The 63,021-nt window shown below is 40.6% G+C and overlaps 4 protein-coding genes and 1 non-coding gene across 11 annotated transcripts in view; all 5 read right to left on the bottom strand.

Moving 5' to 3' along the window:
- Positions 1–2,904: 2,904 nt before the first annotated feature.
- Positions 2,905–44,181, bottom strand: hoxd3 (homeobox D3). Of its 6 annotated transcripts, none has more exons than XM_004917733.3 (5): positions 43,797–44,181; positions 26,266–26,292; positions 10,959–11,040; positions 7,367–7,905; positions 2,905–5,426 (listed from the first exon to the last, which is right to left on the bottom strand). In XM_004917733.3, exons 4-5 carry the CDS (start codon positions 7,863–7,865, stop codon positions 4,678–4,680), a joined length of 1,248 nt encoding a protein of 415 aa, XP_004917790.1. In that variant the 5' UTR covers positions 7,866–7,905; positions 10,959–11,040; positions 26,266–26,292; positions 43,797–44,181; the 3' UTR covers positions 2,905–4,677. The 6 variants fall into 6 exon arrangements, with proteins under 6 accessions (XP_004917790.1, XP_004917789.1, XP_004917786.1 ...); XM_004917732.3 differs by lacking the exon at positions 43,797–44,181 and adding an exon at positions 26,696–26,784; XM_004917729.4 differs by lacking the exon at positions 26,266–26,292.
- hoxd4 (homeobox D4) lies at positions 19,570–23,182 on the bottom strand. Its single transcript, XM_031892841.1, has 2 exons — positions 21,538–23,182; positions 19,570–21,154 (listed from the first exon to the last, which is right to left on the bottom strand). Exons 1-2 carry the CDS (start codon positions 21,947–21,949, stop codon positions 20,853–20,855), a joined length of 714 nt encoding a protein of 237 aa, XP_031748701.1. The 5' UTR covers positions 21,950–23,182; the 3' UTR covers positions 19,570–20,852.
- Positions 23,100–23,187, bottom strand: mir10b (microRNA mir-10b). The gene has a single exon (NR_049541.1). It is a non-coding gene; the product is annotated as a microRNA mir-10b (primary transcript).
- A 1,813-nt stretch (positions 44,182–45,994) lies between the features above and the next one.
- On the bottom strand, positions 45,995–49,825 carry hoxd8 (homeobox D8). 2 transcript variants are annotated; one of them, NM_001142117.1, is given in 3 exon segments: positions 46,056–46,372; positions 46,435–47,479; positions 49,137–49,691. In NM_001142117.1, coding segments are annotated over 2 exon segments (696 nt in total). In that variant the 5' UTR covers positions 49,540–49,691; the 3' UTR covers positions 46,056–46,372; positions 46,435–47,186.
- Positions 49,826–60,616: 10,791 nt separating this feature from the next.
- Positions 60,617–63,021, bottom strand: part of LOC116407696 — a 4,614-nt gene continuing 2,209 nt past the window's right edge. Inside the window, exon 1 of the mRNA XM_031893543.1 lies at positions 60,617–63,021. This exon is cut by the window's right edge and continues 2,209 nt beyond it. Coding sequence (XP_031749403.1) covers positions 60,734–63,021 — 2,288 coding nt within the window. The 3' untranslated portion in view covers positions 60,617–60,733.

Here is a 63,021-nt window from a genome sequence, read left to right as displayed (position 1 = left end):
ATAGGAATGTTTCAACAGGATAAAGTCCTGAGTATATTACAGCAATGGGGATGTGCTCTGAGTTGTGTTTGTGCACAGTTTGTGAAGGCTGAAGAGGTTTTGGTGTGAGTGGATCTGTTTGTCAGTGCTGTGTAATATGAATGTAGTAGTGTGTGTGTGTGTGTGTGGCCATAGTGCAAGAGTCATTGTAGCTGTGTGTTTATAGCAGTATGTGGAGTCTGTTGGGTGCTATGTCTGTGTGGTGTATGTGAGAGATTGTGTAAATGACGCAGTATGGTGTCACTGAATTTGTTTGTATATGTGTGTGATTTATATATGGGTGTAATACATCATATAAAAAGTGCATTGTGTGCTATTTAAACCTCAACAGATTCAAAGAGTGTGCCCTGCGCTGCTTGCCCTGCCTTGGCAATGTTAGCACTGGGCTATGCTGGGGGTCTGCACTGAAACATCACAGCTTGCCTTTCCATCTGAAGATTGGCCTCTCAGAACTAGCAATCATTTGCCCTGTCTTGGATTAGCCATTGCTCAGGCTGATATAATAGGAAAGGAGGGCCTTTGTGCTGCAGCAGAGGGACCCACTGCCCTCAGCAAGATAATGGATACCCCTTACAAAAGCACTTCGTCAAATGCTGAACAGGCCTGAATTGGCTGCTCAATATTCCAGGGTTAGGGAGTGTCCAGCTACTCAGCTGTACCACTTGCTATCACACTGTGTCTGGGAATAACACAGACTTGCTTGCTGGCAATGGCATTTTGATACATTTGTGGGCAATAAATACAAGTATCATGCTAGTAACAAATTGTACAAAATGTGTGTAGAAATTGGGCTTATAAGGGTTAACCAAACGCTGTACCGCTCCAGCCAGCCCAATAACATGTATGTGCTTTCCCCACTAACCCTGTTTGCATCGATTTGGTTTTTGTTGAAAGGGAACTTTGCCCTAACCACCTGCTCTGTGAGATGGCCTTTAGACATTAAAGACTAATAATGCAACCGGTTTAGATGTATCTTTTACGTACATTCTCTGTGCTGTGATACCAGTTGTAAGCAATGGGGGATTTACACAGCATAGAGTGTCCTAGGCACAATATCATGGCACAGAGGCACTACATAATCATAGTACAAAGGCATCTTACCATAGCACATAGCATCCTGTATTAACTGTATGGGTTCCATATCCTATTGCTTAACTATAACCTGGTAAACAGACACCAAACCCTACTTCATAGATATAGGCACCACATGGGGGTTCATAAGCACCATATATACACAGACATCGTGTTCCATTGTATAGACCTAGACATAATACATAGGCCCCATAAGCACAGATTCCTAGTATACAGGCCCCTTAGAGATATAGACACCATATCCTAGTACATGGGTACCATAAAAACAAAATTAACATATCCTACAGTATAGGTACTCTATACTATTAGTATAAAGCATAAAGTCATTGACACCATATCCTAGTCCATAGCCACCATATCCTAAAATATAGGCACTATATCCTAGTACATTATTACTATGCCTTATTATACTACACAGGTACTATATATACTAGTAGATAGGCACTATATCCTAATTCATAGGAATCATATAGATAACATATCTTAATGCACCATGTCTTAGTGCATGGGCTCTATATATGTACCATATATTAATGCATAGGCATTGTATAAGCTCCATATCCTTAGGCATAGGCACTATCTCCTAGTACATAGGCTCTATATTTGTATCATATATTAATACATAATCATCATATAGCCACTAAAACATAGGCACCATCTCCTAAATACATAGGCTGTATATATGTATGTATTATATATTAATACATAGGCATCATATAGTCACTAATGCATAACCACCATATCCTAGTGCATAGGCTTTATATATATTCTATATCCTAATGCACAGTCTCCACATAGGCACTATTTACAGTGCATAGGTTCTGCATAAGATCAAGGTTGCAAGAGAACCCCAAAGGATGATGATTCTTTTAAATACTACTTGCCAGGATTGTTTGCTCAGATCCCTGTGGTATCAAGGGGGTTACGTTTTATATATTCAAGGGTAGATCTGCAGCATGTTTACATCTTACAGAACAGACTCAGTTGGTTTGCAAGGGTTTCCTTCCTCACACAATGCACTGTGTGTCCTTGTGGAAAGCAGGACATTGCTTTGTGAAGGGACAGATACCCAGAGGACTAATCAGAATGTGAACAGAGGTTTCCCCTTTACATTGGGTCCTATATTTCAGTAACCCTTTTTCTACCAAAGTGTGTTGTGTGTATAAGGGAAAGAAAGTGCCTAGACACATATTCGAATATTTACTATTCCTCCACCTCTATCACTTTGTGTGTGTCAATGTATTACTTTTTTTTATAGAATATCTATTTATAGAGGGGGGCATTCTCAGTAATTATGCGAGACCGATGTTTGGGCCCGAAGACAAAGGTACAATAAATGTATCTTTGGGCCCTTGATTTTTTACTAGGCTGCAAATTTGGATGAACCATATAGAATAAGGCCATATACTCCCAAAAATGTAGGATCTAATATAAATATTTATATATATCTAATATATATATATATTTATCTAGTTAATACATACAAATACGCCCGCTCATATTACCATAGATATATGTTTCCTATGGCTCCGTTTTGCCCACTTTTTTACATTGAATCGGATTTTTTACATTTATTTTCCCCAGAAACCAATGTCAAATAGTAAATTCAGTATACATGCTGTGTTTGTGTATGTACTGTGAAGTAGCCTTGTGTGTGTGTTTGCATGTAAATACATGTATATATGTATGTATCTTTGTGTACTGGTGTGTGTATATATACAAGATTTATGCTTTTTTACAGGCAAAAAAAAAAAAAGAATCAGATAGTTCTTATCCGTTGTAACTTCCATTTTATTGGGACAAATTAATGCTTTGCAGTTGTACAGTGAATGGCTCTGCATTTGTGATTCCTGCACTTCATAAAACAATAAACACGTAGTTGGTGCGTTCATTTGTATCCTTGTGCTGAAGTGGGCTGACTGTTTTCCTTTTTTAACCAAAACATTAAAGGTCAGATATTCACTCAACAGGAATTTGATCTCTTTTCATGGTTAAGTGTAGGAGTTATGTTAGCTAGCCAAACAAACAGGGATGCGTAGGAAGAGAATTGCTTTGAATAGAAAATAATCAGATAACCGTGGGTCTGTACAACCGCCCCTTCCACCCTCGCCTGCATTACATTGCTAATAATTGTCACCACTGAACTTCCATTCCTCATAAATTAAAAAAAAAAAAATGCAACATTTCAACCTATATTAATTAACCCTTCATAATACTGTAGGCTTACCCTGTAAACGAAATGTCATAGTTTTAAAAAAGCCCTTTCTAAAGAATACTTCGTGTTTCAACTCAAAAAAACACTGGGCTTCTTTTTTTTTTTTTTCAATTTGTACACATTTGATTGTCGTTTTTTATCTTTTTTTAATGAATTTTCTACAATTGCTAAGCTTTAAATTCCAAATGTACATCTAATATACAAACGTTCATGAAGGTATTACAACGAAAGCCACACGAACGTATAAAACAAGCATTTAAAATAAGTGAAGAGTTGTTATTGCAAAGAAATCTAATTGACAAATAAAAAAAGAGACTCCTCACAGTTTACATATTGGGGGGGATAATTATCCGTTGTAAACTAAACTAGCAAAATCTTTAACTTTTATTATGTGCAAAAAGGTTCAAATAGCAAGAGCCTCTATATTGTGCAGCTGGTGAGAGATTTGTGGAACATAATTGTGTCCTGCTAGTTTAGCCTACTGAGATACACTACATACCTTTTGTTCTAAATACTGCTGAAATGTTATCAGACAATTGAAACAATAAAAGTGAAAATAGAACTTTTCAAAATGTCAAAGGCCCATTGTGGAAAAAAGCTACATTTTCAGTGGAAATTCACATTTCTGCCTTAAATTTAACATCAAGGATATCTTGAGGCTCAAACACCAGTCGCAATTACAACTCTAAAGTCTCTGGTGTTTTAATTACGTAGAAGAAAATGTAGCCACAATGGACTTGATTCATTTTTCCAAGTTGCACTGATTAAATTTCACAATCATCCACATAAATACAATAAGACAAGGATAAATAATGATACAAAATATAACAAAGAAATAATAGTTTTGCCCTTAAAAATAATAAATACGTTGCACTTATATCAATGCATCTCCGACACTGCTAAATAATTCATAAATTAACTTTTTTTTCTGAAATTAGATCATAAGCAAGTCATAATCCCCATTTTCTACTCATTTGGTCAAAAATAATTAAAAAAACAAAACACCTTTTGCATGACGCGCTGGCTAATACTAGTCCATCTAAGAGACTTACCTTCAAGTACATTATTTAAAGTTTTATTGTGCCTTAGTTCTCACTTTATTGCACTGTCATGCTTATAGTACCTAGGAAAGTCCATTGCTTGGTGGGCTAGTTACAGGGTCTGGAGGAAGGGATGGATCTGCTGAAGAAGCCCAGACCCTCCTTCCAGCCGTTGGCACAATCACAATAAGGTACATTAATTTCCATTCAGAAAAAAAGTGAGGTAATTAAAAGGAGTACGTTTTATATCGCTGCTCTTTCTTTCTCTTTCTCCCTTCTGCCAACAGTTTCTTACAGATGTGTGAGTTTGGGGGCCTCCTGCATCCTTCCCTGAGTTGTGTGATGGGAACTTAGATCTGTGTATGTGGGGTGGGGGTCACACGGTCCGTGGTGGTGGTTGCCTGGAATCTGAGCCGCACAACTGTAGTCCACACTGGCAGAGGAAGGGTGGGAGAGGTGGCCAACGTTGAACATTGGGCCAGAAGCTGGCATGGAATCAACAAAGTTCCCTCCAACATAAACAGGGCTGCCCTGCAAATTGGGGTTGGCAAAGCCGCTGTTGCCCTGCATGGTGTGGTGCTCATACTCTGCCCCAGGGTATCTTTTCTGCTGGGGTAAGCAGCTGCTCAGAGGTGCTGTGTAAGCAGCCAGCCCATACATGTTTTGTTGGGATTTGGCAAAGGAGGTTGGAGAAGGAGCATCATAGCTGAGGCTATTCACAGTAGGAAGCTGGCTGGAATATCCCACATGGTTGGACCCACTGAGCGTTGGGCTCCTGTCTGGGGACTGGCCTGCGGGGGAGTGCATGATCCCTTTGGCTTTCTGATCCTTCTTATACTTCATTCTGCGGTTCTGGAACCAGATCTTGATCTGGCGCTCAGTGAGGTTCAGTAAATTGGCCATTTCCACCCTCCTGGGGCGGCACAGGTAGCGGTTGAAGTGAAACTCCTTCTCCAGTTCTACCAGTTGGGCGCTGGTGTACGCGGTGCGGACTCGCTTAGAGGAAGGGCCGGTTGGGCTTTTCTCCTCGCAGTTCTCGCCTGGGTTGGGGGAACAAAGGACACGATAAGTTGGTGGCAAAATAATTCCTTATTCAAACAATGTCTATGTATATAAATCGGTTTATAAAAGTAGTTTCTAAGCAATTTCACATTAAAGCACATACGTTTATATGAGTATTTGTTCGTTAATGTAGTGTATTCACTCTATATGCCTATATATAGTCTATATATGTGATATATTGTCTTGAATAGCATAAAAACTGCAGGTTTCCCGCCACTGGCAGTAAATAGGGCGATAGTTCTACAGCCCCCCCCCCCCCTCCCTGTGCCACACACAGACACACACACACTCACACACACTCACAGACACACACACTCACACACACACACACTCACAGACACACACACACACACTCACTCACACACACTCACACTCACTCACACACTCACACACACACTCACACACACTCACAGACACACACACTCACACACACACACACTCACAGACACACACACACACACACACACACTCACTCACACACACTCACTCACACACTCACACACACACTCACACACACACTCACTCACACACTCACACACACTCACACACACACACACTCACACACACACTCACACACTCACTCACACACTCACACACACACACTCACTCACACACTCACACACACACACTCACACACACACACACTCACACACACACACTCACACAGACACACACACTCACAGACACACACACACACACAGCCATGCCAATACTCACACACTCACACACACACACACACTCACACACACAGACACACACACACTCACACACACAGACACACACACACTCACACACACACACACAGCCATGCCAATACTCACACACAGACACACTCACACACACACACACACACAGCCATGCCAATGCTCACACAGTGCTACAAAACAAAATCCCAGTCTGAATTTACAGCACTGCGCCTCATTTAGTTGGGCTCCTGCAGCTCTCACACAACATGACAATCCCAGCATCACACTGGCCTCATATATTATTCTACATTGCAGCTATTCTGCATTCAGGGGGTGTAATGTCAGCTTCCTAATGGCACTAAAACCGAATTATATAAACTCTGTTAGTGGTTTTTCTGACCTTGGCTGGTACCATTGGCTGATTGCAATCTAATCTCTTATGTTGAACTGGGTACAGAATTGTCAGTAGGATCAAAACATGGGGATACTAACATAGGGACCTTCTCTCTTTCTGCTTTGTGGCTACCTCTTGTCTTACCCCTTCCTTTCTCTCTCTCCATCCCATTCCTTCTCTCTCAGTTTTACTCTGCTTACTATTATTTAACTCTTTCCCTTTTCATTTTTTCTTTTCTCAACCCCCTTTCTTCTCTCCCCTTTCCCTGTATTCCCTGTCTCTTCCTGCTGCTAAGTGGTAAAGTGCATGCCATTCTATATGGTCTCTGCAATAAATCCCATTGCCTCAAAATACACTGCAACCTCCTATTGTAGAATTATCTCCCTTATTTTCCCCAATATTCCAAACGCTGTACTTTTGCTATAAAATAAATGTAGTATCAATGTCTGGGCTTAGCTCAGAGTGCAAGCTACATCACGGCTCATTGGCTATAGGGGGGGGGGGTAGGGGGCGGTGAGCCATTGAGCCATTGAGCCATTTCTCTGACTGTGCCAACTTTAATGGTTGCCCTATGAAAACACCTATTGGTCCCCACTCACCCTCTCTGTTCCACAAGGCCCTTCTGCAGAGCTGAGCCATTTCAGCAAAGGACCCCAGGCCTTTAACTCTCACAGCAACAAAATAACTATCTTACTTAGGTGAGGGCACTCAGAGGTGCACCAAGACAGAGAGAAAGAGATGACAGATAGATAGATAGATAGATAGATAGATAGATAGATGATAGATAGATAGATAGATAGATAGATAGATAGATAGATAGATTAAGCCAATAATATACCTGGAGGGGTGCTGCTACTGCTGCTGGTATTCTTCTGCTTGGCATTCTGTCTGGACTCTTTCATCCATGGGAATATTTGTTTGCTCAGAGTAGCCTGGGAAGAGCCAGACGAATTTGACGATTTGCTCTTTTTCTGGGCAGAGCTGTTGCCATGACTGGGGGAGGAAGGGGGCAGAGATGGGGCTTGGTGCTGTTGGTTGCTAATACTTGGGGCCTGGTTGGAGTTTTGACTTGATGTTGTCCGCATACAACTGCCACTGATATCATTGGCCTTATGGTTGGGGGCCCTTATAGCAGCCGGCTGGATAGAGCAGGCAGTGCTGGGATAGTCGCTATCTAGAGAGGATTGTGGGTACTGCTGCTGGCTGGGCCCGTAGCTGTAGGATTCTGGTTTAGCATAGGTGTAACCTCCAAAAAGTCCGGAGTTTTCGTAATAAGCTGTTTTCTGCATCTTGGCTTCTCTTATTGATAGGGGATTGGAACCCTTATCAATGAGCATTGACTTCCAAAGGCTGGTCTTCTAGGGCCAGTCAGGTGACCTGTAGCAATAGGACACAAATTCAGTAAGCAATGTACACACCTATCAGTCAGTAATATTATCATTAAAAGTAGCATTTAACAAACGTTTAAGCTGCTTGGCCGAGCACAGCACCCAGATAAAAGCAGTAAATGTGTGGGAATGGGCTGAAATCACAACCCATAACTTCTCTAGAATGCTGTGTATACCCCATTATTTGCACTCCCAAAATACACTGGTTTGTTCTAAATCTACATTTCCTAGCTGTGTGTAGTGGAACCTATAGGAGCCAGCTACTGCCCTCAGCAGGGTTTATCAAATGGTTGGCAATGTTTCGGCCTCATGCTGCTGTTCCCTCAATATACCCCACTAATAACCCCCCCTGAGTGCAATGGCCTGTGCCTACACATGTGCCCTTGTTTCTGTGGAATAGTTTCTGCACCTATAGCACCTACATGTTCTAGGTATAACAAGGAGCCAGGGTGCAGCCAAGCTACGTGACTTGGGGATGATATTGCCTTTCCCTAACAGTTAAATCTCAGCCGAGTGTGCTCTAGCCTGTATCACTCTGCAGCTCTAATTATGGGATATGGTTTGGTATCCCTGGATATTTGGATAAAGATTAACTTTACCCTACCCCCCTGCCGCTTGTGTGAGCTGTGTATGACTTGATGGATTGGGGCAACATTCAGAACCTGAAAAACTAGCAAAAATTCCATTGTAAAGCAGGCCTTGTTACTCCCCCAGTTAAACTATAACCACCGCTATTCAACAGCTCGGCGTTCCAGCCATTTGGGAAAAGAGCAGTGTCAGCTCTTGGGGAGATATAATTGGCAAGTGACTTGTATAGGGGGCTCTCGTTAGCCTGACATGGGCATATTTCCCCTATTCTCCCTGCTACGCTCCAGCAGATATTCTTTAGCTTTCCTTTTATTGAGAATATCAAGATTTATTGTACCTAAATAATTCTATTAGGAGTTTAAAATCAAAGTAATATTACTGATTGGAACTAGTTTAATTTTTGGTATGCTATAATTTCTGGACTAAATATATATTATACCATAAATTACATTCTTGTTAATCTTCATGTAACTTTTCAGTAAGAAGATGATTTCCTTTGTAGTGTAATTATTGGTAGTCCCATGTGCTTCCTATTTACATAAAACAAACTTTCTGTTTATTATTGATATTTATGACTTTTTTTTATATATATATACAAATGTTACAGATCTGTGCATGTAACCATGGATCTCAGGGAATGTAAACAAACCAGCTGGCTATCCATTATCATAAAGGAAAATTTTATATATGGGCTCGTTATTTTAAGTGTCACCATCTACTGGTTGTGGTAAAATAGTGTAAAATGAATTAAACTAAACTTTATTATTGAATGGAACCAGATTGATTAGCTACCCTGCCTGTTGAATCCCTCAGTCTGATCACAATAAAAGCAAACACAGGGCTTCCTCAGAGCTGATATAAAAAATATACAAGGTCCAATATGAAATTATCTTTAGTGGAAAACCTTCAAGAGATTTATTATTTGCTTTTTTCTTCCTTTTAAACCAACTGCTTGTGAACTCTGTCTGAACCTAAAAGAAGATGCAACGGGTAATAAATCATCCGGACACTGGTCAGCCGTATTGTGGTTCATCTTTTAAATGTTTAGTCCTATTAAGTTCATTTATAAGGAAAAAAAAAATTGCAAACATGCAGCAGCCAGACCACAAAAACACATCTCCTATAGTTAAAGGGGAGAATTCTTTATCCTTCTTAGGATTCTGCGTAAATACATTGTGGCACAACATATTTTCGATGGAGACAGATAAGTAGTGTTTTTAAAGAGAGAAGTCTTTTGTTATATTATTCCCAGGCCCTTTACAAAGAGGGAGAAGATATTTTCTAGATATTAGAAGGGGGTCCCTCTATACCATACCTTTAGCACAGTGCTACATCATAAACTACACTCCCATACAGTACAATAAGGAGACGCCTTCCCTTGTAATATCTGTATTGTTGTTTCATACACTTTCAGTTAATTCAGTATAAGATCAATACATAACAAGCAAGAGAAATAAATATATGCTGGAGGGGCAGAAGGCTGCTGATAATAAAGCAGACAAGGTCCACACAGGGCATATAAATGCACCTGTCATTTTGCTTGGGAGGTAAATTTATGACTGCAAGCGCTATGGTAGCAAACGTTTCAGCAAAGGAAAAAAAAAAACCTCTCACACTCCTTAGAGCTAGAAGTTTCAGAAATGTAAAACAGGCCGAGCGTAGGAGGCAGCCCAGAAAAGAATCCCCTACTCCGCAAATTTTTCCTATTTAACTGCCTGTTGAGCTGAATTATAAAAGGTGGCCCGGGTAGTTAGTGTTTGGGATTCTGCTCGCTTTTACGCAGCTTGATGGATAAAAAGTGCTCTGGGCCTCTTCTCCCTGTGGATTATAATTATTTCTATTTTCTGTAAAATCTCGGATTTGGGGAAATTTTGCAAATCTAACCAGGATGGAGCTGCCTCTTGGGATCATGTTTTATGGAGAAGCTTTTTCACTTTGTATTATTCCCATCCTGGCCAATTCCGATGGAAAATTCAAATGTTTGGTCCCTGCTGGGCATGGAAACTCTTTCTGTTTGGTGGAATATTATTTTTTTTCAATGGCCATTTTAATCGTTATGTGTGTGTGTTGGTATGTTAATATGGTTATAAATCCCTTGCATCTTTCTAGGAATCGAGTATTTAACACTTGTCCTTAATTCCTTAATTATTTCGCAGGAAAGAAAAAATCTAAAATCGTTGAAAAATGATGCAACAAGCTCTGGTTTATCCCTTCTTAAACGCTCTGGGGTGGACTCTGTGTGTGAACACTGTGATTATATATATATATAAGTAATTGTTGTAGCACAGCAAGGTAGCTACAAACTTGGGCAATGTGTGAATATATATGGCAGCTAATAACTATAACTCAGAGCAGTTTACATGTCAGGGAGAATGTTAAATCGCTGTTCATAAAGCCTACAAGATGCAAGCCCGGCATCAGATAAAGCATGCTATAGTCCCAGTTTCAGCTTACCTTATTTACCTTCTCCTTGCTTTTGTATTTGACCTTTTTAGGACAGTGTCCTGTTTGGTGTGATCCAGTCCCAAATGAATTGCTGAGGAGATAAAGAAAGAGAATTAGATTCTCTGCCTGGTTGTTTAGCCATTTTTACAGGTGTCGCAATTGACTCAGTTGCGTCAGGATTTATACATTGACTCCACGTAGCTCCATATTTGCTTAACTTCAAATTTAAAAACAATGCATTTAACTAAAACATTTAAATCTGTGTAATTCTACTATTACTTATAGTACAGTTTAGAATTAACACTTGTTCTCCCTCCTTTCCTGGTTTGGACCGGGTGTATTTGTAATACATAGAAATTATTCGACTTTACAAACGTGCATTAAGGATGTACATACATTGAAACAGACCAGTATTCCCATTTCAGAATAATACCGTAAATGCAAATAAAATAGACTTTGTATGATAACGGGAAATTCACCGGTTTCCGAGATGTATCCATGTTAAAATGCGTGAATAGAACAGTTGATACTATTTTGCGGCCCCGCCAAAATCTCATAAATCTTAATAATTACATAAATAGTTCTGCAAAATATTAGCTGCGATTGTAGTACTAAATTCAGCGACTACTGTGTGTAAATATCTAATTAAACCAATAATTCTATAACAACCAAAAATCCTTTTGTCTGGGTTGGTTAAGGTTTCTGTACAAAGAAGTCAAACTGTAGGCCATAATACCGGGATGTATCTAGCAGCCATAAGCCGTTTCTAATGACCTTTGGCTTGAATCGCAATAACTCACCCCTTAATGAACGACCAAGCCAACAGCCTTCAGTAGCTCCCATCAGAAGACAGACTGCAACTTCCTAACAAATATCAATGATTACCACAGCCTAAACCAGCAGTAGAGCAGAATGTCCCAATTTCCCCCGCAACATAAGAGTGCAACAATCGCTGGTACTGGATCGTCGCTGTAATGTCCCTATCATGCAGGAAAAGTTACATCTTATATAATATATTCGCAATAAGTGTGGGCGTGAGCCAATTTGCAGCTTATTTTTCCATCCTAGACTGGAATTATAGCCTCTAATTAAAACCAGATGAGAAGTAAAATCATTAGTATAAATCTGAATACTAAACGAATCAACTCCGATACAGAGGAACCGCATTTTACTGTAAAAAAACCGTTAAGTGTCCTAGGAAGTGTATAATAGTTGGTGAGTGGGAACTGGTCACCTTACCTAACCCACAGCAGGGACAATAATACTTGCCAGCCATCCCAAATATGAATATACAATTCTTTACTCTAAATAAAAAGCTTTGGAATTATTGAGTGACACCACAGTTCCCTCGGTGGAGATATTGTTGAATGAACTGGGAGACCAATGGTATGATATTAAAATAGTACAGGCGTGTTCATTATACAGAATATTAACAATGAATGGGGGATCTGTAGGTGGACCTCTCTGAGATAAATGAAAAGCACTTTGCTGTAATTTAATTGAGCTGATAGGAGACTGAAGGCAAATAAAGCAAATCGGAGTTGGGCATTTTTCCTGGGTTTGACCCAAATCAGCTATAAACCTTATTGTGTATCAATATGCAAGCTAACCGCCGGTGTTGGTTCTACCGGAGACTGGGCCTACACTGGGACTGTACTGATCTGTCTGTGGGAATGGAGTGGCTATAACGGGGCCACTAGCCCAGGGCCCTGGGCTCTTATACTATAGAATAAAACTGGTTTCATCTAAAACATCTCAAATCTCAGGCCTATTGCTACCTTCTTGTGAACAGTACTTACTGGGAGATATGTATTCGGTTGTGTCCCAGGAAATCTTTACAGATTTATCAAATATAATTGTACAAATATGTATTTTGTGTATTTTTAATGTCCCATATGCACTAGTAGGCTAACCCTAAATTTTGATCATTTGCAATAATTTTTTTGTCTAAAGCTGTACCCAACATTATCTGCCCAGTCATTAAAGCTTAAACAGGGGGCTTTATTTTCAAGAAAATGTTTTTTAAAAAAGCTTTCAGGTCTGCTGGGATTGGCTGAAATGAAATGGGTTATATAGAGTAAATCAGTATTGTATCCGAATCAGGTACCAAAAGGCAGCAAAAAGGATATTTTTGTTACACCACAAGAACCCAATATATATCTATGGCTGGTTGCCTATAGGAGATTGTATATACCTTTAAAATCAAGAACAAATCAGTCAAAAAAGATCCTGTATGAAATCTGTATCTTATATTGGAGATTTACACATAGAAATTCGCCTAAGCATGGAACCGACTCTTACTATGCACATATATATATATCAGCTCCCTGCTCTGCCCAGTCGTCCAAAGCACAATATTAATGTGACTCTCAATCTTACTTTGACAGAAGACAAAAAGGAGAAGCCATTACATTTCTGTTGCACAAAATCATATACAATGTTGCTCTATAAAATGCGCTAGGATTGGCTCCAAAGCAACTGTGTATTTACATTAAAGAGTATAAAAGGGGTAAAACGCAAAATCCGATTTGGCAGTGGATTCTGGTAAATAATATATCTTTGGGCGAATAAACTATATATATGTGTAAATAAGTGGCTGAACCATTCATGGTTTGGTTGTTGTTTTGGTTTTTTTTTCAGTATAATCAACACGTTCTATAAATGCTGAAAATATAATAAATCTCACTAAGATGGCTTGATACAAGCGCTATACAACGATACGTTCAGATGGATCAGTTTGTCATGCAAGATCTTACCTGGGTATCAATTTATCATAAAGCTCAGTGTCCTCAGTCTGTCTGGCTGCGCTGCGAGCTGAGCGCTACAGATCCCCCTTTGTCTGTGGACGCTTCTGTCCTAACCCTGATGCTGCGCTTTTGCAGCACAGTACAGTATTCCCGATAGAATGGGAACAGCCTAACTCTCACCTACCAATAAAAGTCAGGGCAAGGAACTTCTGATTTTGTTTTAAATCAACTCTTTGCCACTACACTTTAGGGAAAGTAAGAAAGAGAGAGGGGTTACCCCTGTTCCTTTAATGAGTACAATTTCTAAGTTTCCCCCAGGTGATGGAAGTTAAGTCTCCCCCCCCCCTTATAATCAGAAATATAAGCACTGCCTTACAATTTAAACATATTTGTTCACGTGATCTGTATCCACGGTAGAATTTCAGCAGTACCTATATACTTCCGACCAAGCCCAACCAACCCGTGTCATTTCCTAAGAATTTCAGCATATGCCTTTCATGGCAATAGACTGGTCCCAGTAAGCCCTGATAGCCCACAATTCAAATTCTACAGATTTTGTGGCAAGTGAAAGGTACTTGCATGATCTACATGGAGACTGTAGCAGATTCACATGTGTATATGTCTCTCCATGTATATGTAGTATATGGAAATACACTCATAGTCCAATTGTTATGGTGTTTTTATGCAATGCCTGTATTGAGTTCCCTTTGCCTGTATGTTGGCTCACAGGATGCAGCTCCATGGAGGTACTCAGGATATTTTCAGAACCATTTCCCACCAAAATCACCATTTATTTATCTTGCAAAATGGAAAATAGAGCAATCCGAAATCCCTACAGAATCTGTCTGCTTCCCCCTCAGACTACAGCAATCTCTCTGCCTCAATTATACATTTTACTCTGGTTTCCTTCCTTTTAGTAACCTCCTTTAATCTAAATCTTTTTATTTACCCCCCACTCTGCCTTCCTCTCTCCCTCTTTCCCCATCTCTCCAGGCTGCTCAAATAAAACCATCTCCATACACACTTCCCTTGTGCTCCTTTGTTTCCCCACAATGTGTAGTAGGAAAACCTCAATGAGACTTATGTGTGAATGGAGTAATAGTAATTACAAATCTTGTTCCAAATGGAAAAATATATACATATAAGTACGAAATAAACTATTTTCTGCACAACTTATACATATACACAGGAATAGAGAGCCAATAAGTTGGCCACACACACACGCTAATCCATACACAAGTTAAATCTGTATTTTAAAACAATAATAATGGGATCTCTGTGCGCAGGGTGGAATAAAACCGAATACAGTTGAAGACAAAAGACTGTAAGTCCCAGTTTAGGAAAATGACAATAAAGTAATATTATCCCGGGCAGGTTGTGAGAGAGGAGCCTGAGTGGAAGTAGCAGCATTTCAACCGCAGCATCTGCTCTCAGAGCAATAAAACTGGGAGATTTACAGTCCTCGGACATTCGCCATCACATTCACACCCTTTCAGGAATTACTTACAATGATTTATACCAACAACTTGGGCCATTGTCAACTGATAAAACCTCCATAGCTATATCTAGGAAATTAATGTTATTCTACCCCAGTAGTTAGAGGATGATTCCCATTCTCTCTCTCTCTGTGGTTTGTGCTCCATTTGGAATAAGAATTTCGATTTCCTACACAGAAATACCCTTCAGCCAAGTGACCCGGTTTGTGTCCAAAATTTTACCATAATGCATAAATATATATTTAGGGAAAATAAACACATTTTCGACCCTTCTCCAGTGTTATTATCTTTCTATAAAAATGATATAAATTGTGCAACACGAACATTCTGAAACACCATGAATTACCATCCTAACGCCATACATAGTTGCATTAATAAAAATATACAATGTTTTTAATAAAAAGATAACAACAAACAGAAATATGTCTCGGTTTCTTCTATGTTGCAACAAAGAGATGCATCTTGTTACTAATCCCTTCTCCCCAAGTCTGCTGGGACAGGCAGCCAGATCAGTAAATATCCATTTTACTAGAATAAATGACTCCAAATGATGTGAATAAATTGTAATGTCCAGTTGAAAATTATCCATTTTAAGTGCAATAATAATGACTACCGCAGAGATAAAGCGCACCCGGAAATCATTATGTGTTGGCTAACGTTTGCCTTGGGTAAAATTTCAACTGGATTTTATGGCTCTTTTCTATTATGACGCAAGGATAAAATTTACGACCCTACAGCTTGAAGAGAAACGAAAGGGCCTTTCTGAATGGAGTCAAAATAGACAGCAGATGCCCTGACAGTTTGTATTGTTCTCAAGAAAACCCAAAGTGGCCACTAAATCTGAGCCATTCGGAGCGGAATACAAATCGAATGTAAAGGCTGAGAATCCCCCTCTCTCCAAGTCACACTCTCCCCAAGAAGATTCAGGGAGCAGTTGCGCACAGCAGCCCCATTCCCTTCTCTATACCATAAGCTTTTCTGAACAAAGGTCACAATATCAGCCTATGCCAACTTGTGACTGCAGCGAGAATGAATCAGAGGGCACTACGATTTATCACATCCATGACAGCTAAGTTCAATTAGAATTATATAGGCAAGGAATAAAAATATAAGGCATATACCTACCCAAGATCTCTTTTCTTCTGCTATGAAAGAGATGGTGGGAGTGCAGAGAATACAGACTGCTCTCTTTGTATATTATATTCTCTGTATCTCTTCAGTTTTCAAGTCTGATAGAGTCCTTTGCTTGGCAAATTAATGACGACGCTGTGTTTCTTAAGGGACGAGCTGAATTAATTATTTGGTGGATCACGTGGGTCAGGACTTGAGGAAACCTATTCTTGGCATCTTCAATCCACTTTGATATTGTACATGTTGGGAACATTTCTAGAGCACCCAGTGCTGCCTCTGTGTTTACAAAATCAATGAAAAAAGCCTCACAAGATGGCTGGGAAAGCTTGGAGGCTGTGCATTGAAAGATCCTGATTTACTGTACTGTACAGTGAAAGCTGTTTGCTATTGACTCAGCCTTTCCCTTCATTCTTTTCTTAACGACTAGTGGTGATATAATACACAGAATTTTATTGATGTATTGTTAGGAGCAGAGGAGGAGCCATTAGACACCCCAGAGCTATTCCTGCCTCACACATATTATATACAGTGAAAAACCAAGTTTCTCCAAGGTGGACTGGAGTGCATTTTCCCTATTCTGGCACAGAATCTGTGTGTGTGTGTGTGTGTGTGTTTGTTTGTTTGTTTGTGTGTGTGTGTGTGTGTGTGTGTGTGTGTATATATATATATATATTAGTGTGCATGTAGGTGTGTGTTTATCTGAATATGTGTATCTGTGTGTGTGTGTATGTATATATATATATATATATATATATATATATATATATATATACATATATTTGTATGCACTTATATATGTTAGTGTTTGTGTGTGTGTATGTCTATATATGTGTATGTGTATATATATATGTGTGTGTGTGTGTGTGTATATATATGTGTGTGTGTGTTTGTGTGTATGTATATATACATATATGTGTGTGTGTGTGTATATATATATATATATATATATATATTTATTTTATACATATTTATGCATACATTTATGTGTTATCTGTGTTTGTATATACATTTGTATGTGTATCTGAATCAGAATGTGAGCATTTCACTCTTTGTGTGTATGTTTATTTTCCTGCCTCTATCTCAATGGAAAGTTATATACTGTATTCACTAAATAATTGTATGTATATGTATATATTTATGTGTGTGTGTGTGTGTGTACTTATATACATACACTAAAGAATGTGTTTGTGTCAGTCTTTAGCTGTGTTTCTTTCTAGCTCTGTCTATAAAGTATCCATTTTCTAATTCACCTATCTCATCTGTGTATCATTTGTGTATGTTCTATCAACTACTATTGATCTACTATTGATAGAATAAACTGATATTCATATGCTAGCCTTCCTGCAGACATACAGAGAAGCATGGGCTAATCATGCTGGCAGACCACATTCCCTATACAGATCATACACCAAATGTAAGACCCAACATACAAAGCTACCCCTGTCCTAAAGCCACAAGCACACTCAGACCTCACTCCCATAGTACAAGTGCGGACAAATACAATAGGCAGAAAGTTTGCCGCAATTAAGGTAAATGCATCATATATATTCCAATTCCAAGTTATATTACATGTATGTATGGCTTTGTGGCCTAACGGGACTCAGTGAAATGGTAAGTATTGTTATATAAGCCTCTAACACACTCAGGGAATAACTAGGCATTTTATCAATGCAAAGCAATCATTGCCAAAGAGTGCAACTTGCTCAGTTATATATGACATGGAATAGTAATAAATCAAGGTCACAAAGCTTCTATTGATGAGCTCTTATTAATTCCATGACACACACAAAGAAAGTCCAAGAGAAGGGCAAGCAGCAATGGTATAAATAATATTTCTCCAGGCGCAATGCTTACTGCACATATGGAGTTATTTATCGGCTGCTGTGAGAGACCTGTAATTGTGTACCGTTACACACACACATGTATATATACACACATATATGCCAAGGCCACAGAAAAACAAAAAAATCCAATATTCCTTGGTGCTTATAGGAATACAATAAACACAGAGGAAGTGAGCATTGCTGAGGGCTTATAGAGAGGACTAGAGGGCATTTAAGTACAAAGAGCCTTGTTGTGCATATATGGCCGTGTGTGTGTCTATATGTGTATGTGGTCTAGCTGTGTGTGTGTGTATGTGTATATGCATTTTTCAATGCATGTTTTAAAAATTACTCCCTATTTCCTATTTATCAAAAGGCGCAATTTCTCCAGACAGGGGCATTCCAAAGACTTTCCCATTAAAGCTGATATTTCTGAGGATTTTCTGCTGCTTTGTAACCCTTCAGTCCTTCCTGTCCTACAAAATATACACCCGTGAATTATTTGCACCCTGCTCTATAGCTCTGCTGTGAAACCGCAAGGGTCCCCTCCATAAAATCACCCCAAGCAGATTTATAGGAAACCCAGTTTCATGTGCAGAGTGGACCTTTACTGTATGGGGTTATGTGCTTTCACATAAAAGAAAACACGGTTTGTAAAAACGAAAAAGGCAATTTAATATCCTTTGTATTTAGATAAATCTGCCCCATCTCCCCGCATGTAGCCCAGATGCATGAAAGCTCTGATACCCACACTGTATTTCTTTGTGGTATACCTGGGACTGGGCATTGTGCGCTCAATGCTTCCAATCTGACACGTTTTACAAAGAAGGCTTTTAACAAATACTAAATCTAAAAGGCTTCTATGTCTAAAATAAGGGAGTTAAAGTCCAAGGGGTCAAGGGTTTAGAGGTCAGCACTCCCGGCTGAAATACAACTAATCGGACAGAAAATTTGCCCCTCGGTTGAACCTGTTTCTGCAGTAAAATACCTTTTCAACTGCTCAACGTGAAAGCTTCTAGAAAAAGAACCCTCTGCTCTTTAGGAACTATGAGCTTTTGGCCATAGAAACAATAATGGCGCTAATACAGAAACAGGACTTGGCTATAAACACGTTTTATGTGCGAATATTTATCCAAGAAGCCCGACTCAATAAAAGACCTGGAATTTCCCTTTATAAAACTCCAGGATTTAAATAAGTGTATGACTGATCAAACCAGGATTTTCAGACGGCACATATTATTTCTCATCTGATCCTAACACTATAGTAACATTCATGTAACTACACGTTTTCGTTGAAACCCAAGTCTGCCAGGCAAACCATACATAGTTTCAAATCAAAATCACCCCCTTAGATGATTTAAATACATTTTTTACGACAAAAAGAAAAGCAATTCGATGCAATAAAAATGAACAATTGTACGAGTATTTTCTCTGTAATTTTATTTTGTTAAATCACATTGAAAGGAAAACAGATTTCAAGTCAGCGTTAAAAATGAATCTGCCAATACCTTCCTTTATGCTAGGCATTTATACAATCACATTTTCTTTTTTTTTATTCTTACAGTTTATAAACATGATTCCGTTTTTAAACTGAAAAAAACCTGTTTCGTAGAAGGGGCAGATTAAAAATACAACTGAAAGGATAAATATTTTGTAACGGTCAGTTTCCTAGAAACATTTCCCTTTACCATTTGGAAGACTTATTCTAAAATATTACATTAATAACATTCTGTAAAATGATATATACCAACAAATATTACTAAAAAAAAATAGCTACATTCAGTTTTACATCCTGTTCTTTTATGGGCAAAATTGAAAATATGTCTTTCATATTTACTGCGGGACACGTTTGCTAACAAAAATTCTGAGTATACATATACAAAATAAAAACTACATCATATACATAGCCATGTCTAAATACTAAATTAGGGCTAAATAATAAATAAGTACTGTTAAATTGCAGTGGTAGTAAATTTTCCTTTCTCAATTGAGATATTGCAATGAAAGAAAATTCGTTTAAAACTCTCCCGATGAGTGTGGTGTGGTTGTTTTTTTTTTATTTTTTTTGGTTTAAATTGTTTTTTTGTTGTTTGATACATAAGTTCAATTTAAATAAATACGTGAAAACAGTTTTCAAATACAATAAACCCGTTTATTTCATAGAATATTTCTTTTGTTTGTAAGGATTTTGGTATAGTGTGTTTAATACTGAAGGCAAAATTTAGAAATCCACAAGCGGGTGTGCCATGTGGCCAACACATTTTCAGATTTTAGAGACCTGCTAAGTTGATCTGCATATCCAGGTTATAGCAATGCAGAGCCCAACAATAAGACTGGACATACATACTGATTTCAAAGCAACTAAGTCACCTTCTCAGCAGATCTTTGTGGAATCTTCACTGATGAAATAAAAAATACGTTTCTCGTTCCCCAAATATTCAACATTGGATGCAATCTGACTTTAAAGTGTAATTTAAAAATGTCTCTTGTAAATGGGTATTTTGTTGCTTGTGCCTTTCAACTAAATAGTCCCTTATTGCCATAAAAATCCTTTACACAGCATCACCTATGAAATTGACTGCCCTGGAGTCATAATTTTCTGCTTTCTTTGCACAATTTGCTCCAGTCTTGCCCACAGAATTCAGATAGGAAGGAATGATGGTAGGAAATATAAAGGTAGAAAATAAAAATCTGCCATGTTTTTCCTCATAAAGAGGTCAGGTCAGTCTGATGGTCCTTGGAAACAGTTTGTATGTGTTGGGATAAAGAAGATGCAGATCTGCCTTTGGTATTGGGCAATTTGTGGTCTTTCTTCCATTTCATTCTCCTGTTTTGGAACCAGATTTTGATTTGCCGTTCGGACAAGCACAAACTATGGGCAATTTCTATCCGGCGACGTCGAGTGAGATACCTGTTAAAATGAAACTCCTTTTCCAGTTCCAAGACTTGCTGCCTGGTGTAAGCAGTCCTGGATCGCTTGGGTTCCCCTCCAGTGTAATTTGGATTCACTACATTAAAAGCAAAAATAAAATGGGGGGGGAAAAAAAAAAAGAAACAACAAAAGGGGAGTTTTATTAGACGTGATTGTATGGTGAGAGGAACATGTGCAATCAACGCCAGTGTGACTTGTTCCCAACTCCACAAAATATACATAATGTATGGATCTGGTTTGCATGCACTCACTTTGTAGATGGAGTTTGTTACTGCAGGGGAGAAAAAAAAAAAAACAGAGCCACATGGCTAACGGCCTATTCCCTCAACCATAAAAATTTATGATGAGTGTAATGGCTTCCCAGGATTTAAAGCCCATAAATAATAACATTATTATTATTTCTTTCAGCAAGCTCCTCAGATCCCCATGCAGTAGGTTTTACAAGAGGCTGCTCCTTACCTGAGTTGCAATGGACTTTTTTCATCCAGGGGTACACTATGGCTGGGGGCTTGCCCAGGCTGCCATTTTTGGGGTGCTGCTGCTGGCTGCAGGCTCGGCTGCTGGAGAGATTGGCTGGAGCAGGGCAGTGCTCCTCAGCAGCGGGGAAAGGCTCCGGGGGGCCGCTGGGCTCCTGTGTCTGACCCCGGGGCTGGAGAGCAGAGCCCTGAGCATGGCTGCAACTGAACGACTCGTCGCTGTAGTGTGAGCGGCCATAGATCCCCTGGTGTGGCTGGTACTCTGCGCCCTGTGCCGGAGGGCTGAAGAAATCAGAGCCCTGCTCAGCCAGGTAGCTGCCCTGCATATACTCCTCGCATGGAGGGAATTTAGGATCCACATACTTAGAGTTTACCATGTACGAACTCATGGCCATTAATTTCTGAGGATAGAAAATACTAATTTTTCTCGTGTTGTCTTTTTTTCTCCCTCCATAAAGCCCTCCTACTTGCTGTCAACTGAATAAAGTTAGGTGGCCATGTGACCGCTGCAGCCAATCACAGAGCAGAAAGTTTATCACTGGCTTTAATTGTACCTCATAATTTTCACAAAATAACAAAATAATATTGATTTAATTGGATCATTATGAGCCCATTCCTACCCCCCACCCCTTAATTACACATTTCACGTGTTAATAAAAAAAAAAAAATCCTCAGCTAATCAACCAAGACAACTATGGATTTAGTCGCACTTTACTTTTATATATTCCTATTCTGCCTTACAAGATCCAGATAGTGTGCAGATCCCTGGGTAAAATTTGGTGTATATGAAGCCCGGGACTTGCTTTTTATTCCTTTCTGAAATCCATTGTTGGGGGTTAAAAAGAAACAGAAAGCTAAAATTGCCAAGGGAACATCAGGGGGACCATAAGATGTACAAAAGACCTGTCTTGGCTTTGTCTTCCTGGGGTCATCTAAAAGTTACTTCATCTAGTCAGGTTGAAAAAAATTAGACAATCAGTAACTCGGGGTTTGCTTTTCACATGGTTAAATGAGAAATAATTTCGGATCAATACTCACACAAGCATAGTGTGAAAGTGTCATGAAGCCCACCAGGCACATAAAATATAAGTATATTGATCACAGCATAGATTTGTGTAAACTGGGCTTTGCATTGCATAGCCATGTAGCTTGATATTAACTATATATACAGATAATATCAGCTGAACACATAAACTATCATCATTCCGCCATAATATCCATTGCACACTACTACACAAGGACACACAGGGTCAGCCTGGCACCATAGCTGCACTAGCAATACAATTAGTAGTGAGTGGCACTGCCAAGGACTCTCACATTACACATCATGCAGCACTGCGGGGGGCATAGCCTGGGTAGATGATCATTAAATTTCATTTATGTCATTGAAAGGGTAGGGAAAATAATTGTTTGTCTTTACATACAAAACACACAACAATTGGGTGTAATATGAAAAATCAATATAAAGATTTGACATTTTTAAATCCAGGAAACAGCACCTCCATGAAACACGATTGAAAGCTGTGTTGCTGAAATCGAAGTATTTGCATCGACCATATATCCCCCTAGAATCGAATCTGTGACTGTACGAACCACACAAATTCGGTTCTACAGGGTACATATAGACAACGTTTTAATAATGTATGCTGATATGGAATAAAGGTGCTTTAGGTGGAGCCCATTGCTCGTATAACCTACATTTCATTTACAATAGCTTGAAAATATAAATGTTCACCTCCATTATCAAAGCTACATAGTTTTCATGGAGAGAGTTTGACTTACAGTGGTGTAAGTAGAGGAGAATGGATAATACATTGCAACAAAAGAAAAAATATCTCTACAAACGAAACAGTCATTGCTCCTATGTATCATTTTATCACAGAACACATTCTATTATAACGCACATACAACATTTTTTAGTGACGAAAAATGAATGTAGTTTATCCACATTCAATATTTTGCAGTTTTAAAATACGTCAATAACTCGAATGATGTATTACGAATATTCCTATTTACAGAGACCTGATTACTGAGTTTTACCCATTTTTAAAATTATTGTACCTTGTATAAAAAATGTTTTTGTTATACTGTAGAGCCCTTGTACATATATGTTATAGAATTGTATTATACAATCAGCTGAAGAATATCCAGGATAGAACAATAGGAGAATGTTGGAATTAAATACACACCACCACGTGACGAAAATTTAGTAAAATCGATGACACATATAAATTCAAATACGAAACATGTATCCTTAATATTATCCATAAAAAGTACCTTCATCAATTTTCCTTAATTTTTAAAGTTTAAAAGCCATGCCAAACGACGAATTTTCAAATAAAGCGACGCGAACTTGCTACAATGCATGAATTCATAGCATAAAAAGATACTTAGCTTGTTAGAAATAATTTGTTCTTCAAGGTTAGACAGAATCCAATGGTAGCTCAAGTTCTCCCAACACAACCTTTGGACTATATTGAGATTTTAGTATGTTAGCGTTTATGGTTAAGGTTGGGGGGAAAGGTCATTGGAAATCATTTGCAAACATATCAAAAAGTTCCATTATTTTTACGTGGCCGACAGTCACACAGTGCAGTACAAAAGTTCACGAATTGTTCCTGACCCAGGAGTTGCCTACATCTCCTCTCCTCCCCACTTCACTTGGAGAAAGAAGAAAAATACCGATCCCACAAGGGGAATCTATTTAGTAAAATGTGGATTTTTCACACTTTCCTAATGCAATGGTAAGTTGGAAACTTAATGTATATTTTTATTGTTAACTATATTAACTTATTAAATAATCTATAGTTATTACATCATAACGCCTTAAGTCAGCTACAATAAAACATGTTTAAACTACAACATACAAACAAGATTAAACGAAATGTTATTATTTAATGTTATTAAATAAGTCTATTGTTTTTAAGCCTGAACATAATTATTTTCTATGAAATAGTTATGCCCTGGAAGGTTCTGACAAATATTTCTGCACACTTACATACAAATGCACGTTTTAACATTGCTGTTGCTAAAAAAAAACACTTTTTTTTAGGGTAGAAATACCTTTAAAAGCAGATAAAATCAGGGCAGATATTTGTGCGCCTATTTTGCTATTTGTTAGACTGAGTGACCTGAATTTCACCTTATCGCACGACTCGCTCAGACAGGTCAAAGCCACACGGTTATTGATGAACAAGGACGTTAAATATTCAACTGCTGCTCAACTGCCCATACAAGCGCTTTTCATCTCTTTCTTTCTCTTTTGTGGCCTAGTTCATTAAAACATGCATATTCAGTGTTTATTACATATTGTTTATCTTTTATTGTGCTCCTAATGTTCAATAAAATCGGCGTTTTAGCAACCTGCCCGGTTTTTCACTTGCTTGGCAAAAGCTGCAACAGAAGGACATTGCTGCCATCGCCTCTTACTATTGCACAGGGCAAAACCCCCTTCCACAACAAAGACTACATTATATTTGTATAAAAATGATTTTAAAGTTTTCTTATTGCTTCCTGATCAATAAGGATAATCTATCTATCTATCTATCTATCTATCTATCTATCATCTATCTATCTATCTATCTATCTATCTATCAGCTATCTATCTATCTATCTATTAATATAATAATTTACTACTTAATTTACTACTTATTCTTTATCCTATCTTTTCGTTTTTATATCTATTTATCTATCTATCTATCTATCTATCTATCTATCTATCTATCCATTATCTTTCTTTTCATGTATCTATCTGTATATCTATCTGTATATCACTGTATATATATTTATCCATAAATCTGTCTGTATGTCTATTAATGCATCTATCTATATAAAATTAGTCCAATCTCTGTCTAATGCATCTATCTATCTATCTATCTATCTATCTATTTATCTATCTATTTATCTCTCTGTCCCCCTATTTTAGGAAAGTTATTCCATAGGATGATATATTTCCTTTTCTGCTATTTATATTCAATCCCATGTATATGTGCAGAACAAATATGTTTAAAAAAACACCATTTTTGTAGTGCCATTTGCTACATATTTTACTGATAAGAGCTGATCCCTTCTGCCTGACATGTATATTCTCGTTACAAACCACAAGCACAAATAATGTGGTGTTTATAGTGGAATTATCATCAGTCCGTATAAATGATCCCATCCCTGCAGAAGGTTGTGCAGTGCTAATACAAATATTGCCTTGTTACTACAAACACCCTCCAGCCGTGCTATTGCTTCACACATAACAAGAAGCACAAGAGTTCCAAACATAAGCAACAGATGAGTTATAAGACCAAGCGATGTTGCAGTTATATATATACAGGAGCACGTAATGCTACACCGGCCTGGGCTGTGGGCGGCGCTCTACACTGTAACCTTCCTTAGGAAATGCCTTATTGTAACTGCACCAACTGGCAGACATCCCATAAACACAAGCAGTGGGGTTCTCCTTAGAATTCCCCGTCTTCAAATTCCAATTTCCAATCAGGATCCCCCTGAGCAGCAAATCAACTGTGCCCCCTCTTTATCAGCCCCCCACCCCCAGCCACCACCCTGCATTCTACATGACATTTAGCAGAGATAGCCCCCAACCATTAAAGCACCCAGCAATGCCCTGTAACATAACGACTGTAGCATCATATTAACATCAATAAATAGTCATTGTTGACCCCAAACAGGGAGAATAAAGAAGAAAAGTGTGGGTACTTACTGCAGGTACTGCTCCATTTGGGGAAACCTGTTGCAACAAAGAAACAAAGTATGAGTGCATCTGTCGCACAAAGTTTCCCTGAACTCCTGGGGGCTCTGCACTTCACTTGTAATATCGGGTTACCCAGTAGAGCTGTTACACACAATCTAAACTCGATTTAGGGGAAATAAACACAGGGTCTGACATTATACAAACACAGGAGGGGGCAAACATTTCTAGGTCGATACTGAGAATCTTTCAAGTTCACATTCTAAACGAATCTATGTCGTTATAGGATCTTTACTATGTGTGTGTGCCCCCCCCCCCCCCCCCCCCAGTCACTAGAAACAATACAATAACAACCACATTTATGGGTACACACTGTGTGCAGCAGTCCAGCCCTCCGACAGAAATTCTACCCTGCGATCCGATTGTATCCAGAATGACTTACTTTATTATTTGTCTCCTTGTGCAGCAGCAGCAGCAGCAGATCCAGCAGAGAGAATGTGGCTTGGTTGTTAAAGAGATCCAAGCAGAATGAACCTTCCCAACACTCTCCCTATTACTACATCCAGGAACAAAACGCATCTGCACTTGTAGGCTCTTAAACTAATTTATGGTGGGAATTATATTTTAGCTTGTCAACTCTCAGGCCATAAAACAAAGTTTATTGGAATCACGTGACGAGAGGCAGCCACTCAGAACTCATCTCTGTGGGACCATAAATAACTATCAGCTTTAAACTTCTATTCAATAGATTGAGATTCCCAGAAGCCTTTAATAGTAAAAATAAAGCCAGAAAAAAGACTTTTATGTCGAGTAATAAAGTCCTTTTTTCATTGGGGGGGGGGGGGGGGTTGTGCTGCAGGTATTTCTGCAGATATTAAATAACTTCTAAGGAGGAATACACGGTTTTTTCTTTGTTCATTCGTTCTAAATTAGCGTTTTTATGCAGTTATAAACTGACTGAAACAAGCAGATCATATTGGGGCAAATATATTGTGAATTAGAGCAGACGGTGGGCAATAAGGGAGAAAGAGACAGAGAGAGAGAGAGAGAGAGAGAGAAGGAAAGAACATTCTTTGACTTTTGCTTGAACAATAGCTAAAAATACTATTCTGATCGATTCTGTAAGTGTAATACGTAGGGACATTTATTCCAAACTGAATTTCTATTTCTATTCTTAAACTGGGAGTGTGGGGTCCTTTAGGGCAAGAGCTAACACCGACCTTGTGACTATTTCTTTTGGAATTTAACTTGGAATTTCTTAGCTCAACGTCAACTATTCTGTTGAACTTTGAACTTAAAGAAAAGGTGCCAGAAACCTAGAGTTTATGAATTCAATGAACCAAAGAGACAAATACAGTTCCAAAGACAAGTGCGCAGTAGATGAGTCATTACGGTAATTATAGCTGGAAACACAAACTACCTTAAATAATCACTTCCTGAAAGCCCCAAAGTGTAGGAAGTTCACAACTCAATGCCATGAATCAGGACAATAATAATATAAAGCATAAATCATTGGGTGACATTCATGTGTTATTAATATTATTACTACATATAAATAACATTTTATGGATTTCAAGCAATTCCAAACCTGGATCTTATCCTAAATACCTTATTCTTATACTAAATATTCTTCAGTAAGATCTCAATTTTTACTCAACGCAGAAATCTGGAATCGGCCTTTGTGGAGATGGAGTTTTATTACAGTCCAGAGATCAATACGAGGTCCATATTTATTTCAGACACTTAAAAGTCTGGGTGTGAGTGTAAAAGCATCATTCACTAAGGGAAATCAATATTTAATTTGCAAATGAAAAGAACCAAATGTTCTCTTATATATGAGAGTTTTAGGGATAAGTACAGAATCGGGCAAAATTCTTAATTTCTCGCTGCGATTTTTCATCATTGGAATATTAGTCGTTTCTTTCTTTTTCTCTATTTTCTATTCTTTAACCCAATTTCGTTTAACAATATCCGAAGTGATATAAAAGTACCGCAAGTAACTTATCTCTGGTTATTTAATGCTCCCACCTATTAAAGGGGTCCTCTACCCAGAAACAGTTGTTTCCTTTTTAAAATAATTGTAATCAACTTTCCCCATAAACACTGATTCAAAAAATTCAACGGTTTTCAAGCTATTTGCAAATATAATAACTACTGAAAGCAGTATCAGACTGGCTGCTTATAATCTCTGCACTACTGGTTCTGACTCCTGAATCAGTAGTGCAGAAGTCAGCTGACTGACCTGGAGCAACCGACTGCTACATTGTTTTATGTAGAAAGTAAAAGGGATAAACAAATACAGCTTTTCAGCTGCAATCACATTCACAAATAGCTTTAAATATTAAATTCGTGTGTAAAGTTTTTTAGAAGGAAATTTTCTTTCAGTTTTTGGATTGAGATCCCCTTTAAACCTTTACTTTGCTGCATTTTTCAGGGTCCCAAGTCAAAGCATGCGGGGTTCCAATGGAATAAAGGAATGTTTTGTATTTAAATACTATTTTGATATGAAACCCCATACACAGTCTCAGCCTGCCCTAATACAAATTGGAGGTCTCATTCGTGCTGTGTTTCTTATCTCTTATAATTAGCAAATATAAATCCTTCTATTTTTCTGTTGGGCCCATTTAAAAAAAAAATCCTTTTGCACGACTGGTCTCTCTGGTGCTTTTGCCATGTAAAGCTTGGGCCATGCAGCCAAAATTATAAGGTTTAAGCACAGTAAAGGCGAGACGGCCCTCTGGCAGGGACATGGGTCTGTTTGTACTGGGGCTGTTTGTACTGGGGCTGTTTTTGTACTGGGGCTGTTTGTACTGGGGCTGTTTTTGTATTGGGGCTGTTTGTACTGGGGCTGTTTGTACTGGGGCTGTTCGTACTGGGGCTGTTTTTGTACTGGGGCTGTTTGTACTGGGGCTGTTTTTGTACTGGGGCTGTTCGTACTGGGGCTGTTCGTACTGGGGCTGCTTGTACTGGGGCTGTTTGTACTGGGGCTGTTTGTATTGGGGCTGTTTGTAATGGGGCTGTTCGTACTGGGGCTGTTCGTACTGGGGCTGCTTGTACTGGGGCTGTTTGTACTGGGGCTGTTTGTATTGGGGCTGTTTGTACTGGGGCTGTTCGTACTGGGGCTGTTCGTACTGGGGCTGCTTGTACTGGGGCTGTTTTTGTACTGGGGCTGTTCGTACTGGGGCTGCTTGTACTGGGGCTGTTCGTACTGGGGCTGTTTGTACTGGGGCTGTTCGTACTGGGGCTGTTTGTACTGGGGCTGTTCGTACTGGGGCTGTTTGTATTGGGGCTGTTTGTACTGGGGCTGTTCGTACTGGGGCTGTTTGTACTGGGGCTGTTTGTTTGTACTGGGGCTGTTTGTTTGTACTGGGGCTGTTTGTACTGGGGCTGTTCGCACTGGGGCTGTTTGTACTGGGGCTGTTCGTACTGGGGCTGCTTGTACTGGGGCTGTTCGTACTGGGGCTGTTTGTACTGGGGCTGTTTTTGTACTGGGGCTGTTTGTACTGGGGCTGTTTGTACTGGGGCTGGGCTCATGTTATGGGAGTCCATGTGGGTGTTTAGCATTGCCTGCAGAGCTCACCCTCCTAAATAAAACGCTAGGTCACATGGTGCAGCCTCTCAGGTTAACTAAAGGGCATCTGAACAGTAATTCTTTCAACTGAACAGACTTGTCCAACAGCGCCTTCCTATGGAGACGTGAGGAAAGTGCACATCAAAGGAAATAAATCTGAATGAACTAAATAACGCTGTTTCACTAAAAAGCCCAGAATTCAGGGCTCTCCCAACAAGCACTAAGGGCACATTCAAAGAGACGTTTTATTTGATTAAGTCACCAGAGCTTTGCAGAGCATCTAATTCCATCCCCAGCAATCTGAGATTTCTTTGCTTTTTCTGTGTCCCCTGCAGTGGGGTTTAATTCTTTCTGTTTGTTATCAGCATTTATTCTCTCAAACCAAAAGCTTATAAAAAGTAAAATATACTGAATACAACAAAATAATGCAAATTAATGTATACATGTAAAGATTTGTGCTGTGCAGAAACCCTGTGAATACTTATGTGCATGTGCAGAGCCACAGACACAGGGAAAGGGATGGCTCAGAGCAGAAATATAGGCAGCCTAATCATTTACCCCTACAGCTAACAACCCATGTGTAGGTGAGGCATCAGAGTGAGCCAGCATGGAAGTGTACCTGCCCTGTTTGGGTAGTGTATTGATAACTAAAGATTGGCATCTGCCTATACAGGTGTTAAAACTAGTGGTAATACATTAAAGTGACCACCACTGAATTAGGAAATTACTAGGGTCAAATGCATTTTGGACAGTGCCAGAGTAAAGCTAGGAATATTGGTTTTTCTAATGCACCCAATTCATTTTCACCCATTTTTCAGTCACATATTGGCCAGGCAGACTGGCAGGAAAGCTATACATGGTCTGGAGTGGTTGGGTCAGAAACTCATATCAGCTTATGTACTGTATGGCTGGCCCAGATTTAGAGAAGGCCCCAGGAAATGCAGGAAAGCTGGGATGCAAATTAGGGGTGATCAATAGGTGACCCATAACCTAGAGACCTGCATGATCTGTAGGCCTGCACCCAACCCATTGTCCAGTTTATCCAACCTGCACCCAAACAGACTTTCTTCCTACTGCTGTCTGACCTGCATCAGCTTTCCTGCACTCTCAGCAGTCTCTGGCCACAGAGCCATCCCACTGTGTAATATGGAAAGGAGACTCTGGATTGACTAACTACCTTCCTCCCAAAAAATCATTAGCAAGATACAGATGTAACATACAAAAAATATATAAATAAATAAAAAAAAAAAAAAAAATATATATATATATATATATATATAGTTTTAATTATTTGCAAAGGAAGCAAAATTGTACACTTGATAAATTCTTAAAGCAGAGACTTATCACGTGCACTTATCAAGAACATTCTCAGGATTTTATGGGCAAGATAAAATGGCTAGAAATAATGGCAAATACCAACCAAAAGGTGAAAATGTTTTATCTATTAATACAAGAAAAGCAAAGTTTATTTCTGGTTAGAAAAAATGAAAAAAAAATTCTATTTAAATTAATCTTTCTCACTGTCTTTGCATTGACTCAGATAGTCTGATATAGAACAGCACCAGCAAGTGGTCAGAAGGAGATGGTGCAGGTCTCTGGTAGTCGTTAGAGAGTGCATGGAATGCAGAGAGAACTTCTGCTTGTTCATATGATTGAATGTAATATGCAGGGATGCCATGCTCTGTGCACATAGTAGGGTACCTTCTAGTAAATTGTACGGCATGGGTCCCCGTGTTCATTTTTACAAATAGCATATAATCAATGAAATCAGCCAGATATCTTTCAAATAGGTTTGATATGGTATTGATTTGGTTCTCTTACAATGGATCTCTATTGACCCCTATTATAATGCAATCATTGACCTAGGGTCCAAACAAACATCACATGAATACAGTCTGGTGCAGGACTTGCGTGGCCATATTGGGTTAAACATTGTTCATTTGGTTCATTTTATGATTGTATGGCCAGCTTTACAGGTATGATTTTAGTTGACTATATTGGAGGCCACTGCCAGTTCACACCCAGAGACTGATTTGAAGCCATCTGATAAACAGTTGGTTTTCTTTTCCATCATGAAAGTCAGTCCAAGAGACAAATATATATGAAAGAGGAGATTGTGTTTTTTGGGTGTAACAGAGACAGCAAATCCAGCAGACTTGGGGAAGTCAGGGGTACACAGAGGGCAAAGGGGACCTATAAGTAATGTACTGATGCAAATCAGATAATGTTCAGAAATGTAAGGTTTCTGAAAGAAGAACTAAACCTTAAAAAGACTGAAGCTAGAAATGTTGTATTTTACCTACTGTACCAGCCCAGAGATTCAGCAGCCCCATAGCAGTAATGATTTGTGCTTTCAAAGTTGTACTCAGCAGATCCCCACCTTTGATCCTGTTAGGCCATATTTACAAGCCAGTGGCTCAGCACATGTGCAGTGTTCTCTGGTCGGCTGCTACAGAGCTAAGCTTGGGGGTCATCATCAATTATTAGAACATTAGCAGAGAGTGAGATTACAGCTTCAGACATACCCAAATATGTAAGGGCCAGCGGCCCAGTTGCTAAACATTGTTCAACAAGAATTCTACTTATTTCGCTTTGCTTGGCTACATGTGATCCATATTCATTCTAGCTCTTAACCCCCAAGCAGTACTTTATTGGCCTTACTGTAGCTTGTATTATTAGTAAGCAAAAATAGCATTGTAATCTCAGTAACATGACTAATTAAGCATGATCTTGCTGCTCTTCCCTCTGTAATTAAGCTTGCCATGCCTACTTTATAGAGCTAGGGGGCGCAGAGGAGGGAATATATATATGAGCATAAAGCCATTACAATGCTGCACCATCATCTTTCTTGTTTTTATTGGCTAAATGAGAGCTGGTCATAGCACTATCATGTGCTAATAATACACAGTACCAGCTGATCCAGTGGTTTGTGGATGATTGGTTTTGCCCCCTTCAATAGTCACATTGAGTGGAGAGTGGGCTGTAGGTACAATAAGCCAATTGAAGCCTGACTGGAATGCCATACATTTTGCATTTTCACTTGGAAAATTCTTTGTCACCCAATGGAAAGTTACATGATTATTGCAGAATTTCCATCACACAGACCTGCAGTCACCGGAAATGAGTGCCTATGTGTTATCAGTAAATGTATTTTCCATCCCTGGAAGTGGGCATATTATTATAAGTGATTGTTAGAGATGCAGATAAGAATGCATTTGAAGCCACAAAGAGAATGAAATATGTGTGAGAGCACAGAGGTGCGGGGTCACTCTGAGCAAGTCCAATACAATACAGCAAATTCTGAATGCTTTAAAGAGACAGCGCAGTATAATGTGCCAATATGTAGACAATATATAATACATATCTATTGGCTATGACTCAGGAGCACTTAAATGGGTTGCATCTTTCTTGGCAGATTTCTACAAGTTTCTACCCAGTTTGCCATGAGATTAATTGCTTGATATTCCCTTTATATTCAGTGAGGACAGATCCCTTGGCCCTCTCCCTGTTTGCTGCAGTGATAGAGTTCCAGTTGGGCCCCTTGCCTGAGCTTCAGGGGATCTGATCTAAACTGGAAACATGTGAGATAAAAGCAGCCGTTTGGGAATTTGTTGTCTACAAGAATGATCCATCACAGAGGTCCTACTGTCGGGCCACGTACTGCACATCTATACCATGTACACAAGCAGATACTATTCAACTAGTGTTTTAAATCAGAACCATAAAGTCCAAAACCCAGCTGTATGCTAGATTATACTACTGTCATGCCCGACAGCAACAGGTAAGAATGAAATAAATTAATGTTGGGGTTTGTTCTCTTTTAGAGAAGTCCTTTGTCCAAAAAGTGTTTTTTTTTTCATAATGAAAGAAAATATACTGTACAGTAATTTGAAATCACTCATTCTGTGCTCTGATTCTGATTATTGAAACAATGCTGCAGCTATTAGTTCTGCTCCAAGCCTGTTAATTAGCTGGCTTCTTCTAGATTGTTTCTGGAGCCAGAACCAGCAGTACAGAGTATGTAAAGCAGTCGGACAATTGCTTTTAATAGCAATTAGACGGGTTGGAGGACCTATCTAAACTATGTGGCTCCAAAATGAAAAAGAGTTTTCTTTATTGTATTTTTTAGCACTCTACTGAATGTAAAGTAATAGTATATATAGATTTTGTAATGTGCTGTATTCAACAGTGCAAATAGGAATGGTTTCATTTATTCTAATTGCACTTTTGCCTCTTGAACCCTTTAGGGCTATGGCGCACACAGTGTTTTGATCACTGACACTTGTGGCAGAGATCAAAGCATCAGTAGCTACTGCTTCCCAGTATTCCTTTGAGCACTATGTGCCACGGGTACCCCTATCATGACTGTGATAGTGATTATTACTTGAATATGCGTGCTGCCACATTTTGAGTGATAATTATAGTTTACCAAGTGATCAAAGGCATCTCTCATTCCAGATAATGGACGGGAAATTGCATCAGGCAGTGATGCGCTGATTCCCACCGCACAAACAGAGACAGTAGAAGCAGCACATGTGCCATAGCTCTTACAGTTCCCTTACTCACTGACTTTGTTGCTATATACCAGTGATCCCCAACCAGTGGCTGTGGGGCAACATGTTGCTCACCAACCCCTTGGATGTTGCTCTCAGTGCCCCCAAACCAGGTAGTTATTTTTGAATTCCTGACTTGGGGGCAAGTTTTGGTTGAATAAAAACAGAATTTACTACCAAATAAAGCCTCCTGTAAGCTGATAGTGTGCATAGAGGCTGCCTAATAGCCAATCTCAGCCCTTATTTGGCACCTCCATGAACTTTTATGGTGCTTGTGTTGCTCCCTAAGTCTTTTTACATTTGACTGTGGCTCACGTGTAAGAAAGGTTGGGGACCCCTGCTATATATTATAGTTGTGGTACTTGAATCATACCAGAGTGTACTGTATATTGATCATTTACTCCCTAGATTTGATAAAGATGTAGCTGCTGGTGAAATGTATGGGTTCCAGGATCTTCTAATTCCCCTCTTCCTAGTCTAACTGAGGCTACTTGTGTGATTGCCATCTTTTAGGGCAGTCAGTGGCCACCCAAAGTTGAACCAAGCAAATGACTTGACCTAAAGCGATTGCCTTACTGTAAAATTATTTGAAATCCTGTTCTAACAAACTGAATAGGAACAGCCTTCTTTCACATGCATTGTATTGTGGCCTTAAGTGACTGTTGATGATTAGATTTGTTTCCACTGGATGTGACCAAGGTCAGCCAGCCAGCCAGGCTTTTCCTATCCAAAATGTTTTTCCTTCTCAGTTCATTTTTGTGTATGATGTTCAGATTCCCCATTTTCATATGTGCTCAGCAGCAGGGTTACAACATAGTTTTCTATAAAGAGGAAATTCTAACAATATTATTATGCTTGTTGCTGTATATCGGCAGCTGGGAAAGGTCTAAAGTGTGGGTAATACTTTCCTAAGCTGTTGTAAACAAATTTGCATTTTAGCAGGAAAAGCACTTACATGTCTCATAGGGGAACCATATGCTTCCTTTAACTCGGAATTAAATCACTTACAGGTGATGCTCGATGCTCCAGTTGCTCCTTTGGTGGAAATATGGTGCAGCAATTAGATCAGCTCTTCTTTCCCATTCCCAAAACCCATATATTGAATAAGGGAAGCACACGATAAAACACCAATACAAGCATTTGTGGGGATATAACATAAAGTTTTCTGGCCTTTATCAGGTACAGTTTCAGCTGGGTTTTAACTGATATAAAGTCATCAACCACAAAACCAGAACTATGCAAACACATACAAGAGGTCCTATGCAGTCACCCATCCTAAATATATATAGGACATATATACGGTATAAGACATAAAAAGTGAGCGTAGGACTGGCGATGACTTTGATGTATTTGGCCCAGCTTGAATATATTGCAATATATGGACAAACAATCCCTGTTTTGCTTAAAGGAGAGGGCATATCTTGGTAGCTTAATGCACAGAATGTCTTAATGTCCTTTGAACATAGATTATGGGTGAGTGCAGAGGGGCTCTTGTTGCTTTCTATATTTACTTTTTGGTCACAGCCTCATTGCACCCTCCGCCTAATGGTTTAAATGTAGTCAGGGCTGTCCTACTGGAAGCCCGCAGGCCAGATGTGGCCCTACGAAGGCTTTTTATGGCCCCCAGCATAGACTTTACTGTATGACATAATCATTTTAATGTAGTCCAGCCCTCAAACTTGCTGTATGAGGTGTAATCGACCCATTCAGCGTCGGACTGGGATGTGCAGGGGCCCCAACACCCACCTATGGATCCATGCTAAACAACCGCCAAACCTTCTTCCAAGCGCATACCTTATACTTAGTTCACTGTCATTGAGGGAGGGCAGGGTCAGACTGTGGGGTGCAGGGCCCACCGGGGCTACTACCTCAGGGACCCCACGACCCATCCAACCCCCTCCCCTGAGTGCACGTAAATTATACTTACCTTTAGTGCATTGTGGGAGTGAGACTGGTTTTCACTGCCGGGCCCACCAAGTTTTTTCCCGGTGCCCTGGCGGCCCAGTCCGACCCTGGGGGAGGGAGGTCAGTGGGTATGTAAGAATCCTTCAGATCAGGTCTGGGTCAGCAGGGCCCACCAGGTTTTTTTTTACCCAATCTGACCCTGGACCCACTACATTTAATAAGTTAATGAGGAAACAGAGCTTAAATATTTATTGGCATCTTTTTATATGAGCAAATAAATAAAGACCACAATGGGAATTTCAGCAATTTTTTGCACATATTGCACTTATGCTGAGCAGCATCGCACCTGTCCAGCCTGCTGTGATGAATAGTGCTCAAGTGTGCCTATTGACTGTAGGAATCCAGGATTTATCCCCACCCTTACTGTAGCTGTAATTCCAAGGTTCCCACTGCGGGTTGCGCCAATACTGACTTGCGGAAGGAAAGCTCTTCCAATGAAACCTTATGGAAATCTTGATATGATATCATGATATGATATAAATATGATGCAGAGAATGTACAAACTGTTTATGAAACCCCTGGAAAGATCACATGCCCCTTTGTACTTCTCTTTTGCTATGGCAGTAACTCCTTTGATTATAATATATTTTATGCAGTTAGGAAAATAATATAAGTTTACATGCTAGAGGCATCAATAATATATTATTATTAAAGGGAACATAAACCTTACTAGTCTCCCATTGCATGCTTCAGCAAGGTAGGCAACCCAAGTCATAAATAGGTGTTTCATCTTTAACTTAACTTTTAGTACATTTTACATAGGCCTCCTCTTAGCTATGTTTACATTGGTCTTCATTCATTTTTTTTTATAGTTTTTAAATTATTTGTCTTCCTGTTCTCCCTCTTTCCAGCTTTCAAAAGGGGGTTGCTGACCTGAGCACCCAAACAACTATTGCTCTGTAAGGCCTATGAATCCACTCCTATTCATCTTAAAGTCTATCATTTACACCACTACCTTGTTGCTAGAGTAAACTGAATCCTAGTAACTAAGTAGCTGCTGAAATCACAAAAAAAAAAGGAAAATTTAAAAACTACAGAAAATAAGAACATTTGCAAACTATCTCAGAATGTCACTGTTTACATAATACTAAAAGTTAATTTAAAGGTAAAGTACCACTTTAATGACTGATGCAGGCCACAGTGCCATTCTAGCATGCTGATATTACACTTTAATCAAACATCAGAAAGGTTATAGTGGTATTTAAGGGGATCTATGCACTGTTGCTCAACCATCCTTTCAAACTGCAAGTTCCAGCATACTCCAACATATTATCAAGGGTTAAAGAATGCTGGGATGGGCTTGAGGTATTTATATTCAGCATGTCTAATGCTTCTCACCTTCTTCACATAACAATATTGCTTCTAAATGCAGCTCAGGCACATGGGGGAAACAAAGGCTCTGAAGCTGAGAATTTGTGAACAATGGGTTCAATGTGAGAACAGTCATTTTTTCACATATGGTTTGATATCAAAGCACATAGCAAGGAGGGGTTGTGTATACAAGATAGGGGCAGCGGTACACACATGGAGCCAACCTGGGTGCATACTACATTTTGTTTTAATCTACATAGGCAGACAGATTAAAAGACGTGAGGTGAGACCCAAATAAAGATAAAGAGACTGACAAAAGAAGAGAGATATTTAGATAGATGATTGAAGATAGATAGATAGATAGATGATAGATGATTGATGATAGATAGACAGATAGATAGATAGATAGATTGATAGATAGATAGATAGATAGATAGATAGATGATAGATAGCTAGATGATTGAAGATAGATAGATAGATAGATAGATAGATAGATAGATAGATAGATAGATAGATACATAGATAGATAGATGATAGATAGATAGATATATAGATAGATAGATAGATAGATAATTTAAGATGATAGATAGATAGATAGATAGATGATTGATGATAGATAGATAGATAGATAGATAGATAGATAGATAGATAGATAGATAATAGATAGATGATAGATAGATAGATAGATAGATAGATAGATAGATAATTTAAGATGATAGATAGATAGATAATAGATAGATAGATAGATAGATAGACAGATAGATGATTAAAGATAGATATATATATAGATAGATAGATAGATAGATAGATAGATAGATAGATAGATGATTGAAGATAGATAGATAGATAGATAGATAGATGATGATTGATGATGATAGATAGATAGATAGATAGATAGATAGATAGATAGATAGATAGATAGATAGACTGAACTAAACTAAATTCTTACCTCCTAATTCATTGATTACAGAGAGAGGGAAAGAAGGAATAAAATAATATGTGCTTCATTTACACCGTTAGATAAAACCAGTTACACAAACTGTTGTAGATCCAAAGTATCCAAAGTAGATCTTTGGATACATTTCAATGTATAAGAACAGGATATCCAGTGGCCTGTCTCTTTGTAACACAAACTGTAAAAAATCAGTAAAATATATCCTTCTAAAATGTGCGTACTGATGCCATCGGTTATTAGCTCGGCTTTCTTTCTTTCTTCTATCTCATCTATATCTATGTATTATTCCCTGTATAATTATATAGTAAATGCAAATAGCATTTTTAGGTTTTTTTATTTTAGCTGCTTGAAATACAACTGCACATGAAAACAAGGTTGTGTCAGACATTATGAGTGCAGATAACAACTACTTGATGTTGGAAATGTACTATTCCTTCAATCCAGTAGCCCCCAGTTCACCAGGACCTGGGTTCTTAAGCTAAACCAAACACCATGTACTTTACTATATCATATAACTTAAATTACCTGACATAAACTGTGTTGACTGGAATCATGTAACACGGGTATTTATTTGATATTAGAAATATAACCAAAACACTTATCCAGAGACAAATGATTAATTATATTACAAAAATAATGACATAAGATATATAAATAGGTCTCAGCATCTTTTCTGAGTGCTTTTGTATTGATAAATTCACCCAAATGTAATTATAGAAAAGACTGCACTGCATAAATATGTACAGGCATTTGTGTTTCTCATAGGCATGTTATGTGCATGTGCATTAGGCAGCATCTGTGCCTGGTACTGTTCTGCTCATGCCCAGTGCCACTGGCACAGGGAGGGTCCGCCTCTAAATTAATTACAATTATTGTTACAAAAAAATCCCACAGTAAATGCATTAAATGAATAGATAATAGATAGAGATAGATAGATAGATGATAGATAGATAGATAGATAGATAGATAGATAGATAGATAGATAGACAGACAGACAGACAGACAGATAGATAGATGATAGATAGATAGATAGATAGATAGATAGATAGATAGATAGATAGATATAGATAGATGATAGATAGATAGATAGATAGATAGATAGATGATAGATAGATAGATAGATAGATAGATAGATAGATAGATAGATAGATAGATAGATAGATAGATAGTAGAAGGGAAAACAGGAGTCAGCAGCCTTGGAGTAATTCTAGAAACTTTGATCCAGGGGATCTGGCAAAGCTTACTGGCTCTGATCCAAACACATGGGCTATGGAGAAGGAATTTAACAACTGCCTGACCCCACATTGCAATACACAGGGATTTGGAACAGATTTCTACAGTAGGGCAATGAACACTGAATGCTATCCAGAACCTGATATAAGGTTTGCCTTCTAAAAGTACTGATAGCAAAAGCATGTATTATATTTAGAATTTATTTTTAATTGGTACATAACTGGTGTATATTCACTGTCAAGACAATCTTTCTATCTATCTATTATCTATCTATCAATCTATCTATCTAACTATCATCTATTTCCTCCTTTTCCTCCTCCCCCTTTCTCTCTGTTTCATCCTTTACCTTCCCTGCCATTTTCTATCTATATCTCCACACCCCTAACTGAGCTCTGAGCTGTATCACATTCTATAATCCATTGTCCTCAATTATTAAATCCGATGAGCAAATTTGCACCTAGGCAGTAACCCATAGCAACCAGTTAACTGTGCTCTGACAACTGCAGGGATACTAAGAAAAATCCTGGTTGCCACTGGTTACTACACTGGTGTTACTGTGCCTATTGTTAGTAAATGAACCCCAAAGTATTTATCTTTTACCATGAATATATTTGCCTTTCATATCTGTTTGTTTATCTTTCTGCCATCTTTACTGATCAACTAGCTATCTGTTTATCTATCCATGCCTATGTAGCTCAGCTGCAGCAAGTTCTAGAATGATCCTGCCTTCTTACAAATGTAGCTGCCTGTATTTCCTAAGTATTCTCTCTCCCACTACCCCTAACTGCTGTAGCTGTAATGTTAACATCAGTCTATTTATCTTCTATAGTTTATATGTATCTATTTTCTCATACAATGAGAAGATACATTTAATTAATTGTATAAATAAGAGCCCTTATTTCTTTCTTTATTTTTGTCTGTGTACCAATGTGCCCATCTGTGTCACTCTATCATTAGCCTATTGTTCATATATCTGTTTACCTTTTTGGTTTGGTATCTACTATCTATCTATTTATCTATCTATCTATCTATAATCTATCTATCTATCTATCTTTATCACACTATCTATCTATCTATCTATCTTTCTATCTTTATCACACTATCTATCTCTCTATCTATCTATCATCTATCTATCTATCTATCTATCTATCTATCTCTATCACAATATTTATCTATCATCTATCTATCATCTATCTATCTATCTATCTATCTATCTATCTATCTATCTATATATCTATCTATCTGTTATCTATCTCTTATCTTTCTGTACCTTTGTTTTTTTAGTATTCCTAGAATCTGCTTTTCATTTATCTATCAATGTGATATATATTCATGTTCGCCTCTCTCTTTCTCTGTCTGTCTGTCTGTCTGTATGTCTATCTTACTTTACTTTTATCTATTTTCATCCGTTTCACTCAGAGCCAGACCAGCATTTATTGCTTCACACATACCTGACACACTCAGACACATATGTGGCAGTGTAATTGTGCGGTGTGTTTGCCATTTGCAATTGGTATCCCCCATAATTAAGCTGGGACCAATTCTGTTATTGCCCCTTTCTATTACTTCCTCTTAGCTATGAATGTGCTATTCCTTTGTCGTGTATTCTCTAAAGTATTTTATTGCACATTGCACCCAACATATAATTTGCATTTGTATCAGAGAGCGTTTCCTTTTCTCTTGAACTTCCTCTACTTCCTCTGATACAGTCAACAGCTGCAAATACTGCCGCAGTGCAGAGGGGCTGTAAATACCTCTCCCAGCTGTCTGCCAAATAGCCTGAAATACTTTCTTTGTTCTGCTTTCTCTCCTACAGCCCAACACCAGCCATTAAATATCTCACTGCCCCAAACATTCAAGGCAACATGCACCTTAACATGTAAAAAGACCTGGACAGATCATTCTGTGATAGACAGATTGACAGATAATTGCTGGATGTCAGACAGATATACAGATAGAAAAAGAACTAGACAGACAACAGATAGGCAGACAGATAGATATGTAGGAACTTGAAGTAATTAGTAGGAATTCAGACATGCACATTTTCCAAGATATTAAGAGAACTATTGCATGAGTTACTGGTGAGTCTAAATTGAAAACAATGGTCCCTTAAGCTTCACAAAAAATGTAAGTCAGGAAAAAGATGGGGAATAAAATGGAGACGTGTACTTCACAGTAGGGTACTTCAAACAAATCAACCAAGAAATGTATACCTAGATGCTTCTGTAGATCGATAATAGTTGGATAGGAGGCAAATAAAGAGAAAGAATTATGTGTACGTAGATATATAGATCAAATAGATAGATAGATAGATAGATAGATAGATAGATAGATAGATAGAAAGATAGAAGCATATTAGAGAAAATAGACAGATAGATAGATAGATAGATAGATAGATAGATAGATAGATAGATAGATCATAAATAGATCATAGATAGATAAATGTGTTGAGAGAGAAAGGGGAGTTATCAGGATCCTAAGTTCCCCAAGAAGAAGGCAGAGAGAGACAAAGAGGGGAGACAGCTCACATAGATAGATGATAGATAGATAGATAGATAGATAAATAGATAGATAGATGATAGATATATAGATAGATAGATAGATAGATAGATAGATAGATAGATGATAGATAGATAGATAGATAGATAGATAGATAGATGATAACATTGTAGGGATGAGGAGAGGGAGTAAGGAGGGAGGGAAAAAACAGAAATCTATAAATGCCCAATATGCATGCAGAATATATAGATGACAGTGAATAGTGTGGGGAATTCACAGATCCAGACATATTTGCCACATATTGCCCATTTGCCTTTTATCCCAGATTATATTTTCTGTAGGGAGATTTCTATGCAGAAGGCATTGCTGCTGTGACCTTGTATAATATAGTCTAACAGCTTGCCTCCTAATCACTATGTAGGATGGTCATTACTTTCAAATTGCAGAATTGAACGAACTGTATCAAATCAGTAAGAACATCCATAAGCTTTAATTATTAAGTTAATATCATTTCTTACTTGGAACATTCCCTGAACCTTATACATCAGCCTTGTACCTGAAATATTCACTGTGTGTCCTTGAAAATAGAGAATATATTGAATATCCAAAATGCCAAGAATAATGAATAGGTATGCTGTTAATAAATTGCAGAAATATAACATGTTTCACTGGAATTCTCACAATATGTTAGTCATGCCCCATCGCACTGTAATGTACATTTCTGCGTGGAACACACACACCTCGCCACACACAGACGCACACAGACGCACACACACTGCTGCAGTCGGATTTGTGACACTGTGCAATTTCACATCACAGCTCAATAATGATCATTATTCTTATTTTCCAACTTAATTTCTGCATAGATACTTTTATTTTCTTCTAAAATGATTAAGTATTGTTGGTGAATAGGGAGGAAAGATCCAACATTTCTCAGCACACCTGTCAGTGGCTAAAGGTGTATGTGCAGCTTTGGTTAAACACACACTAATGTCATTAATAATGTCTGGTCAGGAAGGCAAATAGGCAGAATATTCACAACTAATGAGCCCGTAAACACAAAGACATATTAGGGGCAAGCTCAGCTCATTCACAGTTATTATTTATATTTCAATTTTAAAAAATGGTTTGAAATTATAAAATACAAAGTGAGTCGCTATCTTGTTATAGAATAAACCTATGGCCACGAATAAGATATACACCGACGGGATATATTACGTATATTACATATTATATTATACATTCGCGATGTTGCTGCGACTAGGAAACGCTTCGATCCAAAACAAGCGATGAAAACTGATTAACAGTTAATAACATTGTAGCTGAGTGAGGTTGATAACATTGTAGCTAAGTGAAAAGAAATATATAAACTTTTATAGACAGACAGTAACTGTTTCTGTTTCTCCCTGTTGCTATACGGATAGCTACATAGAAAAATCGCATCCTCTCCACTTACCCTTGCTGCACACGCTTCCTAGCGCACAGACAGCCTGCGATCTGTAATCCATTAGACATGTTAGCTGTAACCACGAAAATAGGGTGTAAAGGGATCAAACTGGAGGTTCTGGAAGCTGATTCCTGATGCAGCTGTCGGTCTGTCTGTGTGTCGGTCTGTGTGTGTGTTGGTCTGTCGGTAGATTCCTCCTCTGAGAGAGGAAGAGTCAGACTGGTGCTTCCATGGAGCTTGCGGCTTAGGGATCAGAGGAGGAGAGGCAACAGGAAGCTGGAATAAAAGCGATTCTGCACAAGAGCATAAAGCTAACTACACCTCATCGGAGACAAAGGTTACAAAAAGAAGGTTTGAGACTCTCTAAAGGCAGAATGCGAGCAAAAAAAAAAAAATCGCCAGGGAAATCAGGCAAAAGGCCATGAAGAATATCCCAGCCTGCATGTGACCAGAAGGAGCCAATCACAGCCCCGCAGAGGTCATAAAAAGGTCTATTACCAAGTTGTAAATTTTCTTCAAACAAAAAAGGAATTTACTGCAATTCCTTGCGGATTTTTGTACATTTTGCCAACAAGCGCCATTTTCTTTTGCTTGTTTAAATCCGTGTAAAAGTGGGCTTTTCTCGCTGTTATTTGCGCTTTTTACAGATTTATAAAGGGCTCAGAAAGGAAAGCGCCTTGGCTTACACCGAGACCTTGGCCCGCTGCTAATGGCAAATACTAATTCTATTAAACGTCGATTTGAAAATATAAAACTCAGCTTTACGGGGAAGGGGGATGTTCTCTCTCTCAGCACTGCAGTGGGGAGGCTATGGCGCCGGAACATTGCACTTTGTTTACATGACATTCAGCCCTGGCATCAACGATTTTATACTGATATGCCCTAAAATCCAAAATATATATATCTCTATCTATATTTACTAATTTCATATAATGTTAGCGTGCTAAGAAATTCAGACAAAACAATTCCTCCTCATAAATGTTTTGGATGCTCCTCAAATGCTTTATATAACAGTAAAACACGATGAATATTCTTTTGTGTATAGTTCTGGGTGTGTATATGTATTATTTATCAATTAGCAATGAGGATTGTATCCACACGTAAATACGGATATATCATTTATTACCTAAACATTCTGAATTAAAAAACAGAAACCGTTAAAAAAAATTTTTAGGGCATTTGGGGCCTAATAGTAAATTAAATCATTTGCTAGTATAATTTTGGGATCTACTACCTGGAAAACAACCGATAAGATTTGAAATATGGGAATGCAATTTATATTTAAATTATAGTTAAACGATTCTTTTTCTAGAGGATTTTTATTTTATTCTGCCATGAGATAATTTAATCGAAATTATGGCAAGAATTAAATCCGATCCCTCTGTGCGAATATTCTGTGTGTCTGCGTGAAAGGCAATACACCCACAACACGCATACTCTGCGCATTTTACACTTATTAAATATTTATTTCTAAACCAATTTCCTACAAATTTAGCCAAAAGAACCCAGCTAGACTCTGAGCGTCGGTAGGTGGAGGGCAGATTTTGGTGCTAGTGCCCAAGGTTATGCATTTTGTCCAAGGTTACAGGAAATTATAAGGTTCATACCTGGGGGGGGGTCGTTGATGAACTGCAGAACATTAGGGCCCATGTGTGGCCACTGTGGACATTTACCCCCTTTATATATTTAACAAATTAGCGAATATGAAAGTCAGTTTGGGCCAATGGGTTTGGAATTTCCTATAGTGAAGCTTGTTCGGTACAATGCCACCCTGCTCCCCTTGGTTAATGTTGTATGGATTCTGACAATATTTATGAACAGGGACAATAATATCTGGCATATAGTGAATCCCTGCGGCAGCCATTGAGCAATGCAGCAGAAATATAGAGAGGCAGGGCCATGTAAAGGCTCGCCCTATTGTTTACTTGCTTGCCTGCTCTCAGCCATAGTGACAGGGACACTTTATGGGCCTCTTTCCTATCGTAATGCCATTTAGAACAACTGAGGATTGTGGGATTTTATTGTCACCTGCTACAGCCTCTTGCTACAAAGGCAATGGGCAATTACAGGAGGAAGTGGTTGGTCGTGGCCCCCTCCCTTCTAAGCACAGATCTACTTTATATCCCCCAGCAATAAAGTGCAGAATGTCCACTGGCTCCAACTGGATTCATTCCCAGCCCCACAGTGGAAAAAAAATAAACAGAATCCTTGGTTTAATCGTTTATTCCAGCGCTGCAACAGCATAGACTCCAAAGGCAGCAATTTGTATTTTTTTTTTTTTTAAATCGATGTTTTCCGATAAAATACATTTAATTCTTAAGTTAATTAGAACTGATTCAAATACAATGACACACATTTACCTTATAACCGAGATTCAAGTCTCTGAATAATTACACGGTACAATAAAAGCAAATTCTCTTGTTCAAAACATAGAACGAAACAAGATAATTAAGAAACGATAATTTAACGTCAAGAAATAAAATAGGTAGATTAGGTAAAATCACTCCTACTATTAAATTGTTCATTGCTGTCTGTTTAATTGCCGACTGTATGTAATATGTATGTATAAAATTATATATATATATATATATATATATATATATATATATATATATATATATATATATATATATATACACATACATACATACATATATACCTAAATAGCACAGTGCATAGTAATAACTTAAATGTTATGCCTAAAAACTGCCGTTTTTCTTCATTTATACCGAATAGTTTCAATTTAGTTTCAAATAGTAATTTTCTGGTGCATAATCTAACAAGTAATTTAGCAGATACTATCGAACCGTGGTTTACAATTCAGTCACCACAATTGCAACATGTTCACTAACAATACGACAGTTAAAATTAGATGAATATATATATATATATATATATATATATAGTTTGAAAACGATTTGCTATTCCAGCATTGAAAGGCATGTTATAGAATTATATAAAAGGCACATAAACTTTAATTTGGTCATTTTAAACAAAGAAAAATCATTAGAGTTCTCGCCTCTTATTTTAAAATATACATTTTGCATTTGCGTAAATAAAACATACAAATATACAAAAATACTTTCCCCCCGATTCTCGAGTGCACATCATTTTGATTAGAAATCGTGTTTAGAACAAATACATATAAAATCATCTAATAGGAAATTAATTGTTGCAGTATTATTGCCTGAAATCTGCCGAATCCGCGACAGAAACCCCCCCATTTGGCATAGTCCCTAGTGTGCATTTGCGTTTGTGCAGAGACATATACACACAGGCATTGGGTCCTGTGCCCTAGGTAGTTATACACCCCGGTGAGTTGCGCAGAATGGGGGAGAGGTGCAGACAGAGTGCAGTGCATCCCATATACCAGAATGGGGAATCCTAGTCCCAGTAATTTCAGTTGGAGCCCTCTCTGCCCTGTTGCTCCTGATGAAGCCCCCCTTTCTTGTCAGCCTCCTCCTTGCCCTCTTGTGAGGAGACTGGGAACTTGTCTTTGCTGTTCTCCTTTTTCCATTTCATCCTCCTGTTTTGAAACCATATTTTGACCTGTCTCTCTGTCAGTCCCAGTGCGTGAGAGACCTCGATCCTCCTCTTCCTGGTCAGGTAAGGGTTAAAGAGGAACTCTTTCTCCAGCTCCAGGGTCTGGAAGCGACTGTAGGTTTGTCTCCCTCTTCTTCTACCTGGGGCAACTGAGATAAACAGAGAGACACTGAGACCCTGCGCCTTTACTACTGCTGTTCCCTGTGAGCGCAGTGGGATGTGCTCTTTGCCCCTTTACCCCCATATTTACCTGCCCACCGGATTCTATACAGGGAGTGTGAGCTGGGATGGTGTGTGTGCCCCCTGGGTACGAAGGGCCTTAACATTCTGTGTACTTGTTGCTGCTCTTTAATTAAAAAAACTCCAACAATACCAGCAAAACTACTCTGTGTATTTGTGATGAACGCTGAGTATATTTATCACGGGTAGTTTCTGCGTAGATTACGTGTTTATATACATACACACATATAAATACGATTCTCTGTAGCTAAGAATGAATTGTAGTATATATAATCACAGTATATGAGTATAAGTGTGTTTGGTTGTGTGTGTTAATGTGTACACGCTTAGTCTGTGTGTAACCATGTCGTGTAGTATTACATGTATGTACTATCTGGAAATGTAACATGGCTACTCTGTAAGCATTATCTGTGTGTGTGTGTGTGTGTGTGTGAGTACATATTCTGTGTAAATCTGATATGTTACATGTAGGCGCTGTATACACTTTATTTGCAAGCTATATGAATATTGCTATTATTGTTATATTTTTTTGTATATGAATGAGCTGGGCACACCAGAAGCACTATATACAGTGTGGCTGTGGGAATGTTTGTACCCTGAAGAACTAATGTACTTTGTGCACTAGTTATACGTGTATTTATGTGTTGTGTGTACCAAGGCTGAGCTTTATAGTGTGTCTAGTGTGCGAGCTGTGTAAATCTAGTGAACAATATAGTGGGAGAACATTGTGTATGGTATCCTATATGCACTGTGTGTATACTATATGCACTGTATGTATACTATATGCACTGTATGTATACTATACGCACTATATGTATACTATATGCACTGTATGTATACAATATGCACTGAATGTATACTATATGCACTGTATGTATACTATATGCACTGTATGTATACTATATGCACTGTATGTATGCTATATGCACTGTATGTATGCTATATGCACTGTATGTATGCTATATGCACTGTATGTATACTATATGCACTGTATGTATACTATATGCACTGTATGTATACTATATGCATAGTGACAGAGTGCACAAAGTAGAGTGCACTTAGTATGTACCAAGCACATACAGCGAATTGATTTATGGCTAAGAATGCTCTGAATGCCTAGTATGTAATAAATATACTTGTGTGACCCTGGCGAGTACACCAAGTGCGCTGGGTACTAACTGTGCTTGTGTGACAGAGAAAGAGCTTTAGGCACCACACACGTAAAATATACGCTGGGTGTAAGTTGTGTGTACACAGAGCATGAATAAAAAGACAAGTGTGTAAAACAGAGTGACAGAATTGCGTGTGGGAGCAGTGTGGACGGATTGTATGGTGAGTTATGTACAGTTATATGAAGGAAGAAGGAGGTGCTGTGTACTTGTGGTGTGTGCTATGGGTGCAGTGTGAGTGTGTGAGTGAGTGTGTGAGTGTGAGTACAGGAGAGAGAGAGAGGGTTGTGCCCCCCATGCATGTAGCAGTATATCAGTGCGTGGGGAATATAAAGGGGGGCTGAGTGGCAGCTACACAGCAGGAGATGCCCAGTCCCACAGCCCACGGTGCGCCCACCTTGTGCTCTCATCCAGGGGAACATGTGAGACGCAGGCGAGTTCTGATGTAAGTGCTCTGGATCCGCTCCAATACTCGCACTGGGCGATTTACAGTCAGGATATTGGACCGGCTCAGCCTCTTGATGGGTCGTAAAAATGTGCTGCCTCTGGAAATGATCGTAGCCATAAAGCTTAGCGGGGTCGCCGTGGCACGTAATCCCACAGGGGGCCGGCTGGTAGCCAGGGCTCGGCAGGGTCCCGGGGTGGTGGTAGTAGTCCTGAGGGGCGCCGCTGCCGCTGCCGCTATATACCAACGGGGCCCTGCCGCTGCCAACCTCCTGCCCATAGGGACACTCGTAGAAAGCTGAATTTATGGCGTCTTTGTACTTGGGATACATGGGGCTGACAAAGTAGGAACTCATGTGGCTGGAGCGGCGGCAGCGACTGACTAGAGCCCACAAGCAGCGCCGGTCCCACTGCTGCTCATCCTGCTGAGCGCTATGGAATAATGACTTGCCTCACTGCCCTCACCATTTCCTATTAGGCACACTGCGCCCATCTACTTCTCTCCCTCTCTGGCTGCACTTTCCAATTACTTCTCCTCAGGCACCACAGGACCCAGGGGGGGTGGGAATGGGCTTCTCATACCAGGAAGCGCACACACTGGGGCCACAGGGCTGGCGGAGGGATACTGGCGCAGGAACAGCGCAGAGTCTAAGCAGCGTTAAAGGGCTGGTTCACCTCTGAGTTAACTATTAGTATGTTATAGAATGGCCAATTCTAAGCAACTTCAGTATTTTTTTTTTTATAGTTTTTAATTGTTTTACATTCTTTTTCTAACTTATTGCAGCTTTCAAATGGGGGGCCCTGACCCCTGCAGCCAAAATACTATTGTTCTGTGAGGATACAATATTATTGTTATTGTTCCTTTTTATTACTTATTTTTCTATCCAAGTGCACTCCTATTCATATACCAGTCTCTCATTCAAACCACTCTGTGGTTGCTAAGGTAATTTGGACCCTAGCAACCAAATACCTGCCCCAAACTGGAAATCTGCTGAACAAAATAAAAATAATTAAAAAACAAAAAGGCCAACTGCAAATTGTCTTAAATCACAAATTGTCTGTCTAAACACTGTACATGTATGAAATCAGTGTAACTGGGGCCACACACAAGGCACCACTTGTTATTAGGGTGATGCACAGCCACACAGCAGAATGATACAGAAGGAAGCAGGACTTCAAATTAATAGTTTTCTTCTCTTTTTTTTAATAGTTATAGTCACTTTTGTGCTTGTGTAAGGAACTCTTTCCATTCCCCTATGTAGCAGTAGTTCTGTTATACCTTATAGCTGAGATTGTAGGTCTCTATAGCAAAGATTTCAGACCACAGTGGTCCCAGTTCCAATTACAATTGAAAGCTAGGCAAAGCAAAGGAAACATTACCGCAGCATGTCAAGGGCAGTTCTCTAACCACTAGGGGAGCCAGAGAGGTTAAACCCTTTCCTGTCTTTGCTCTTCCCAGTGGGGAAATGGGACATGCTCTGCATATAACAGACACCAGGGAACTTCACCTGACAGCTCCAGGGTCTGCCATAGGAACAGCAGGCAGGTATGTTCTACAGAACCCAGGTCTCCCAGAAAGTGCCACCATGATCAACTCTGCATGGCCTAAATGTCAATATACAGTATTTGCTAAAAAATGTCAAGTAGTAATTAGATTATATGGAATTAAATGTTAGTAATTAGTGATTACTGGTAGCACTCTTTCAGTGTGTCACACAGGGCCACATATGTATGCCCATATTGGTCATCTGGTCAAAGGGCCACTGTGAGATGGTATAGACCAGGGGTCCCCAACCTTTCTTACTCGTGAGCCACAGTCAAATGTAAAAAGACCTGGAGAGCAATACAAGCATCATAAAAGTTCATGGAGGTGCCAAATAAGGGCTAAGATTGGCTATTAGGGAGCCTCTATGCACACTATCAGCTTACAGGGGCTTTATTTGGTAGGAAATCTTGGTTATACTCAACCAAAACTTGCCCCCAAGTCAGGAATTCAAAAATAACTACCTGGTTTGGGGGCACTGAAGGCAACATCCAAGGGGTTGGGGAGCAACGAGCCACTGGTTGGAGATCACTGGTATAGACAGTGGGGGCTGATTGGAACTTTGCTGTACTTTGAAATGCCAGGCCCTATTTTCCCTATTCAGCTGACTGGTGGGCAACGTATGAGTTTAAAAATTGGTGCTCATTCACATATAGGGACATATTTATTATTATTGGAGACAAACATCACTTGTGATGTTGCCAGGCCCGGATTTGTGGCGAGGCGCCCATGCGTGGTCGAAGTGGGCAGGCCATAGGGGGTGGCCTCCAGGCCCGGATTTGTGGCGAGGCCACAAAGGCCCGGGCCTAGGGCGCCAAACATTTAGGGGCGGCATGCCGCCCCGCCGCACCGAAGTTCTGCTCCCATACGGAGCAGCGGGGACCTCTCCCCGCTGCTCCGTATGTGTTCATATCTGCGCCCGCAAAAATGCGCATGCGTGCGCTGGGGGGGTGAGTTGCGCATGCGTGCTCTGGGCGAGTTGCGCATGCGCGGGGGGCGGCTGCGTTGGGTGGCCTCCGGGCGCTCGGATTTTAAATCCGGCGCTGGTGGCCTCGGGGTGCCCCAATCAGAAATCTTGCCCTGGATGTTGCCCATAGCAACCAATCAGCATTTAAACAGTCACCTACAAGTTAAAAAACAGAAGCAAATATCTGATTGGTTGCTATGGGCAACATCAACTGTGATGCTTGTTTCCAATGTTAAAAAATACACGGAAAAATAGAGTGGGGGAAAAAGCCACAGGTGTCATTTATTCAGGCACCATGTTTGGAAGAAATTGGCAACATGGGAAACTTTTTTATGAAGAACATAAAAATGTCCTTAACAGCCATGTTATTTTGCCTTCCCTTTCACTCCAATGCATGTCTGCAAAATTTCAGATGAAGCAAAACACAACATATTCACTTAGCTTTACCCATGGGGCTGTTGGTGAGGTCTGTGAATACAAGCTCTGTAAGGGACTCCTATGTAGTCTCATTTTTCAACTAAGGTTGAACCTTTCCCAGCACAATTTGGACAACTTGGTTGGGTTATTTAGGCAGAGATCCCCTTTTTTTCAAGCAGATCCGTGTGTGGCAAGCGTAAGGTCAATGGATACAGCCCCCAGCTTTCCGTTTCTTCCCAGTCAATATACTGAAAGCATAATCCATAGATTTAAATCTTTTTAGGCAGTCGGGATGGGAGTTGTATAGATTATGGCTCCCAAACGTCTGGAACTAGGCCTGTGTGTCAGCGCAGTGTGAGTGCATACATACATACAGTACATACTGTATACTTACTGTGATGCTTTATATATATATATATACAGCACAAAAACAACACTAACACCTGTACAGACTGGCACACAGGTCCGGACTGCGATTAAAAATTGTCCCTGGCATTTCAATAAGCCAAAACAGCCCCCACTAACACAGAACCACACATCACTAAACATTAATGCTCTCCTTTGGTCTGTACCAGGAATACCTTGACATTGCCAAATATCATCATAACTGACCCTCAAGCTGGGCACCAAAGTAAATCTATAAGGACAAATACTGTAGGGATTCACTGCAAATTGAAGAATAATTGGTCTTTAGGATGAACCCTCAACACTGCTCCAAATCCAACTGCTCACAGTGTAGGAATCATTGCTCTGTAGACCTCCTGGCGCACCCACACACTTACACACTTACCCGCACTTACACGCACTTACACTCACTTACACACACTTACACGCACTTACACTCACTTACACACACTTACAATCGCTTACACGCACTTGCACTCACTTGCACGCACTTACATGCACTTAAACTCACTAATACACACTTACACTCACTTACACACACTTACACACACTTACACGCACTTACACGCACTTACACACACTTACACGCACTTACACTCACTTACACACACTTACAATCGCTTACACGCACTTACACTCACTTGCACTCACTTGCACGCACTTACATGCACTTAAACTCACTTATAAACACTTACACTCACTTACACACACTTACACACACTTAAACTCACTTACATGCACTTCAACGCACTTACACTCACTTATACACACTTACACTCATTTACACGCACTTAAACGCACTTACACACACTTAAACACACTTACACTCACTTACACGCACTTAAACGCACTTACACACACTTACATGCACTTACACGCACTTATACGCACTTACACGCACTTATACGCACTTACACTCCCTTACACGCACTTATACACACTTAGACTCCCTTACACGGACTTACACACACTTACACACACTTACACGAACTTACATGCACTTACACACACTTACACTCACTTACACTCACTTACACTCACTTAAACACACTTACACTCCCTTACACTCCCTTACACACACTTACACACACTTACACGCACTTACACTCACTTACACTCACTTACACTCCCTTACACACACTTACACGCACTTACACGCACTTACATACACTTACACGCACTTACATGCACTTACACACACTTACACGCACTTACATGCACTTACACAAACTTACACGCACTTACACGCACTTACACACACTTACACTCACTTACACTCACTTACACACACTTACATGCACTTACACGCACTTACATACACTTACACGCACTTACACACACTTACACGCACTTACATGCCATTACACTCCCTTACACTCACTTACAAGCCCTTACACGCACTTACACGTCCTTACACTCACTTACATGCCCTTACACGCACTTACACACATTTACACGCACTTACACACACTTACACGCCCTTAAACTCCCTTACACGCCCTTACACGCACTTACACGCCCTTACACGCCCTTACACTCTCTTACACGCCCTTACACGCACTTACACGCCCTTACACGCCCTTACACGCCCTTACACGCACTTACACGCCCTTACACGCACTTACACACCCTTAAACGCCCTTACACACACTTAAACGCACTTACACGCCCTTACACTCACTTACACTCCCTTACACGCACTTACACGCCCTTACACTCACTTACATGCCCTTAAACTCCCTTAAACGCCCTTACACGCACTTACACGTCCTTAAACTCCCGTACACTCACTTACACTCCCTTACACTCACTTACACGCCCTTACACGCCCTTACACGCACTTAAATGCACTTACACGCACTTACACGCCCTTACACGCACTTACACGCTCTTACACTCCCTTACATGCACTTACACGAACTTACACGCCCTTACACTAACTTACACCCACTTACACGCACTTACACGCACTTACACGCACTTACACTCCCTTACACGCCCATACACACCCTTACACGCCCTTACACTCCCTTACACCCACTTACACACCCTTACACGCCCTTACACGCCCTTACACGCACTTACACTCCCTTACACGCACTTACACGCACTTACACTCCCTTACACGCCCATACACGCCCTTACACGCCCTTACACTCCCTTACACCCACTTACACGCTCTTACACGCCCTTACACGCCCTTACACGCCCTTACACTCCCTTACACCCACTTAAACGCCCTTACACGCCCTTACACTCCCTTACACGCACTTACACGCACTTAAACGCACTTACATGCCGTTACACGACCTTACACGCACTTACACGCCGTTACACGCCGTTACACGCCCTTACACTCCCTTACACGCACTTACACGCACTTACATGCCCTTACACACCGTTACACGCCCTTACACTCCCTTACACGCACTTACACGCCCTTACACGCACTTACACGCCCTGACACGCACTTACACCCCCTTACACGTACTTAAACTCACTTACACTCACTTACACACACTTACACTCCCTTACACGCAATTACACTCGCTTACACGCACTTACACTCCCTTACACGCACTTACACTCGCTTACACGTACTTACACTCCCTTACACGTACTTACACTCCCTTACACGCACTTACACTCCCTTACACTCACTTAAACGCACTTACACTCACTTACACGTACTTACACTCTCTTACACGCACTTACACTCACTTACACGCACTTACACTCCCTTACACTCACTTACACGAACTTACACTCCCTTACACGCACTTACACACACTTACACGCCCTTACACTCCCTTACACGCACTTACACACCCTTACACGCACTTACACGCCCTTACACGCACTTACAGGCACTTAAATGCACTTACACGCCATAACACTCACTTAAATGCACTTACACGCACTTACATGCCCTTACACGCCCTTACACGCCCTTACACGCCCTTACACTCCCTTACACGCACTTACACGCCCTTACACGCACTTACACGCCCTGACACGCACTTACACCCCCTTACACGTACTTAAACTCACTTACACTCACTTACACACACTTACACTCCCTTACACGCAATTACACTCGCTTACACGCACTTACACTCCCTTACACGCACTTACACTCGCTTACACGTACTTACACTCCCTTACACGTACTTACACTCCCTTACACGCACTTACACTCCCTTACACTCACTTAAACGCACTTACACTCACTTACACACACTTACACTCCCTTACACGCAATTACACTCGCTTACACGCACTTACACTCCCTTACACGCACTTACACTCGCTTACACGTACTTACACTCCCTTACACGTACTTACACTCCCTTACACGCACTTACACTCCCTTACACTCACTTAAACGCACTTACACTCACTTACACACACTTACACGCACTTACACTCACTTACACACACTTACAATCGCTTACACGCACTTGCACTCACTTGCACGCACTTACATGCACTTAAACTCACTAATACACACTTACACTCACTTACACACACTTACACACACTTACACGCACTTACACGCACTTACACACACTTACACGCACTTACACTCACTTACACACACTTACAATCGCTTACACGCACTTACACTCACTTGCACTCACTTGCACGCACTTACATGCACTTAAACTCACTTATAAACACTTACACTCACTTACACACACTTACACACACTTAAACTCACTTACATGCACTTCAACGCACTTACACTCACTTATACACACTTACACTCATTTACACGCACTTAAACGCACTTACACACACTTAAACACACTTACACTCACTTACACGCACTTAAACGCACTTACACACACTTACATGCACTTACACGCACTTATACGCACTTACACGCACTTATACGCACTTACACTCCCTTACACGCACTTATACACACTTAGACTCCCTTACACGGACTTACACACACTTACACACACTTACACGAACTTACATGCACTTACACACACTTACACTCACTTACACTCACTTACACTCACTTAAACACACTTACACTCCCTTACACTCCCTTACACACACTTACACACACTTACACGCACTTACACTCACTTACACTCACTTACACTCACTTACACTCCCTTACACACACTTACACGCACTTACACGCACTTACATACACTTACACGCACTTACATGCACTTACACACACTTACACGCACTTACATGCACTTACACAAACTTACACGCACTTACACGCACTTACACACACTTACACTCACTTACACTCACTTACACACACTTACATGCACTTACACGCACTTACATACACTTACACGCACTTACACACACTTACACGCACTTACATGCCATTACACTCCCTTACACTCACTTACAAGCCCTTACACGCACTTACACGTTCTTACACTCACTTACATGCCCTTACACGCACTTACACACATTTACACGCACTTACACACACTTACACGCCCTTAAACTCCCTTACACGCCCTTACACGCACTTACACGCCCTTACACGCCCTTACACTCTCTTAAACGCCCTTACACGCACTTACACGCCCTTACACGCCCTTAAACGCCCTTACACGCACTTACACGCCCTTTACACGCACTTACACACCCTTAAACGCCCTTACACACACTTAAACGCACTTACACGCCCTTACACTCACTTACACTCCCTTACACGCACTTACACTCACTTACACTCACTTACATGCCCTTAAACTCCCTTAAACGCCCTTACACGCACTTACACGTCCTTAAACTCCCGTACACTCACTTACACTCCCTTACACTCACTTACACGCCCTTACACGCCCTTACACGCACTTAAATGCACTTACACGCACTTACACGCCCTTACACGCACTTACACGCTCTTACACTCCCTTACATGCACTTACACGAACTTACACGCCCTTACACTAACTTACACCCACTTACACGCACTTACACGCACTTACACGCACTTACACTCCCTTACACGCCCATACACACCCTTACACGCCCTTACACTCCCTTACACCCACTTACACGCACTTACACACCCTTACACGCCCTTACACGCCCTTACACGCACTTACACGCACTTACACACCCTTACACGCACTTACACTCCCTTACACGCCCATACACGCCCTTACACGCCCTTACACTCCCTTACACCCACTTACACGCTCTTACACGCCCTTACACGCCCTTACACGCCCTTACACTCCCTTACACCCACTTAAACGCCCTTACACGCCCTTACACTCCCTTACACGCACTTACACGCACTTAAACGCACTTACATGCCGTTACACGACCTTACACGCACTTACACGCCGTTACACGCCGTTACACGCCCTTACACTCCCTTACACGCACTTACACGCACTTACATGCCCTTACACACCGTTACACGCCCTTACACGCCCTTACACTCCCTTACACGCACTTACACGCCCTTACACGCACTTACACGCCCTGACACGCACTTACACCCCCTTACACGTACTTAAACTCACTTACACTCACTTACACACACTTACACTCCCTTACACGCAATTACACTCGCTTACACGCACTTACACTCCCTTACACGCACTTACACTCGCTTACACGTACTTACACTCCCTTACACGTTCTTACACTCCCTTACACGCACTTACACTCCCTTACACTCACTTAAACGCACTTACACTCACTTACACGTACTTACACTCTCTTACACGCACTTACACTCACTTACACACACTTACACACACTTAAACTCACTTACATGCACTTCAACGCACTTACACTCACTTATACACACTTACACTCATTTACACGCACTTAAACGCACTTACACACACTTAAACACACTTACACTCACTTACACGCACTTAAACGCACTTACACACACTTACATGCACTTACACGCACTTATACGCACTTACACGCACTTATACGCACTTACACTCCCTTACACGCACTTATACACACTTAGACTCCCTTACACGGACTTACACACACTTACACACACTTACACGAACTTACATGCACTTACACACACTTACACTCACTTACACTCACTTACACTCACTTAAACACACTTACACTCCCTTACACTCCCTTACACACACTTACACACACTTACACGCACTTACACTCACTTACACTCACTTACACTCACTTACACTCCCTTACACACACTTACACGCACTTACACGCACTTACATACACTTACACGCACTTACATGCACTTACACACACTTACACGCACTTACACGCACTTACACACACTTACACGCACTTACACGCACTTACACACACTTACACTCACTTACACTCACTTACACACACTTACATGCACTTACACGCACTTACATACACTTACACGCACTTACACACACTTACACGCACTTACATGCCATTACACTCCCTTACACTCACTTACAAGCCCTTACACGCACTTACACGTTCTTACACTCACTTACATGCCCTTACACGCACTTACACACATTTACACGCACTTACACACACTTACACGCCCTTAAACTCCCTTACACGCCCTTACACGCACTTACACGCCCTTACACGCCCTTACACTCTCTTACACGCCCTTACACGCACTTACACGCCCTTACACGCCCTTACACGCCCTTACACGCACTTACACGCCCTTACACGCACTTACACACCCTTAAACGCCCTTACACACACTTAAACGCACTTACACGCCCTTACACTCACTTACACTCCCTTACACGCACTTACACTCACTTACACTCACTTACATGCCCTTAAACTCCCTTAAACGCCCTTACACGCACTTACACGTCCTTAAACTCCCGTACACTCACTTACACTCCCTTACACTCACTTACACGCCCTTACACGCCCTTACACGCACTTAAATGCACTTACACGCACTTACACGCCCTTACACGCACTTACACGCTCTTACACTCCCTTACATGCACTTACACGAACTTACACGCCCTTACACTAACTTACACCCACTTACACGCACTTACACGCACTTACACGCACTTACACGCACTTACACTCCCATACACACCCTTACACGCCCTTACACTCCCTTACACCCACTTACACCCACTTACACGCACTTACACACCCTTACACGCCCTTACACGCCCTTACACGCACTTACACGCACTTACACACCCTTACACGCACTTACACTCCCTTACACGCCCATACACGCCCTTACACGCCCTTACACTCCCTTACACCCACTTACACGCTCTTACACGCCCTTACACGCCCTTACACGCCCTTACACTCCCTTACACCCACTTAAACGCCCTTACACGTGTCACACAACGTATGACGTATGAGCCGCTAGCACAATCAGGGAAATACCACACGTGCCACAGGGGTTGTTTCACAGGGGTTTATTACAACCAAACGTAGATAAACAGGGAAAGGGCAATACGCATGGAAGGTCCACAAGTCCCAATCACATCAATCCTCCTACAGGGAGTCTTCAGGGCAACCCCCCTCTGCACAGTCTCCAGGGAACAAAGGCCGAGTCTCCCAGCCCAACCCCCAATACACAAAGGTGTCCCACCCAGACAGTCACAATTACCTGGGTAGCCTCCCCAGGCAGTTCCAATGGGAATAATCAAAGTTCCTTTTTGGGTAGTTCCACAGAAACACACTACCTTGGTTCCAGGGCAAACAGTCCTTCCACAGGGGTTAGGGTAATCCAGTTGGAGGGAATCTTCCTGCCTGAGCTAGGATGGATCCCAAGGAACCGCAGGGGAGGGTGTCCTGCCGTAGCGAGGTTACACCCAGATCAACAAAAAGCTCCTTCTCCACCCACAACCTCTGGGTTTTCTACCCTGCTGCTGGTACCTCCCCTCTTTTCCACACCCCCTAGGATTGATTGGTTAGGAGGCTGACCCTGCTTCTGCTTAACCCAACCCTAGCAGCTCCAATTGGCTGGGTCCCCTGCAGCATCATTAGGGGAGGGGTTTAACCTAGGAGGGACATGCCCAGCTCCTCTGGAGGGGACTTCTGGGAGCTTCTTTGTTTAAAACCCTTTCGGCGGGAAAACAGAACAATGGGCTGCCACCATCTTGGCTAACATGCACTGGCTAAACATGGGGCCAGTATAAGGGTTTTTGGTCACACTTCTCCCCCCTGGCGCAGGTGGTTTCCCTGGGGCTCCCCTTTATTAGGGAGGGCCTCAGGAACCACCGCTGGTCGGTTAGTCCTCCTGGCGTGAGAGTCCATCTGCATTGTGATGCTCTTTTCCCTTTCGGTGTTGAATGGTGAAGTTATACTGTTGAAGTAGGAGGCTCCATCTTAGAAGTTTCCCATTGTCTCCTGAGACCCTCTGTAACCAACTGAGGGGGTTGTGATCTGTCACAACAGTGAATTCTCTGCCATACAGATAGGGCTGCAGTTTTTGTAAAGCCCATACAATTGCCAGGCACTCCTTTTCAATGGTGGCATAGGCAGCCTCTCGGGGTAACAGTTTCCTGCTCAGGTAGGCAACGGGGTGCTCCTCACCATAGGTATTAACTTGGGAAAGTACTGCTCCAAGGCCAAAATTGGAAGCATCAGTCTGCAAAATGAAGCGCCGGGAGAAATCTGGGGCCGCCAGCACAGGGGAACTAGCCAGAGCTTGCTTTAGAGTGTTCATGGCTGACTCACATTCTGGGGTCCACACAATGGTTCGAGAACGTTGGCGACTTGTCAGATCTGTCAAGGGTTTGGCAACAGTACTATAGTTAGGGATAAATTTCCGATAATAACCTGAAGTTCCTAAGAAGGCTAATACCTGTTTCTGAGTTTTGGGTATAGGCCACTGACAAATTGCCTCAACTTTAGCAGGATCAGGGCGAAGCTGCCCACCCCCAACTCTATGTCCCAAGTATTGTACCTCGGCCATGGCTAAGTGGCACTTTTCTGGCTTAAGGGTAAGCCCAGCATCCTGAATTTGAGCAAACACTCGCTGGAGGTGCTGGAGATGCTCCTCCCAAGTCTGGCTAAAGACAGCTATGTCATCCAGATAGGCCTGAGCAAAGTCCTGCATTCCCTCAAGCAGCCTGTTCACCAGGCGTTGGAAAGTTGCGGGCGCGTTTCTCATACCAAAGGGCATTGTCGTAAATTGGTATAAACCAAAGGGGGTGAGGAAGGCTGACTTTTCCTGGGCACTAGGGGCAAGGGGAATCTGCCAGTAACCGCGGCTGAGATCAAGGGTAGTCAAATATTTTGCATTTCCCAGCCGGTCTAAGAGCTCATCTACCCTGGGCATTGGGTAAGCATCAGTGGTGGTCACATCATTAAGTCGTCTATAGTCCACACAGAATCGGGTACTACCATCTTTCTTGGGCACCAGCACCACAGGTGAAGCCCATGGGCTATGGGAGGGAGTAATAACCCCAAAGGCCAACATCTCATCTATCTGACTTTTCATCTCTGGCCGAACTGCTTCGGCCACTCGGTAAGCAGGGCTACGTATAGGTAACTGAGTTCCTGTCTCAACTTTATGTTCAGCCCAGTGGGTGCGCCCTGGGTTCGCCGAAAACATGGGAGAATAGGAACGTAAAATTTTACGAAGTTGGTCTTGTTGAGATAGGTGAAGGTGGTCACTTATGGTAACTGCATCTATTCCCCTGGCTGGAGTGGCCTCCTCAATAAGGTTGGGGATTGGAGGATCATCAGTACCTTCAACTGGTGCACTGCATATGGCACTAACAATGTCCTCTCTGATGTGATAAGGCTTCATCATATTTATGTGGACAGTCTTATAGTGAGATGGGTCCTCAGGGGGAGTTACCACATAGGTTGTATCATGAAGCTTATGAGTGACCACATAGGGTCCTTCCCATGCAGCCTGGAGCTTGTCATGACGTGTGGGAACTAGGAGAAGCACCTTGTCTCCTTCCATAAACCTGCGTTCCCTGGCCTTGCGGTCATACCACACTTTCTGTCTTTGCTGAGCTGCGGAGAGGTGATCATGTGCCAGGCTGGTCATTTGTTCCAGACGCTGGCGGAACTTTAATACATAGGGGATTATGGGGACCTCTTGTGATTGTGGGGTCCCTTCCCAATATTCACATAGTAAATCTAAGGGGCCTCGGACCCTTCGACCATACAACAGTTCAAAGGGAGAGAATCCTGTGGACTCTTGGGGAACTTCTCGATAGGCAAATAGCAAATGGGGCAAATAACGCTCCCAGTCCTTCTCGCCAGATTCCACAAATGTCCGTAACATGGTCTTTAGTGTCCCATTAAATCTCTCACAAAGACCATTTGTTTGGGGGTGGTATGGGGATGAGTGGATTGCCCGGACCCCACAACGCTGCCACAGGCATTGCAGTAGTTGGGATGTGAACTGGGGTCCCTGGTCTGACAATATTTCACTAGGGAAGCCCACCCGGCTGAAAATCTGGATAAGGGCATCAGCCACTGTGGGGGCATCAATTTTACGCAATGCTACAGCTTCTGGGTACCGGGTGGCATAATCCATTACAGTGAGGATATACT

The sequence above is a fragment of the Xenopus tropicalis genome, chromosome 9, assembly GCF_000004195.4.
Source record: "Xenopus tropicalis strain Nigerian chromosome 9, UCB_Xtro_10.0, whole genome shotgun sequence".
NCBI lineage: Eukaryota > Metazoa > Chordata > Amphibia > Anura > Pipidae > Xenopus > Xenopus tropicalis.
Note: the sequence above shows the minus strand (reverse complement) of the source record. Positions and strands in the feature narration are given on the sequence as shown.

What these genes read in the sequence shown, in the direction of transcription:
- hoxd3 (XM_004917733.3), bottom strand. Translation starts at nt 7,865, where the DNA reads ATGCTCATTGATAAGGGTTCCAATCCCCTATCAATAAGAGAAGCCAAG. An exon ending in CAGTAGCAGCACCCCTCCAG is followed by an intron (nt 5,427 to 7,366) that starts GTATATTATTGG and finishes CCCCCAACCCAG; the next exon opens with GCGAGAACTGCGAGGAGAAA.
- hoxd4 (XM_031892841.1), bottom strand. Translation starts at nt 21,949, where the DNA reads ATGGCCATGAGTTCGTACATGGTAAACTCTAAGTATGTGGATCCTAAA. An exon ending in AAAAGTCCATTGCAACTCAG is followed by an intron (nt 21,155 to 21,537) that starts GTAAGGAGCAGC and finishes CTTTTAATGTAG; the next exon opens with TGAATCCAAATTACACTGGA.
- hoxd8 (XM_012970184.3), bottom strand. Translation starts at nt 49,539, where the DNA reads ATGAGTTCCTACTTTGTCAGCCCCATGTATCCCAAGTACAAAGACGCC. An exon ending in CCCCTGGATGAGAGCACAAG is followed by an intron (nt 47,480 to 49,136) that starts GTGGGCGCACCG and finishes TGTTTATCTCAG; the next exon opens with TTGCCCCAGGTAGAAGAAGA.